Raw genomic sequence first — 60948 nt, forward strand, 5'->3', positions numbered from 1 at the left:
TGTGTGTGTGTGTGTGTGTGTGTGTGTGTGTTTGTTTTCCATGGCAGGTAAAAATGCATTATGACAGCCTGGGCAACTGTACATCATTTGAATGGTATTGTTGACAAATGTTACCATCTGGGATGGAGAGTGTGACTGTTGAATTCCATTAAATGTCTTCATACAGTATATGAGCATGCATGAAGTAAGAAGTGAAACATACATAAGAGTAACACGCTAAGAAAACCTTCACTTTTTGTCAAAGGCACACGCTCTCACCGATTAAATTTTCCATTAAATCCTTTGATTTCGTTTCAGTTTTAGGGAACCGGTGGCAATAGACGGTAAATGTGTGTTATTCTTTGCTGGGGATTCTGTGCCAAAGAAACATTGTGTCCTTCAGGAACATGTAATTATGGCCGGCTCTCATCACTTTCCCCAGCCAAACAATACTTTAATCATATCCTGCAGGCGAGAAAGACAAAGAAGAAACCAAAAGTGCAAAAACATAAATCATAAACCGTCCACAGCTGAAGTAGCAGGAAGATGTCTCTCAATTTCAGAATAAACCTTATAGAGCCTTTAATCTACGCTGAGGTCAAATCTGTAGTTACCATGGTGAGCTCATACTCAGCATATTCAGAATATTTAAGTGATTCCTGATGGTTGTTACCACCCCTCCTGCATAGGTTATTGTCAAATCAATACAATGACTTCTGTTTCTCTTCGGATATCTAAAGGAAACCGAGTACATCTGCATCTTCTGGATTTGCTTGTGCATGTGTATGTTTTTGAATGTAGGCCTACATTCATTGTGTTTGTCTGCATGCGATTTAAAATCTGACATATATTGTTTTTTCATGCACACTCACGTGTCATCCATTGTGTTTGTATTATGTCCATGTTTGTCCCCCTTGTCTCTCTCTGTGTATGTGTGTGTGTGTGTGTGTGTGTGTGTGTAGAATGACAGACGTAGTTAGGATGGTTAGCTAGGCAGACCTTTATACATGGATGATGGGTATATGTCTCTTTGTCCCAGGGGATCAGTGCTGTGTGACTGTTCTCACGGGATGGGGTGTGTCGGAGCACCTATCCAAGGGGCATCTCCAACGCAGCGTAGAGGCTTAGATGGTCTGACCCCTCTGTCTGACCTCCACTGGGCCCCACCAGCTCCTGCCTCTGCTGGCGTCTGTCTGTGAAAGCCCCCTCGGCAAGATTCTTTCAGGTCTGGTTTAAAAAAAAGAAGATCTGTCAGATGTTTGCCATCTTCTGAAAGAGAGCAATATCAATAAAGCAATACAGCAAAGCCGCCACCGATAGCCCAACCATAAGCCAAGTGGGTGTAAAAGGCTCAGACAGAACTCGTAAACTTTGCTGACCTCAGGTGTGTCCAAACAATTTTGTCCGCAACAGATGGAAAGACTTCCACAGGGGAAGCAGTTTTTAAAGTGCAATTTTCTCAAAACAAGAACATAACAAAGAGTTATAATTTAAATGATTTAGGAAACAGAAAATATGTGGCCTGAGTGGCATCATACAGTTTTAGCTAAATGCATGACGGTTCTAGAAACATTGCTTAAAAAATACACTACTGGGGCGCCCTTAGCTCAGTTGGTAGGGCGTGTGTGTCAAAGGGCCGGGCCCAGCAGCAGACCTGGGTTTGATTCCCGCCCACGGTCGTTCTCTGCATGTCACTCCCCTCTCTGCCCCATTTCATCTCTGTCTCTTAACACTATCAATAAAGCATAAAAATTTTAAAAAAAAATATTGAAGAAAAAAAAAAAGTACATTACTGTACACTAGACTCTAGACTCAGTCTTGTTTTTGTTTTGAACCCACCATGGCAAGACTTGATTTATCTTTTTCAGGAGTTGAGCAATGTTTGAGGATCAATGTTAATGATTTTCTTTTATCACTATAAAGATTTCGGAATCTACAAGAGGAGCACAAATTGTGCCCTTGTCTGGCCAGAAGAAGTTGAATGGACAGTCTTCTACAGCATCGATTAACCAAGCTCATCATGACATATAGCTAAATGAAGTTACTGTTAGGTGTTGTAGTCAAGACCACCAACCAAGACCAAGTCATGAACAAGACCACAGTGAATTGAGACCAAGACAAGACCATGACTTTGAGGGTTTGATCCAAGGCAGGGCAAGAAACTCATCATATGAATTCAAATGATCCACGTCGGCTGAAAAGGCATGATAGAAATGCGTTGGAATTTGTGACAAGACCTCCTAATGCTTTGACCGGTAAAACGACACTATTGCACTGGTTTATGATTCCTCTTACGCAAAGCTAATGTTTGATTAGGTGGGAGTTTGCTGTGTGAGACATGCAAAAGAGGAGGATGAGGGCAGTTGGAAAGTGGCACAATGGCTACTGGCTAATAATTCTGAAAGCTAGTGAAGTTGGAAGTAGCATTTTCATGTCAGCTTTTAAGATCAGCCGGAAACCAATTTTGCAGGGTGACAGCAGGGAACTGTGTCAGTGGGAGCAGGAGCAGTGTATCTGTCGGACATGGCAGAGCTCAGCTTTATCCAATCTACTATTGCAGCAAAGAGCCAGAGCCAACACGCATTATCGGCTACAGTAGGAGGGATTAGGCTGCCATCTGGTTTTACGCTCTCACAGGGGAAGGAGAGGGGGAGAGCTAGGGGAGAGAGGAAGCGGAATACATGGAGGGTGGAATATGGAGATTGAGGGGGTAGAGATTAAGAGATTTTTTTTTTCATTTTGCATGCTCACTGTAGGCTACTTTCCATAAAGAGGAATCCCAGTGAAAACAAGCTTTCAGTTTATTACTGGGGGGGGGGGGGGGGGGGGGAGATAGCCAGTGTTTGTGTAGCCTGTCAGTAACAAGACCTCCAACTGTGTATTCATTAAGAGCAGAATCCTTTAATAACGCTGACTATTGAAATTATATTAAACTGACTCAGCATCAGCCATCTGGTATGAGATTGTAAACAGTCAGCCATTGTTGATATTTAAGGACTACGAGGTCAGCAGTGATATTTTTGGAAAAAAGAATATGTGGATGTACTGACATCATGAGAACATATTCCAAATGATTAAGACAGGAAGAGAGGAGATAATACAATATAAGACCTGACATTGACGCTAACCCTAGCTTACAATGCAATAGAATAGGATAGAATTTGAAGGTAGTGTACTGTAGTCAACACCATAGATATACAGGTCCTTCTCATATAATTAGCATATTGTGATAAAGTTCAATATTTTCTGTAATGTACTGATACACATTAGACTTTCATATATTTTAGATTCATTACACACAACTGAAGTAGTTCAAGCCTTTTATTGTTTTAATATTGCTGATTTTGGCAAAAAATTTAAGAAAAACCAAAAATCCCTATCTCAAAAAATTAGCATATTTCATCCGACCAATAAAAGAAAAGTGTTTTTAATACAAAAAAGTCAACCTTCAAATAATTATGTTCAGTTATGCACTCAATACTTGATCGGGAATCCTTTCGCAGAAATGACTGCTTCCATGCGTGGCATGGAGGCAATCAGCCTGTGGCACTGCTGAGGTGTTATGGAGGCCCAGGATGCTTCGATAGCAGCCTTAAGCTCATCCACAGTGTTGGGTCTGGTGTCTCTCAACTTCCTCTTCAGAATATCCCACAGATTCTCTATGGGGTTCAAGTCAGGAGAGTTGGCAGGCCAATTGAGCACAGTAATACCATGGTCAGTAAACCATTTACCAGTGGTTTTGGCACTGTGAGCAGGTGCCAGGTCTTGTTGAAAAATGAAATCTTCATCTCCATAAAGCTTTTCAGCAGATGGAAGCATGAAGTGCTCCAAAATCTCATGATAGCTAGCTGCATTGACCCTGCCTTTGATAAAACACAGTGGACCAACACCAGCAGCTGACATGGCACCCCAGACCATCACTGACTGTGGGTACTTGACACTGGACTTCAGGGGCCTCATTTATCAACCGTACTTACGCACAAATCTGTGCGTAAGTAGGGCGTAAGAACATTGCCACGCAAAGTATGGAATTTACCAAAATGTACTTAGACTTATGAATGTGTGTAAATGTAAGCACAACTCTGACCATGCTTACGAACAGAATCTAGTGGTAGAATAGCGATATTACAAGCACAAAGCAAAGCATTTAAGAGTTTCAACGTCTGCACTAACACTAGAACCGCCAGCGTTCTCTTTATACCTATAATCGCCACGCGTCAAATCCACCCGTGCATTTCTAGGGTAATATAAAGTCATACATTTGTTTGTTTAATCATCATCTGTGTTTTGGACCTCTTGTTTTATAATCTAAGTTTCTTTAAGAACACTGATCACGACTCAGTAATGAAACTGAAAGTAGATATAAAATCGCCAATACATCAATGAAAACAGAGGGTCAAAACAGCGTCCAAATGAGCTAACATCCTAAATGCAAGAAATAGTTATATGGCTCACTTATTTTTAGGTAAGCTCTAATTGATTATTCATTAAATGTGTCACACGTTTACATATTTTGAAGCGGAGGATCCCTCCGATGCTCTGCGTCTCATCTGACAGCACTCAGCTGTGAGCTGGACGAGCCGCGGTGACTCGCCAGACTCGCCAATCACTCATTTAATTTAATTTCATTCACTCTAATGTTGTTAGGAACTTATCTTCATCTCGTATTTATTGAAAGAGTTTATGAATGACTGCACGTAAAGTTGTCAGATCGCGGACCCCAAACAATGCCGTTGCCTTACAACTTGCTCGAAAATATCACATTTTCCCATGCAGCAAGCTTTCTTTTGTTTTAATGCCTGCACTAAGTGAGCCAACAAAATATGTTTTGCTTTGATTCAACCTCGTTTACAAGGGTTTCCATTTATGTGTTGGAGAAGTTTATTTTCGTTGCCCTCTGTCTTTGCCATTGTAGCGGAGAGGGATAAAACACATTCACATGGTTGATAAAGGGATGTGTTGTGACCATATATGGTTAATTGGAGGCGTTTCTGAATGCAAATAGTCTGAGCGTGAACGAGCATGGTACTTAAGAACATGTGGGATTTATCAAGATTGATGACTTACTGGTGTGCGTACGATAGGCCAGCGCACGTTTGATAAATACCGATTTTTTTGTACTTAAGCACATACTAAATTTCATTCGTAAGAGTGAATTTAGAACCTTTTCTACGCACTGTTGATAAATGAGGCCCCAGGCATTTTGGCATTTCCTTCTCCCCAGTCTTCCTCCAGACTCTGGCACCTTGATTTCCGAATGACATGCAAAATTTGCTTTCATCCGAAAAAAGTACTTTGGACCACTGAGCAACAGTCCAGTGCTGCTTCTCTGTAGCCCAGGTCAGGCGCTTCTGCCGCTGTTTCTGGTTCAAAAGTGGCTTGACCTGGGGAATGCGGCACCTGTAGCCCATTTCCTGCACACGCCTGTGCACGGTGGCTCTGGATGTTTCTACTCCAGACTCAGTCCACTGCTTCCACAGGTCCCCCAAGGTCTGGAATCGGCCCTTCTCCACAATCCTCCTCAGGGTCCGATCACCTCTTCTGGTTGTGCAGCGTTTTCTGCCACACTTTTTCCTTCCCACAGACTTCCCACTGAGGTGCCTTGATACAGCACTCTGGGAACAGCCTATTCGCTCAGAAATTTCTTTCTGTGTCTTACCCAGGCCCCCAGGACTGTGCCTTTTCCGAGCAGCCAGCATGGAAAAGGTGGCCACGCCTGGTATTACATGCATTAGACTGTCTGGGACGGGTCCGTAAAACAAAATGGAGATCATAGTGGCCCTGCCCCATTCATTCCCAATACAATTTCGTCAAACAAGAATGTATCTCCGCTAATTTTTTTCTGGATATCAATCAAAGGCTCATACTTTTTTTTAGACCATGTTCTAATAGAATGGAAGTTTTCGCTTTTCAAAACGCCACCGAAAGCGTTTTATAGTCGTTTTATTTTCAGTTTTAGCCGTTAGGCGTGTAGCCGCTAAAAGGAGCCGTAGTGAAACAACCGTTGCTTCGGCCGGCCCGGCCTCCAATGGCGGGAGGAATCTTTGTTTATCACTATATTACTTTACAACGACAGGGTGTAATTTAAAGATTACATACAGAGAATCATCGGGGATTAGCCATTTATACTTCCATGGTCGATAAACAATGCAACTGTGCTCGTCCCGCTTAGCTTAATGCACGAACATATTATAACGTTACACTGCTCGCGTCATGCTTTAGGGGTGTGCCAGGGCCACATGAGAGCAGTATGGCCGCTTCCTTGTTGCTTCTCTGCGCCAATGAGCAGCTTTCATGGGAATGAATGGGCGCCATGTTTCAATACGGTGTCCATTTCTTTATATGTCCATGGTCTTACCCTCTTGCTTGAGGGTGTCAATGATGGCCTTCTGGACAGCAGTCAGGTCGGCAGTCTTACCCATGATTGCGGTTTTGAGTAATGAACCAGGCTGGGAGTTTTTAAAAGCCTGAGGAATCTTTTGCAGGTGTTTAGAGTTAATTAGTTGATTCAGATGATTAGGTTAAGAGCTCGTTTAGAGTACCTTTTCATGATATGCTAATTTTTTGAGATAGGAATTTGGGGTTTTCATGAGCTGTATGCCAAAATCATCAGTATTAAAACAACAAAAGACCTGAAATATTTCAGTTGGTGTGCAATGAATCTAAAATATATGAAAGTTCAATTATTATCATTACATTATTGAAAATAATCAACTTTATCACAATATGCTAATTATATGAGAAGGACCTGTATCTATGGTCAACACACCTAGATAATGTATGGTTGTTATGGCAACATATAAGCCCCTCCCCAGCACCAGCAGGTTTCCCCTAAGGTGTCGATGACATCATCATTGCCATGAAAGCGCTGACATCTTTTGCTCAGGGTCAGCCACCTCGTCTGTAATAGGGAAGTGTGAAAATCTTTGTACTTTGCTGCCAAACAGCATCCTTGATAGTCAACATGGATTAAATCAGTTACTTAAATACCATTCAACCAATTTGTTTTAGTTAATTTTGTTACATAACTGGTTGTATGATTAGTCGCCTAAGCTCTTATGGACGTCTTTGTATTTACTTTTCAAACGTACCTTTCTGGAGTATTTTCTCAAGGCCATATGAAGATCAACAAACCCTGAAACCCTTGTGAGAGAAATAGCCTACTAGTAAACAAGGTGGTCACACCTCCAAGTCTCTTTCAAATCTTGTGTACACTTGCTTATAAAGATAGGAATGACCTCTACTCTGGATGGGACCAGTTACAACCAGCTACTTAGCATTAAACACAACTGTACATATTACACATTACATGTAGCCTGGTCCAACCAGACCATCGTACTTCATTTCATTTGTAAAGAAGGTCTGGAACTGCTCTATTTGGCAAACGTTCACTCACTTGGAGGCGGGTGTCTGCTTAAGTTTAAAACTATTGGATCTGCCCAGTGCCACTCTGGATCAGCCAACCAATAGCATAACGTTGGTCGTGAGGTATGTCATGAGCCGGCTTCTGACGGTGCGTTCCAGTTGTAATGGGAACTTGGAAATTTCCGACTCCACTACATATTGTAGTCTATGGATCTACCGGTACCTGGCAACGGTAACGTGCTAGAGCCTAACGTTTAGTTATTTGGACGAGAAAGGTTGTCGGCGTCCATACTTTCGCCAGCAGATGCACTGGAACACAGACAGGTCGGAACTCGAAACTACCAAGTCGGAAATCTCCGAGTTCCGAGTATAAAAGAACGCAGCATTCAACTGAAACTGGAGCGCGACTTCGACGTCATCGTTCTCAGCCACTCGCTCTGTTCGCTGATAGGACGTTCCGAAATTTTCCTGAGCTAAAGCTGAGAAATTCACCGCAGCCCAAGACTGACTACTGAAGGGAAAATCAATTTTGAGCGGAAGTAGGTAGGCGGGCGGAGCCAGGCTACATTACATGCACATTACCAAAAAACTGGCATGTAGTTGTTACTAAAAGTTTTCAAGCAACATAGAGCAAACAGTTACGTGTGCAGCTGCATGTAGCCTAGACACAATTAACTGTGATGTCGGGTGATATGTCTCCAATTTCAGTTTTGTTCCTTCGTCGCATAATATGTCTTGAATTACCCCTCGGGGGCCTCTATAAAACCACATCATCATGGTAACCTCTATCATATTGCCAAATTATAATGATAAAAAACAGATTAGCCTAACTTTATAAAAAGTAGTGAACATTCATTTTCACAAATGTTTAAATATAGTTGAGGGGGTCCAGAAGACTCCTCAGCCTCTGAATAAACTGGACTCAATGAACCTGACATGTAATTCATACAACAGTGCAGCTGGTTTCATCAGACTCTTTCTGCAGTAGTTAGCCAAGCAGCCATATCATGTATCATATTAGGAAATGACCGTTGGCAAGCCAGAGGGAAACTGAATGCCCTGGTTATGCATTTTTTGCACAAGAAAGAACAGAGCATCTACTGAAATGTCAACCCAGTCTCACAGTGAAATGTGTAATAGCTACGTGGTTAATGGGAGCATTTTATGCATCATTTTGGTGCTGGCTTTTTCTACATTGTCATTTTTAGTTGAGTAGTTAATAGTTAAATGGTTGATACAGCAATCAACAAAGTAACAAGCCAGCTTTAGTCGGTCAATTTGGAATAATCTTCAACGATGGAGGTAGCTTTTCTTCTGTTAAAATTATGAACTGCAGTAACACTATTTGATCTAGCAGGGCCTATAGTCTTACCCCAACACTTATCCAATATTTGATTTGCCCTCTAGTAACCCCCAAGTGTACGGGCAAACTGAAGCAAGGTCTGCAGAGTACACGTCTGTCTGTTTCAAAACCTGCATACACACACAGAGAACCACATACACGACATGCTTCAGCCAGTGCATTCTATACATGAAGAGAGAGCAGACAATTTACCTTTGATTCCACATTATATTTTATGTTTCTCTATTTTAAAAATGTTTGCTGCTCTTAACAGTGACTCAGCAATATGTTGGTTGCTGCATGATATGTAACAAATGAGAAAAACATGTTCGGAGAGAGGGCACAATCCATAGCATTACATCTTACTTCAAGAGCTAAGAGCTGGAACGTGTTCAGAACAGATGTGTTTTATGAGACATTTCTCACAAAAGAAAGAAGCCAGAACAATCACGTCTTTTCCAGTCTAGGGTCTTTTTCCTTAGCTCTCTTTGTTTTTTGGGCCCAGTCCTCATGTACTGAACACAAAGAAAGCTAGTGAAACGAGAACAGAGTAGGAAGAAGAAAACGAGGAAACTTGACAGAGTGTGGGCTGTTGAAAAGAGGAAACTTCTGAGCCCCTCCATGCCACATAGACAGTGTTATATGACTTTCAAAGCAGGACTGGTGGTAAAGGAGCGGGTAGGGGGGGTAGGGGGTTGGGAGTAAGGGGGAAGAGAAGGGCGTGTTGATCTCAGCAAATCAGAGCTCTCACTCGCTCAGTCTGGTTTTTACTGCCCAGGTCTGAATGTTCCCTGCACATGTCCTGGGGGGGAGATTGTGTTCTGCAAGTGTTTTTAGTCTACAGTGTTACTGCCCCAACCAGCCCTCACTTCTGAACCTGCATTCATCAAGCTCCTCTGTGACATTACATCAGCACCCTGTGAACTAATGATTACAGATACTCTGGCACTTTTGAATTTCCCTGAAGGAACACTCCCAAGGGATCAATAAAGTGTCTATCTATCTATCTGAATCTGATGTTGCAGAGGTAAATCATCTATCTACAGAAGAACTCTCTGCTGAAGGGCTAACATCTAAATATAACTTGTAAAAAGGAAAGCCAGATAGTTGATGATTAAAATTATATAATGTATTATGAAATGTAACTATACAAGTTAAAGGTGCTACGAGGAACTTTTGAATTTTTCTGAAACACATTTTCCCTCTCATGATCATAAATTACAATTTTTTTTTGTTTTTCTTAATGCCTTTGTCATGGGTACGCTCTCACACATGAACTACAGCTGGCGCAGTAAAAACTCTACCGCTTTTGTCCAAAGGGGGTGCATGAAAAAAACACAAACTGAAAGTTCTTCGGAGCACCTTTAACTGGCTAAGAAGAACTGCTTAACTAAACCAAAGGACTGGTGAGGTGTTCCAGGGTGTGGATTGTACTGATGCAACAAACTGGCATGACTAGATGGTTACGTGTAGCCTGGCATTCCCAGACCTGCCACTAGGCTCTGGCAAATTAAATTTTCTGCGCGTGTTGGTCTGGACACGCTCCGTTGAAGCTTTATCAAGAAAACCAGAAATCTGGCTATGGTTTCAATTGGTTCTATCTAATATGGGCGCGCCAGGGCCCTTTATATGGTACTCTGGGGAGGACGTAACCGGATGACGACAGTGACGTGCATGCGACGTCGAAGCCGTGATAGTAAACATCAAAGATGGCTGCGGATATGTTGTGTGAGTTTGAGACTGCTTTGGCCTCGGCTTTGGCCTCGACCCTTAACGATTTGGAAGACGGCACTCAAATCTTTCATTAGCAAGTAAGTGGAATGTTCTGTTTTGCCGACCGACAACGGCAAACGTTTAATTTAACAGTTTAATAGCTGTTCGCTAAACGAAAGGGGCTTACGTCACCTTGTGCATCGCTCTGATTGGTTGTAGTGCTATCCAACTGCGTGCAGTGGCATTTGAAATGCACGAGTAGGAGCCGCCCCTTGAGTTGGACATTACTATTGATCGTGGCCAGACCCTCTATCGTTCAAGATATCAGGGTCTGGATTTCCAGGCTAGGTTACGTGTATTGTTTCATGACAATAACAAGGTATCCTATATTTCCTCTTTGGTTCCTCTTCTTGCATGGTACCAATGAAAAAACCCTGAGGTGGGATGGATCTTATGCACTATTTGTGTCCTTGAGTCCGATACATGTGAAGAATGTTAAATGTCACTTGCGCCTCACACTTGGCTCGCCTCAACCTTGAGTGTGGTTAAACACAAGGGCAAGCAAGTCACAGTATGTCTTACAGGGAAAACAAGAGGAAGAGGGAATCATTTATCTTTCCAAATGATTTAATTGTTTCCACAATTAAATATTATATTTTAATTAAGTGATGCGGTAAAGGACAAAACCAGTGAAAACCATTATGTGGGGGACATAAAAGAAACATGTCTTCACATTTAAGACAACAAAAACAGGACAGAAAATAAAGGGACAGAAACGAGCAGTAGGTCATATTACAATAGCATAAATGTTGACGTGTCATGAGGCACTGTGTTTGCCTTGTTACAATACGTGACTGCACACAGTGCTGCGTCCCTGTTTTCCTCCAGCCAGCAGCGCAGAGGAAAACTAGACGCAGCAGATTGCTCTCCTCTCTGTATCTCATTGATTGACCTCAGCCCAATACAGGTCATTTGCTCAAATACACACAGTGACAAAAACACGCACATGCATGAACACAATTACACAAAACGATAATGACATCGGTGCACATGTGACGTTGATGAGTGTCTGTGTCCTGGTGCAGTCGTGGAAGGGTGTGTTTTCGCTAGTGTGGCCCTAAACAAACCATGCTTTGACCTCCACTTCTAGGTAACTCACTCAACCTATTACAGGCTAAGACACAGGGAGCATGCGGTAGGATCAAATGACTAACTGTGATAAATGGCAGGGGAGAGGAATAACTCTATTTGCATTGCTACTTTTTTTATCAAATGGAAAAAGGCATCCTAAGCTGAAGAAGGGGAGGAGGACTTTTTCTGTAAATTGATAATTAATAAAGGGTAATCAGAGATCAGACAGTATTCTAAAACACATAACTAATGATATGTTTATGTAATGATAATCTACTAGAATAACAGACATCCACCAAACCTGCCAGACACATCTACAATACATTACCTATGTAAGCCTAAAAACAATCTGTCAGCAGCATTTCACACAACGTCCTTGAACCGAGCGTTGGAGCACAAACAAGCCAAAATAAAATGGTGAGTCGGAAGGGGAGAAGAGGGGAAGCAGTTAAGGGTTTGAACATTAAAAGCTCAGACACCTGGGGCACGTAAACAGCTTTCACACACATGGTGTGGTCTGAACACATTTCTTGAAAATAGGTGCCTTATGTGTATGCGCACAGGGTGAAGATAATCAACGGAAAAGGCAGGTTTGTGTTCATGAATGGGGAAGGGTTGTGTGAGAAAGAATAGGAGTTGTTGCAGAACGATAAAACATTTTTTTCACTTGTAGACAACTGTAAACCTTATCATGATTGCTTGTAGGGGTGGGAATCTCTTGGCACCTCACGATTAGATTCGGTTCCGATTCAGAGGTCAACGATTCGATTCAAAATCGATTTTCAATGCATCTCAATGCAAAACATTTTTTTATGTACATACCCATGTGTGAATTTCAAAAATATATTCATATGCACATCTGAGTTTGCTACTCGGAGTTTGCTAATCACTTCCTACTTTTGTGTAGCCTGGCATTCCCAGACCTGCCACTAGGCGCTGGCAAATTAAATTTGCTGCGCGTGTTGGTCTGGACACGCTCCGTTGAAGCTTATCAAGAAAACCAGAAATCTGGCGGGCGCGCCAGAGCCCCTTATATGGTACTCTGGGGAGGACGTAACCGGATGACGACAGTGACGGGCATGCGACGTCGAAGCCGTGATAGTAAACATCAGAGATGGCTGCGGATATGTTGTGTGAGTTTGAGACTGCTTTGGCCTCGACCCTTAACGATTTAGAAGACGGCACTCAAATCTTTCATTAGCAAGTAAGTGGAATGTTCTATTTTGCCGACCGACAACGGCAAACGTTTAATTTAACAGTTTAACAGCTGTTCGCTAAACGAAAGGGGCTTACGTCGCCTTGTGCATCGCTCTGATTGGTTGTAGTGCTATCCAACTGCGTGCAGTGGCATTTGAAATGCACGAGTAGGAGCCGCCCCTTGAGTTGGAAATTACTATTGATCGTCGCCAGACCCTCTATCGTTCAAGATATCAGGGTCTGGATTTCCAGGCTAACTTTTGTGGTGATCATTAAAGACAATCAACAGATGAATTGCCTTCTCTAATATTGTATTAAGAGAAAAGCTTTTCTTGTCACAAATATGACTTTCTATGAACAGTGCAATAATCAATGCAGCTTGCATTTCAACACAATATGGAAGTATGTAAATACTAAACCGATTCAGTTTTATTTTATTTCTAATCTCGTAAATCATGCTTCTATAGGATTTCTATTCTATTATCTATTATTTTCTATGTCATTTCAACACATTGTACAAAAAGTATAGCTTGGAATTCAGCTCTCATACAAAAACGTAAACAGAGATAAAGCCGGTGCAGGTCATGGGTTTGCTGCTCTCAGCCCTTTTGAAGCCACTTTGGAAACAACTCGCACATGTGTGGTGTGCATGCTTAATGGCGCAGGAAGTATTAGTATTTACAAAAAAAAAAAAAATCGATTATTAACTTTTCTGAATCGATTCAGAATCGTCCGAGAGAGAATCGATATTAATCGGAAAATCGATTTTCAATTAGGGGTGGGAACATTTTTCCCACCCCTAATTGCTTGTCCTTTTATAGTTCAATAATTTGATTACCAAAGGCTGTATAAGGGCCAAAGCATGTGAAGGCAGTTTTAGACTGAATGCTGCTGTTCAATGGGCTAACGACTAAGGACCATTTGGAGAAACCTTGCTAATGGGCATTGGCTGAAAGCTATTCTGATGATGACTAAAACAGTGTTGAGAGAGGACAGGACAGGCAGGTGTATCATTTCGGACTGTACCTCCACTACACAATCTCCACAAAGACATTGTGTTGGTCCGTAGGACTTACTGTAGGGGAGAACGGGGTAATCTGAGCCACTTTTTACATTTGCTCTCCTCTAAGCGAGCTAAAATGATTTATCACTCAAATTTACACATTTCCCATTAATTCAGGATGTTTCCTAGAAATGGGCATTAGCAGAATTTTTTCAAGTCAAAGGGCAGTGAAAATATGATTGTTTAAAAAAAAGTTGTCATGTGGCTCAGTTTACCCCAGCTGTGGGGTAAACTGAGACAGACCAGAAAAATCAAGGGGGGGTAAACTGATCCACTTACTTTTTTCCACTCTGAAACTACCATAACACATATTGTAACAGTTAGAATCCTGAAAGCTAGCCACACATTCCAGAACTACTGTCAGACTAGTAAAAGAATGATGGGGTTTGGTCAATTAAGCAAAGCAAATTTTCCAAACACTTGAAAGTAACTCTGAACAAAATCAAATACAACATATTATAATTCAAAATGTTTTAATAAGATTCAAATGAAAGATAGAACCAGTTAGATTAGAACACAGTCTGGGGGTCAGAACGCAGTCTTAGAGCCAGCTTGTGTCTGGGGGTCAAAGCATAGGAAAATCAGAACCAGCGAGAACAGCCTGGGACTCAGAACACAGGAGAAGACCCCACTGGATTATAACATCAGCCTGTCATACTCTACAACTAGGCCTACTCTACATTCCAGCCCTGAAGGTTACAGGGAAAGATGAGAAGGTGCTCTTTCCATGTGGTTGCCCCAGGTCGTCTTCCTGGTGTATTTCCTTGGCATGATGGCTTTTCTACAATGTGTATGACATTAAAATAAAACATATTTTATGTAATATTACATTAAAATATGTTTAAGACTAAACTTAAAGGCCTACTTCACCGGTTTGAATATGAAGGTGTATTGAATTCTGAGATCCTATGTAGTATAAATGTGCGAAAGAAATTGAAATCGGTTCATCCTAGCCTGAGAAAAGGCAGAAAGAGTGTTTTTTTTAACCCTATATTTCTCCTTCTCGTGACATCACAGAAAGAGAAACATAGGGTTAAAAAAAACACTCTTTCTGCCTTTTCTCAGGCTAGGATGAACAGATTTCAATTTTTTTCGCACATTTGTACTACATAGGATCTCAGAATTCAATACACCTTCATATTCAAACCGGTGAAGTAGGCCTTTAACTTGTGCCTCATGGTGGGGGAAAGTGAGACAGTGGCTCACTTTCCCCCACAGCATTTGGCTCACTTTCCCCCACCACCACAATTTGAGAAAAAACTACCTCTCTTAGCATTTCAGGCTAATCTTTGGCTAATATCATCACATGGTTTTTATATGTTGGTAGTTCATCAACACGTATGATAGAAGTTTTTCTACGTGAATACATTTGCTTTGGCACAACAGTTGATTAAGTTGAGAGCAAGAAATACCTATTTTGATGAAAAAAAACATGCTTACCACAGCACCATGAGGTCCTCTCTTTCAGGGCCATGGGGAAATGAGAGGGGCTTAAAAACATATATCTCACATGACCAAAATGTTTCCGTTGCCTAGATACAGGGGGTGGCTCACATTACCCGATGCCTCAGATTCCCCCGTTCTCCCCTATATGTTTTTAATATGATACAATTCTACATTTTATTCATACCAACAGAATTGGGCCTTGCTCCCAATAATAATCTGAAATAAAAGAATATTCAACATAAAAACATTTAAAATTGCAATACAACAACAAAGTTACAGTTTTTGCCTAATGCTTACACACTAATAGTGGTTGCTAGGCCCAAAGCATCACAACCTCTAACTTTGGTGACCATGCCCTAAACACAAGCACCAACCCTACAAACACAATAAGTGCTTTGCACTGTGAAATTCTCCAACACACTACACACAGTGTTTTACATAAGACACATTGGTCAAAAATTAAATCACCTGGAATCCTTTGGAAAACACATCTATTTAAAATACAAAACACAACTAAAATTGGAAAAGCACACAGATTCACACACATGAAAAATAAAAAATAAAGCTAATATAATACCAATCAGTGTGAGCCTTAGCATAACAAATATACCTCAGGCGAGCTCAGCTCCTTTGTGAGACAGTAAGAGTCAGGGGAAGAGGACAAGAGAGAGCGTCAGGAGGACAATGACAAAGGAGACAACAGACGGAGACAGGGTCACTATAGTGGACCATGTTATAGATCATGGCCTAACAATATAGGAGGCTGGTCTGAGATTCCAGCCCAACAACACAATAGCTCCATAATTAGGACATTTAGACTGGATATCAGGAATATTTTTGCTGTTGCTTCTGAAAGGATGACATTGCATGTGATGTCGATGAGGCGATGTGGCCAGACGCAAACAGGAGGCGGTATCCAAGGGATTCATAATCCACTCGCCCCATTCCTTACAACACTTCTTTTTTTTACTGTAATTGTTTCAGAGTTCATAGTGACACACTGAATTGCTTGTTGAACTGCGATCCTACCTATTTGTTGTGTTTTTTTCTTTTGTTGGCCAAAACCAACAATATAAACTTTTTTTCTTTTCTAATTGAAAATATAGTGGATAGTGGCAAAAGGTTGGATACGGCACGCAAGGCGATATTTCCCCCGTTGCTTGGCAAGGGAGGACATTGCCTGTGACGTGGATGAGGTGATGTGGCCAGATGCCAACAGGAGACAGGATTCATAGCCTAAATGTCTTCCAATCATTCCCCTAGAACACTATGTTTTGTAGAACATTCTAGTTGTACCATTTCCTTTTTTACTTTTGCAAAAACCTGAAATGGCAAAATAAAAAATAAAATCTGAAGCGTTTACATTTTGTTTTCATGTGTCTAGATCAACTGTAGTGGATCAATCTTTCACAAAAAAAAAATCTGTATGAGACTTTTAAAGTCAAAAACCATCCAAAGTACTGAAAACAGCTGTGTTTTGCATAAAGCACATCTGTGTGTTGTTGCTGCTAGGAAAGAGTAATTCAAAAGTGCATGTGTGTATTGTTTTGATGCTAAAAACAGTTTTGAAATGGGATTGTTAGGTTTTATTTCAAGAGTTTCATTTTGCCGTATAAGTTAGAAGTTTATCTCCATGTGCTTTGTCCTATTCGGCCTCTGTGTTAAGTTTTGACACAGTGGCGCCGCCAAAGTCTGCAACATGTGTGTAAGCATTCGGCAAAAACTGTAAAATGTCACACAAAATATGAGCTAGATTAAAAACATAGCATCTTATAATTGTTAGGTAACCTTTATGAATTAATAAAGGAAATCTTTATTTAGTACAATTAAAAACTATTTTTAATAAATGATTGCAGAAAGAAAAAAAAGAAAAGCCAATTTCAACATTACATACACTAGACTGTTCAAAAAGGGATAGGCAGAAGCCTAGGCTTGTCAAGACATCCAGCTTTACAATAAAGAAAATCCAATAAAATAAAATAAACATACTATTTTAAATAAAACAAAAATATGTCTCCGATTCAGGTCATACTACTACGTCATTCCACAAAGACAGTCCATTACTTCAAAATACACAGTATCAAAATGTCAACATTCGTCAACTCAAATGTTTACTTATGTAAATGCTGAAAAGTTGCACATTGATGGGACGTCAGTCAAAAGATCAAAATTGCTAGACTTAGACACATTTGAGCTATGGGTGTTGATAATAATGTAATAATGTGTCCAAACCTGGTCACAGGGAACAGCATTACATTGCAAGTTGTCCTATCCAATATCCACCATCTGCTCTGCACATTATTATTATATTGTAGATAAATTAAAAAATGTTTTGTCTTGTTTATATTAACATGGTAGCACTTTGATCAATATTGATATGTTGTTATAATACTTATCCCACTGTAGGAGTCCCAGAACAAGCATGTTCTATGTTTCACAGCAGAGCTTTTAATCACCTTCACTGCCAACCACTGTGCCTAGCGAAGTGTACTCTCCATTAGTCCAGTTAAGCAAACAACTTAATGTTGAGCGACACAAAAATGTTAAAAGCAAAAAGACAGTAAGTAATTGCGATAATTAAATTACTTACACCAAAGTCATTGCGGTTATAAAAGGCAGGCTGAACACAAACACACGAGAGGGTGGCTGTAAGCAGGGCATGTGAGTCTGATTACATGGTGTAAATCTGTAAATAAGTTCGGGAGGCCCCTAGGGCTCTACGAGATCAGACAGGGTTTAGGGGCCTTACCGTTACTTGTGGTTCTACAGGATGACAGTGGCCCTGAATAGACATGCCGTGGGGACAAACACAACACAGCTCAGTGTGATGGGAGTGACAGTTTAGAGAAGGTATTGGTCTAGGCCTAATTATTGGACAGACTCATTTGACCTGATGGTGGAGCTATAGATACAAAGTCAGGGGATCCCCAAACATATTACCATTCATCCCAAAGGTTACATGAATGTTTGAAGCAAATTTCATGGAAATCCGTCTTACTATCAGTGGGTTCGAAAAATTAGGGGATCCCCAAATACAGTAGAATACATTCTGTTGGGACTATGGACTTCCCTGTTAAATTTCATGGAAATCCATCAAATAATTGTGACAAACATTAACCCTCATGCAACCCAGGGACCATTTTCCGCCTTTTGGCCTTTTCTTTTTTTGAATAACTGTGGCTGTTCTTATGTTAGCCTAATAATTTTTGGCCAAGGTTATTTTTTTTGCAGATAATTTATGAATTTCTACTAAGCAACTTCATAGCACCTATAATAAAGGCAGGCTTTTTTTTGTTACACAGAAGACCCTAAGACCATTTTCTGCCCCCATTGACTTCCATTCAAAACAGCCTTTTTTTCCAAATGTGATCCTGCTGACAAACAAGCGTAATATATATTTTTCTATGATTTTGACACACACACACTATATGAATTGTTAGCCTGTTCTAATGTTCTACTGTTCGATTTATGTTTTTTGTGATATAAATGTTGTTGTTTCTCAAAAAATAAAAATGCAAGAATGTCAATCTTTTTGTTGATCATTAATAGATCCTATCTCATAAACATCCACAAAAAAATCCACCTTGTATCTATTGTATGAAAAGGCTTTCAGTTATTATAATTTTTATATAAAAAAGTGTAATTTCATCACAAAAACTAGCCTGAAAAGGGTTAAAAACAATGAAAAATCAACAAATATTAAATATGTATGTAAAGAGCTCAAGTGGGGTAAATGGTTTATAAAAAAAAGTAAAAAAAAACATTATTGTATAATGTTTTATGGCAGTTAATTGGAAGCTGCTTCTTGTGGCCTAAGGCTCTTCTGTGTAACTATTTACTTGCATCTGAGCATGCGCAAAAACTAAACATGCATCAAAATCAATTTTAGTGTAAATCATTCACATGTCCTATACTCTAGTTATTCCACTTAAAAAAATCCACTCTGCATCTATTATATCAGAAAAAAATATATTTTAGTTTTTAGGAGAAAAAATTAACTAACTTTGACACAAAAACAGGCATTTTGTGCATTAAAAGCGAACAAAAATCAACTAATATTAAATATGTATGTAAAGAGCTCAAGTGGGGTAAATGGTTTATATAAAAAAAATATATTATTGTATAATGTTTTTAGGCAGTTAATTGGGCGCGGCTTCTTGTGGCCCTAAGGGTCTCCTGTTTATAGTAAAAGTTAAGGCTGCACAAGGGTTAAGAGTACGTCAAATAGGCATAGACATACTAATAGACAAAATATATAAAATTTAATATTGCCAAATAGAGTTTCACATTTTTTAATGTGAGGCGCTTTTGTTTCGCCTTATCTCTGTTTATAACTTGCCTAGTCATTCTTAACTCTTGAAATATTAGATTAATGGAATATGCCTCTAAGGATCTCAGTGAAAGGAATATTGATGGTATCAAGTTTCAAGCCTTCCTTCCCTCTACCCCACATTCCTTTTAGATTAACGTTCAGTCATGTATTTTCATCATGACTCAGCACTTTCCCTGTCCATGCAGTTCTTGTTGTAAACACACTCTTGATGATTTTATCATTCAGTGATGTATTTTCATCATTACTCTGCACTTTCCCCTCCGTCTACCATGCCATTATGAAGCCTACACATACTCCTGATGATTCTATCCTCTCTGGAAGGTTTTTTAGTAAACTTATTTCAACATTACAACTTCAATATTGGTCCTTGCAAGTGAATAAAAAAAAAGCCTAGTCAGTAAAAGACTTACTTACTACTTACCTCTACTGAACCTTGAGGCAATGAGTGTAACTGGCAATGAATGAGTATAACTGGCACATCAAGATGTAGTGTTTAGTTTCATTTCATTGTGTATTTCCTCGTCTCTGACCCGTTGTTCTCATATTACCTGAGACAGTTGCGTTTGGTTGTCCGACCAAGTATTTTTTTCCTCGTCCCAATTTTCGGAGGTCACATGACACTGTCTTTGTTCAGGTAACATCATTTAGTAACCTCACCTAATTTTAAATACTTCCCTGTAGATTAAGAATGAGCCCATTTTGTTTAGTGATTTACTGTAGGCTATGCTTTAGAAAAAAAGAAACTAACTGGGGGGAATGTAAGCTTTAGCAGCTTTGCTTTTCAGAACCAGCCTCATATTTTTTCATATTTTTCATGAGCTGAACCACTTTCTATGTTAATGCATCAACTAAACCTGCATATGCTTGATAGCCTTGCAACTAGAAGCCAAACTATAGTTTGCATTGTTCAACATATTCACAATAACACAACTACCATGCTGATGCTTAGCAAGGATAAAATGTATCAGGGTCACCATCTTAATTTAGCGTGTCAGCTACTGACGGTTTCTAAATAAGACTGAAGTTCAGCCGAGGCTGATTAGTTTTTCCAGGCATTCGGTCACAAACAAATTTTTACAAACCATAGTTTGTATCACATTTTATGACAATCCAAATAATAGCTGTCAGGATTCAATCCATCAGGTCTAACCTACACATTTCCCAAGATGAAAAAAACAAACAAATCTAAAATCCAATACACCAACAAACTAGGGTAATAAAGTTGAAACAACACAGCATACATGTGTTTCTCTTACTTTGTCCACCATTTGTGTACAGTGGTCCATTAGACATTTGAGGAACAGGCTTCACTGTAGATGTAAAAGTAGAGCATGTTTACCAAATCCATGTTACCATGGCAATGTGTGCTAATGTCCGCAGCAGGCTCTAGGTTTTCAATATCATTGAATTCCTATATTTATTGTTTCTGTGTTCTGCTTGTGAAACAAAAGATTAGATGATATATTTCCTATTCTTCCAAAAGAGTAACAGGCATAATAAAGTTAACAAACGTTGTTAATAGTAACACAAGTAACAATGTAGACCCATAGAAAATAATTAAGTCAGTTAATCAGTAAACAAAGTCTGATACAAAAAACAAGTATAAAAAACACAGTGGGATTGCACTTGGTGAACATTGAACAGTTATATTGTAGGGGAGAACGGGGTAATCTGAGACACTTTTTACATTTGCTTCCCTCTAAGTGAGCTAAAAGGATTTATCACTCAAATGTACACTTTTCCCATTAATTCAGGATGTTTACTAGAAATGGGCATTAGCAGAATTTTTTCAAGATAAAGGGCAGTGAAAATATGATTGTTTAAAAAAAAGTTGTCATGTGTCTCACTTTACCCCAGCTGTGGGGTAAACTGAGACAGACAAAAATCAAGGGGGTAAACTGAACCACTTACTTTTTACACTCTGAAACTACCTTAACATCAACCCCCACCTCCAGCCCACATTGTCTTTTCAAACTAGTCTCCTTGCTACCTCAAATATAATGGATTCCTTAAAAGAGGGCACAGACACTGTCTCACTTTACCCCACAGCATTTGTCTCACTTTACCCCACTGCCACAATTTGAGAAAAAGCTACCTCTATCAGCAATTCAGGCTAATCTTCAGTTATCATCATCACATGGTTTCATATTTTGGTAGTTCATCAACATGTGTGATAGAAGCTTTTCTACCTGAATCAATTTGATTAGGCACAACAATCGATTAAGTTGACAGCAAGAACATTTACTTTTACATACAAAAAACACATTTTTGTGAAAAAAACATGCTTACAACATCACCACGAGGTCCTCTCTTTCATGGCCAAGGGGAAATGAGAGGGGCTTGAAAACATATATCTCACATGACCAAAAATGTGTTCCATGTCCTAGATACAGGGGGTGTCTCACATTACCCGATGTCTCACATTCCCCCGTCCTCCCCTACATGAAATGGACAGTGATATTGCACATGAAGTTTTACAGTAATATTATACAACCACCTCCACATGTGAGGTCATCCCAGGACAGAGCCAGCGTTCTTTACCAGTCTGTTAAATCTCTTCCTGTCAGCAGTCGAGACGCTGCTCCCCCAGAAGACCACTCCATAAAAGATGGCTGATGCCCCACAGAGGCAAAAAAGGTATTCAGGAGTGCTCCCTGCACTCCAAAAAGTGTCTCCAGAGTCTGCTCTGACCCGTTTTGTGCAGAGTGTTTTAGTTGTCTTTGCAGTTTAATGTTCAGGTGACTACTTAGGTACTCAATCTCAATGTCCATTCGCTGGATATTCACTGGTGTAGGAGAGTGTTTGCCACAGCATGGGCAATGTGTGTGTGTAGTGTGTGTTATTATAGATGGGGCCTACTCTCCTGGCTCTCATGTGCCCGTGGGTTTAGCCATTGAAGTTGTCCTTTCTCACAGAGTAATGCACTTTTTCACAGCGATTCCTCCAATCATTCACACAGTCAGCGGGGAACAAAGAACAAGCTTGAGATAACAAACTGCACACTGAGAGGACAGCTTCCTACCAGCCTGAGTTCTGGTCCTGTGGGCATTCTTTGCTGTTAAAGGTGCCTTTCCCACAAATTTCTACCAGCGGGATCCCTGTTTCAAAAGGGCTCGGATTGTTATTTAAGTGTAAGCTAACCCCAGGCTTTCTTGGACCCCTACACATAAATTTGAAGCTATCAGACTGTAGGTCTCAGTATTTCAGACAATGAAAGGTTCTCTCTCGTTACAGTTTGACACACGCCTTGCCAAAAACTGCAGGGTGGTAGCCAGGAAACCAACATCTCTATAAAATTTGAAACTTTGACTGTTTCATACCACTCAACTTTCACTACTCATTTTGATTGCTCAAAATTAAACAAAATTATGTGTTAATGTCTCCCTTTCCGATTGGCCAAGACACAGTGCAGTTTATGCAAAGGAGGCCCTGCTCCTCAGGGTTCTTTCGTTGTCATTCAAACAAACCACATTTTAGATTAATGTTATTGCTGTGCTTGTGGTTCCACGTGCATTACCCTTTGATGTTCTAACTACAACAATACCGGTATTCTATGTTGATTGGTTCATAGGAGGAGAGAAAATAAACGCACAGAGGAGGGAGGTCACAGCTGCATAGGCAAAGCAACTCAGCTGATGCAACGCAGTTTCACTGTCACTCTAATAAAAGGGCGTAGCCTGGAAAGAGATTAGTGTTGGCAGAATGTGTAATATTTTCTGTGTAGTTTTTACATAGGCCGTAATTCTCCATTTATTTTCCTCAATTCAAAAGATTTTTAAATATTCATCATTTGCATAGTATTTGTTGAACAAGGATGTTGTGGTGCTTTTGACTACATGGTTAAATTGTTGTCACTACTTTTAGGTTAGTGAACATCAAGCAAACAAACAATTGCTGCCTGGTTGGACACAAGTCATTATAGCTGCTTTTATAGGCCTATGTGCTTGTGGTTCCGAATGCATTTGGCATTGGGAGACCAGCTTCTTCCTGCAAAGTATAATATGAGTAAAGTGACCTAAAACACTTTCTACTCAATCAATTCTTTAACCATATCAAGAGAAATAGAGATGATCATTGACTAAGGAAAGTCGGGGGAAACAAAGTTTGCACACTTGTAGACAGTTGACTAAATTTAAATTTAGAAAACGTTATTTGCTTTGTATTTTTTTTTTATTCTGTGATAATTGACTAGCCTACCCCAACCAAAACACTGACAATATGATATGTTTAAAGGTGCAGTGTGTAATATCTGAATATAAATGGCATCTAGTGGTAAAAGTTATAGAATGCAACACTGGGTAACCCCACTGTTTTCTAATAATAAGAGAAGCCACAGTGGCCTTCAAGGACAAGAAGCTACTTACTAAATATGGCATCATCCAACACTGCTTCAAGTTTTTCCACAATATCAAGTAATGAGGTGAAGATATATTTATTTATTCTATAGAACATCTTCTTTGTATTCCAACAAGTGCTTTTCCCCAGGACACCCACTTTAAAACACATATGGCCAGTTTGTCCAATCTATGCTACTGTAGAATAATGCCAGTGCAATATGGCGGCCTCAATGGTGGCAAGCCCCGCTCGTATGTAGCCTACTGTAGCTATAAAAGGCTCATTCTAACAAAATAAAATAAACTTTTATTTTCAAGCGATTATACATTATTTATAACACTTATAAATAGCCTATTATATTCTTATTTTTACCAAGTCTGTTCTGAAAAATGCCAATACATTATTCTACACATTGCACTTTTAAGTAGGCTACCATCAACAGACAATCTATAGCTTGACATTTAGGAATTAATGCAACCTAAAATAAAATCTAAATACAGTGTTTTTAGATCGTATTTTAGTCTAGGCCTATTTGATACGCTAGTAGGAACAGGCCTACTTTACTTTGTTTGATGAGTGTTTTGTTATAATGAATGGAATGGAACATCTGATTAGAAACGGGCGCTTCATATTTAATCCCTCCCACCTAGTACGTAAGAGGCTTGGGGTTGCCTCGCCCTGTATAAGCAGCGTGCCTCTGTCTGAGCAGAAGAGAGGAGCGCCGTACACGAGAGAGGAGGGAGCAGGCCGTCTGTGCTGGTAATACTTGAAGTAACTTCCGCCACAGCAACAATAGTTTTTGAGACAAGTATATTTGCCCTCAGAGTACATTTTAACGCGCTCAATGGCTGACAAGATAGACATGGAGGACGGGAAGGCATCCAACGGCGAGCCGGTGGCAAACGGACTGACGAGCAAGAGCAGCGAGCCGGAGCCCATGTCCCAGCGGGTCAAAAGGATAGTGATGGCCAACTTGCTGGTCATTCTGACCGTAGCCGGGGTCATTCTCGGTGTTTTTATTGGACTTGGCGTGCGCAATGTGGAGCTCAGCAGGACCCAGATCATCTACATTGGCTTCCCCGGCGAGCTGCTCATCCGGCTTCTCAAAATGATCATCATCCCACTGGTGGTGTGCAGTCTGGTGTCCGGGGCGGCCAGCATCGACCCCAAAGCCCTGGGCAAACTGGGCGGCTGGGCCATGCTATTCTTCTTGGTCACCACCTTAATCGCCTCTTCCATCGGGGTTATCATGGCTTTCATTATACAGCCGGGATCCGTGTCGGTAGCAAAGCCAAAGGTGCAAAGCTTGGGGGACGACGTGCCTGCCGCCAAAGAAGTGATAGACTCCTTCTTAGATTTAATCAGGTGAGTGAACCCCTTTCCACCACTTCACCTCACCTGCTGAGCCTCCACACTCTTAAAAAGTGTCTTTCATAATTGTTTCATCAACGACCATCCCGCGGACCTTTTTAAGCTAGGCGTCAACTTGTTGCTAAGAAACGAAGTAGGCTAGTTGTTGGAGCTTTTAGTAAGCGAGACGGGAACCTTTTTTCCTTCTGTCCTGTCCGTTAACTTTATGTTTTAAGACTGGAGGAAGTGAGGCGTGAGTGGTTGATGACGCAACTAGACGTGTAGCTATTAATTGACCCCCTCGCTAGCTAGGTGTGCTGTAATGAGGAAACGCGGTTGCATCAGCTCAGCTGTACCTTCACATGGAGGGTTAACTGATACCCCGTGCCAGAGAGCAAGCTGTCCCGGACTGTTGCAACCAACCACCATGGTCCCCACTTTTATTTGTATTTGTTTAATTATGATATTTTAATTATAAGGTATACTCCGGTACTTGTTCTGTTGTCACGTTTAACTACACCATGGACTACACGTGTCACACATTTTCCGGGTTGTTGAAGAAGCACAGGGACGGCCCCGCTCTTCTTTTACTCAATGGTCGTGGTCATGCTGTATTGTAGGAATGCACTAGTTTATCAGACGTATGACGTTTGCCAGTTTGAGAACTATTTTCGAAAGAGTTACCTAATCTGCAGACTGAAATGTGTTCTCACTGTTGTCAGAAAGCATGAGCAAATCTTTGCCTTACACAGCCTTAAACTCTTTGGCCTTTTTTTCTTATTCTTCTGCACACCATTTACCGGTAGCCTATCTTCTTTCTATCAACATGGGACATTCTGTCCCACCACCTAGTATGCAGGAATAACGTATCACATTAGTATTTTAAGTATGACATAATAGGTTCCACTGTGTACTAATTTTCTCCCTGAACACATATCCTTTCTTCCCCCCAAATAAACGGACATAGCTTATCTGAGCCAACAGATTATTCAGAAGGTTAGTGTACAAAACCATTCTGCGCTGCACTGTGAGCTGAACAAGCCTAGCATATTTTCCTTTTTTTACAAAGATGTTAAGATGAACTGCATTCAGTACACAGCAGTTTCCTTTTGTGTTTACTGGGTATGTGATGTACTTTTTACAGCAATCTATAATCATCTTATTCAAAGCCTCTAAACGGGAATCTTTGTCTATTCTTTAACCCCATGATCCATAAACACATTACATCTAGCACTAAGTTTATCATGTGCAGCACACGTGATAGAAAACTTGCCTTGATGTTTCACATTAGCAGAGCCTAATACACGTGGGGATCTGTTGCACACGTTTCCCTGGTTAGTTTAGAACATTCCTTGGCGCGTTCAGTGCTGCTTTACTTTTAATTATGGAATCGTGTGGTAGTGGCCAACATTTTCCGACTTCCCTTCCCTTTCCCATACGAGGCCAACGTTAGCCCTGGCAACACCTTCTATAAACACTTCATGCTGCCCAGATTAGACATGCAAGAGTTACAGGGCAAAACATGGCCGTTAACAGTGTTAGCCTGATTTTTATCAGAAGCCCTTACATAACAGACGCAACATGTTGCAGCACAATGGTTTGGTTTACAAAACTTGGATAGACTATTAAAATAAAGGCTATGATGGGAGGGAACTGAGGTTCCTTAATGCAACATGTCTCTACTACTGCGGTGCGGGTGTCTGGTGATTTTGAGCGGGGGGAGAAAAATAATTGGGAAAGTAAGTCTATCTTGTTCATGACTCAAACCACCACGGCGCACACACACACACACACACACACACACAGCTTTTATTCATGATCCTTATAGGACAGCAGGCAGAACCTGTGCCCCTCTTTAGAGCGAGCCCCTCTCAGTGGGTGTCCTGGTTAAGTTTTGCGAACAAAGCCGTTTTTGGACTCACTTGACAGACTGAATAGCTGTTCACCAAAGTGTAAAGAATGGCCTTGTAATTGTTAACATTCACACACGCGCTGGCAGTAAAAGGCAACATGTCTGCCCAGAGAGAGGCACATGTGATGGTTTGACTCTGACTGGAGCCACTCCTCCTACACATCCTTGTTGACATTCCTTATCATCAACTGCCCTTCTATGCTTTTAAAACCCAACCGTCTACATTCTTAGGTGGCGGTTGTCAGTCAGCACACAAACCTATCGATTTATTGACCAAGAAAAATATTTGCTTTGTTAAACGGGTGCAAGGTACTTCATCAGATTAGGGTCACATATTACCTCCTTTTTTCCTTGGGAAGGACAAGGTATTTCAAAGCTGTGTACATCAGAGGAGCTATACACTTAGCCTACATATAAACAGTGTTTCCTGCTTGTTGCCTGATCTGGGAGGAGAAACAAGATGCTGGGAAAGACGTCAGCAGTGTGTCTCAAAATAGTCAGCAGCTCATCATAAAAGAAACACACCCACCTAATGGTGTTTGGCAGTTCCGTGTGTGGATTGTTGTCATACCTGCTCTATTCATTCCCTGTGTTCCAAAGCACATACTTTCTTTTTTCTATTCTACATAATACAGCTGCTGACCATAAAAATAATCTAGTTGGCATGCAGTAGGCACCTGACAATTGGGACATACTTTTACTTATTTATTTCATCAGAACATTGTGCCTCAATCTTGCCTCTTCCTTGTTTTCATATAGAGGCTCCGCCGACGTGCGGGCGTTCTGGTGCGCCATGGGTTGTGGTTCAGATTCACCCAAATAGTATACGGATTTTTCAACACTAAAATTCTCCAACGGATGTAGTATGCATCCAGGAATTTTTAAGCATGCTAAATCTATCTGACCACAAGAATTGGGACATCCTAAATCTTTTTCTCTACCCTACTAAATAGCAGAAAGTATGGGCATTGGAACCAGTGTCTATCTTTGGGTATGCATATGCAATATGCAACGGAGTCAAGTTTCCAGGAAGTGTCCGTTTGGGTTTCAGCTTTGTGTTTTCTACTCTACTTTGTAATGTATGCAACTTTTCGAATTAATTAAAGGGCACAATGCAAAGCAATACAATGCTGCCTTTTACAAACATCTACACCCTCAAGAAACAAATGGTCTTTGAACACAACTCGGGACACAACATGGATTGGAGGCCTGTGTCAAGAGCATTTAAACAGAAATGTTGTGACAGTGACCAGCCTCTAGACAAAATTGCATACTTTCGTCATGTGAAGCTGTTCTAAAATCTAATGACTTTGGATCCCAGAATGATACTAAAATTTGACACATAATACAATGGTTTATCTTCTCTAGACATACCATTCAATGGAAAGAGATTTGAGTAATACAAATGAATTTGAATATTCAACATAACATCCCTCAGCATTGGCATGGAAGTCTGTCAGCCTTTTTCCCATGGCTCTTTGGAGCACAAACAGAACTCAGACTATGATACAGTTGTATGCTATGCCACGCTGTCCTGTCACATGATGTTTAATTCAGATGCACTATGGTTCCAATGATTGGGGGTTTAATAACCGGTTGTAAAGAGCTTGTAAAGTTAAAGCCTTATTACCCTAAATCCATTATCAGCTGAGTAAAGGGGTATCAGGGACAGGGGTTTCTTAAACGATTTGAAATGCAGTTGGACCTATGTAACACTGTATGTACTTGTTAGTGGAGATTGAATAGCACACCAGCATTCAGAAATGGGGACAAAGTGGGGCTAAAAATGGGATTAATCGTTAAATTCTCTCAGCTATTTCCACATGATCAACCGTGTGATTCCACCTGTTTAAGCTGTAACTGAGTCACTGGTGATTGACTTCTGTACAATAGAAGTAAATATTTTTTTTTTTACCAAGTATTCACTGACTACTAAGGAGGACTGTAACCTAGTGCTGCTATTTGTTTGATTTAAACACTCCTATGTAGAGTGTTTTATCAGGATGTTTATTAACTCAAGGAGGGCAGATTATGGCTTCAGTTTGTTTGCATTGTGGCAAATTAGTCTTCGTGTTTTGCGTCCTTCCATATAAATGTTGTAGTTTTATTTTTTTTTGCTTTTGTGCATGTCTTTTTCTCCCTACAATATCAGTCACATCTTTTCCATTGTATTTTCCCCAAAGATACTGCTACATACAACACAGGCATTAAAAGTATTTTATTTCCCCCCACAGAAACATCTTTCCCTCTAACCTGGTGTCTGCTGCCTTCCAATCGGTATGTACTGCATCTTGATTGTATAGTTTTGTAGAATTTGTTAAAATGATGTGTTTAAATCAAAGTGTGCTAAAATAACTTTATTTTTTCCCATCTAGTATGCGACCACCTACAAGCTAGTGACCAGGAATGGCACAGATGGAAACCCTAATGTAACAGTGGAGAAGGTAAATGACGTGAACAAACCACAAACGTATTACACAACTATCTTATCTAGTATCTTGTTTCTCTAAGATGATGACTGTTTTGGCATCTGTATGTCCTGACTCGCGTTCTCCTGTGTTTCTTTAGGTGCCCTTTGGATATGACCAGGATGGCATGAATATTCTTGGTCTGGTAGTGTTTGCCATTGTGTTTGGTGTGGCTTTGAGGAAGCTGGGAGAGGAAGGCGAGATCCTCATCAAGTTCTTCAACTCCTTTAACGAGGCCACCATGGTGCTGGTCTCCTGGATCATGTGGTAAGAAAAAGACCCCTTTGTTTCTGGGTCAGGAGGGATTAGAATAAAATCAGTATTTAGTTCTCCGTTAAATACAACACCATAGTGATCCACAGCCTTGTATTATTCCTTTGTTCACCCTTCTCTTTCCTGCTCTACCCGTGTCTCCGCAGGTATGCCCCCATCGGTATCATGTTCCTTGTTGCTGGCAAGATCGTTGAGATGGAGGATGTCGGCACACTGTTTGCCAGTCTGGGAAAATACATAGCCTGCTGCATCTTGGGACATGCAGTCCATGGCCTCCTTGTACTGCCAGGCATCTACTTCATCATTACAAGGAAGAACCCGTACGCCTTCCTCTGGGGGATATTCACAGCTCTGGCAACGGCCTTCGGAACAAGCTCCAGGTAATCAACTCACTGATGCATACTTCTCTCTGACTCTCCCTACACACACACACACACACACACCTGTTTGTTCTCTCTGTTTTTTAAATATCAAATACTGAGGTTTTCCGATTTTAAGCTTGGACATACACACAAGCCTGTTTACGAACATATTCACCTTTTTTTATACACTCACCCTTGTTCTTTGTTCCTTAGCTCTGCCACGTTGCCCCTGATGATGAAGTGTGTAGAGGAAAATAACGGCGTATCCAAGCACATCAGTCGCTTTATCTTGCCCATCGGAGCGACGGTCAACATGGATGGAGCAGCTCTCTTCCAGTGTGTGGCTGCTGTTTTCATCGCCCAGCTCAACGACTATTCCCTTAACTTCATCCAAGTCATTACCATCCTGTAAGTCTTAAAAACACTGAAACACGTCTGATTGTACAATAACATTTCTTAGTAGGTAGTTGAATACATACAGTTTTAATGTTTGTGAAATACTTGTTTTTTGACCTCCAATTATGTCATCTTGTGTGTTTAGTGTGACTGCGACAGCCTCCAGTGTTGGAGCAGCAGGTATACCTGCTGGTGGTGTTCTGACCCTAGCCATCATCCTGGAGGCAGTAGGACTGCCTACCAACGACATCTCCCTCATCCTGGCTGTTGACTGGCTTGTGTGAGTAGGGGAAGGTGGGGTGATTTGTGCGTTTTGGAAGTTGCAAAACCCCTTGTTTCTAGAAAACCGTGGAAGAAATTGGAAATGTGACCACATATTTAAGAAGAGCCATCCATTTGACTCATCCTGTAAAGAAGGGAGACACAAGGAATAAGATATAAGCACATTTAAGCTCAAAAAACTGTGTTTTGCCTTTCAAAGTAAAATTTCCATGATCAAGGTTTTTTGATTATTGTGTCTGAACAATTATAGACACGTTTGAAAACATTTGACACATGTTTTAGTGCTTTGGTATGCTACACTTTGAGTCTATATAGTTAGCACAATGTCAACCCTAAATTGCTGCATCATGCCTATTATCCAAAATTCTGGGGATGGGGTGATTTGTGCGCAAGGGCCTGGGTGAGTTATAAGTAAGTAAGTAAGTAAAATGTATTTAGAAAAGCACATTTATGACAGTTTGCACTGTCCAAAGTGCTGTACATAGTGCATTCAGTAGGTAAACAATGAAGGTACAATAACAATAACCAAAATAAAAGACGTAAAGCCCATACATCCACATAAACACAGATAGTAGTGCAGAGGTAAGATAGTTAATGGGGAGGAAAAGCCAGGGTGTACATATGGGTTTTGAGCCTTGATTTAAAGGCAGAAATGTAGGGGGAATCACATTTGTCAGGTGGCAGTTGGTTCCACAAGCACGGAGCAACTAGTGCAAAGTACATTTCTGAGAGTTGTGCCAGTGGCATGGCTGTATACGCTGGTCACCAAAAGAAAGTGATTGTCTACAGTAGCTCAGAAGAGAGTGACATCTCAACTCCACTTAACGACACCACTGATGAGAGTTCAGATGGCCAGAAAGATGATGATGGTGACTTTGTGGGGTGATTTGTGCGACAAGACAACTTTTTTTCCGAAAGCTATATTTCTTAAACAGTTTATTCCAGATCCAAAGTTTTTATTGCCAGGGATGCACAACATCCTGAAATATATGTACATATTTGAGTTGGAGACATAACTGTCAAGGCCTCACTTTAAAATCACTTTGAGTAAAAAGTTGCACAAATCACCCCACCTTCCCCTACATACATTTTTTTTTTTTTTAAATGTGGGCGTAAAGAAGGGTTTCGGTACACATTTTGTGCATAAGGAGAAAAATAAATGCTATATTTATTCCAATTCTCAGCTTTTCTGAACCGGTAGAATAGGCTTGTTGGAAGGAATTGACAAGAGACAACTGTTTTTTTAACTGATTAAGAGAAATTACTGAATATTCAAGAGAAATTACTGAATATTTGTCTGAGGCTTATTTCAATGTCATATTATTAAAATAGCTTGTCATCCATTCTCTTTCTTTAGTGACCGTACCTGCACAATTCTGAATGTAGAGGGCGATGCCTTTGGAGCCGGTCTCTTGCAGCACTTTGTGGACCGCACAGCCAAACAAGAGGAATCATCAGAACTCAACGATATCAGGATCGCTGAAGACCCATCGGCTGCTGCCCCCGAAAACTCGCCGCTCATTGAGAAGCGAGGTTTGAAGGGTGCAGAAGGTGCTAAAGCTGTTTTATCCGAGTCTGTCATGTAATCCAGCTGATGACATCATCATCTGACCCTCTCACTTATTCGACACTCCTCCCCAAGCTGAAACCCATTTCCGTTTTTGTTTTCACTGGCCCTGAAGAAAAGTGTCGGAGGAGAGAGGATGAACACGCAAACTACAGCACAATGCAAACACAAGCTCTCTGTCCTCCACACTTTTCTGGGCAAGTCAAGCGGGGAATTCAAAATCCATATTGTGCAGGCAACATTTTTTTGTACATAAGTCTGGCAACTTTGTTGACTTAAGGTCCTCATCAACTATTAAAGTTAGAATTTTATCATGTGACTAAGTTTTATAAAAAATAGGTCACAACTGTGTGTGTGTGTGTGTGTGTGTTTATAGACCCACTAGAATGTAAATAGGGCGGACCAGTGAGCCCCTGCTAAATGTTGGTAAAGGCAGATCTAATGTTATAAATGGAGGAAATTTGGTTGCATTATTTTATCATGGAGAAATAGGAGTTTTTATTATTTAGCCCACTGTTGCCTATTTGCACTCTCAAAGTTCTCCAAGAACAGAAGTAAACCACTGGAATGTACCATGCAGTCAGCATTAATAGCAACTTCCTGGTGGAAGGCATGACAACTTCTGACTTTAAAAGTTGACGAGGACCACCATCACATTGCTGCACACAGTCTGCGTTAGTTCTCTCCATCTGGTATCCATTACCTACAAAATGTTTCAACTTTGTCAAATGTCAATCTTCCCTTACAGGAAAAATTATTGTATGTTTTAAAAGGTCTCCATCAGCTTTGAATATTAACATACATTGTTTTAATATTTTATTGTACATTAGTATTGCCACATAATGCAGATTGCATCTAACTTATTTAAACTTTTTAAAAGGCTTTTGTATGATTTTTCATATATAAGGCATATGGATATTCCTTAACTGCATAAAAGGGCTGTAATGTGTGTATGTCAAAACATGATTTTTTTTTTTTTTATATAGTTTGGGTTTGAAGGCTTTTATTCGTGTTATTGTGTATGTGGTCACTCCTTGCCAGTGCTGCTCTTAAGCACAATGCCTTTTTTCGTGGTGGAAAAAGCAATAGCAGACCTGTTCTCAAGATTATATTTATTCTCCAGCACACCAAATGAAATAATATCCTCAATAACATCCCAAAGAAGACTCTCAGAACTTTTTCTCAAACTCAATATGTCACAGACTAACCTCAGAGCTTTTCCGCCTCATCAGATGGACATCAGTGCTGTGGAAGGTGAACATATCCTCAGGTTTAACGTTGGCTTGAAAGACTGTCCTTCACATGCTTCTTAAGATTCTGTGACCAAAAATCGCATCGACTCAGCAAACGGAAAGGACACCTTTGGAACTCCTGATAACATTCAAACCACATTTCAAGGGAGATGTGCAACTTTTTAAATGTAATATTATTTTTTAGCCCACATTTTACTTGTGCTGTTTCGCTGCATAGGTCCCAGCATTTTAGAACATTCTATGACAAGGAGGACTGTTGGTTTGATGTTGTGTGAGATGTGTAACTAAAAGAAGTCCACTAACTACAAGGATGTTTTTGTACATTGTCTGAAATGCAGCAGTGGATTGCTGGTCAGTTTTGACTGTTGTCTGGGAACAGTCTGGTAAGGACATCAGCGAAAATAAGCATGACTCAGCCCTAGACATATTTATGTTTTGGCAGTGATGGCCATACCTATCAAATAAATTGCATTTTTGATGCGTGAGATAGTTGTTACAATTAATATTTATTTCCCTAATCCAAAGACATGTTAGCCAAGCTTTTGGCAGGTTAGTAACTCCAAATCTGTTTTTTTGCCATTGACAATGCGGTGATAGTTTGTAATTGACTTTATTTAGAACTTTTGTTTCTTTTTGGTCCCGGTCCTTTTTTTTTTAGCTTGTGAGTGTACACTGTGTATGTGTATATGAACAAGCTGGCTCCATTTGGTGATTTTTCTTTCTTTTTTGCAACAGGTGTTTAGCAAATGTCAAGACTTTAGAATTTGGAAACTGAGGTGTAGCAGTGGTCAGATGAGTTGTACTGCTGTTCTGTTTATTTTCAAATGCAACATATTATGCAACATGTGCTGTATGTACTCTTAACTGCACATTTGCGCTATTACATGTCTAACTTTTCCATCCATATCATATTGACCTGTTTAAACCATTACCAAATGACTGGAATATGCTACACGTGTTATTTACACTCTATGGATACTATCTTTTCCAGTCTGTATTCTTTATGATCTTTTTATATGGTGGTAGTTTTGCAGTATGATATCAATGCAGACCTGAAGTCTCCTAATTTTTCCAGTCTTATGTCATGACAAAGTGCTAAAACTTGAGCTATTTTGTTTCTGTTCTACGTAATGCCTTTATGGTGCAAGGTTGTAAAGATGTTAACATTCCTTCTGAGATCTTTCACCATAAGGATGTCTGCCAGGTTCGATCATAGTATATGTGCTGTGTGTATGCACATGGTAGTAGTAGTAATTGTATTACAATGGGGTTATGTTTCAAAAAGATTTCCCGGTTACAGTCTGATAATACTGTTTTTAGGTTTAAAACAATAAAGGCCTTTTTTTTTATTTATTATTTGGCTGTGTCTCTTCGCTGTGCGTTGCAACCTAGCCCCTTTTACACAGAGATTGCGGCATATTGACGGAACAACATCACTCCAATATGCCGGCTTTGCTTGCTTCTGTGTTATTTACACAGAACCAAGCAACGCCGGCCTGCTGGCGCATCAGTAGTCCCTTTTACACAGCGCTCCGGAATGAAAGAGGTGCTTGTAAACAGCGTCAGGTGTGACGTAAACATTTAGCGCCGCGCCGGTCAGCTGCTTTACAACAACAACAATGGCCGGTGAATTGAGCAGAAGTGCTGGAGCTTGCAGTAAGAGGGCCGTATTTTACTGTCCCCACGATGTGCCAGTTGATCTCGCTACGCGCTGAGTCCAACATCACTGGGACAGTTAACCAAACTGACTAAATCAATCCGACCGCTTCACCTCTGTGTGTGTGTGTGTGTGTGTGTGTGTGTGTGACAGGTTGGTTGTGAGCGAGTCTCTTTGTGAGGGCAGCGATCTGCCAATCAGACATACACATACACACAGTGTGTGAAGTCACGTTACTGTAGACAGAAATAAAGTGTGGATATACGCTCAGACTTAGGATAATAATAGCGGCGGCGGAATGTGTTAGCAAAACAGTAGCTCTGTGGCTAACAGCTGAGCCGGAGCCTTCAGTCAGCTGAAGCAGACAGTCTAGCGGGGCGAGCAGACTATTCCCCCGTTACTAGGTCGACCTTCAAGCTGAACAAGAGCCCTCCGCTGCGCGTCGGGCTCCTGCTTCAGCTTGTCGGTCTTTATTTCTAGCAAGTGACCCGTTCGCTATACTTTATCCCTTACTTAGCCTAGCCTAGCTTTCCATTGTACAACTTCTCCTGGGCAGAAATAGACTCATACACTCTGCAAAATGAAGCGCGGGGGTTTGGATTGAGCAACGGACCTTATGATCAGATAGATTATACACCGTTCCTTTTATTTGGTGATTTTTACGGGACATCAGGCCGCCGTGGTTAATGTTAAACACACGTCCTTCAACTGCTAACATGGTCGCATGTTTAGAACGTAGACTATGGAACGTCAAACGCCCCCCTGTTCCGCAACAACAAGCTGGAGCATTTAAACAGAGAGGCGGAACTGATCGTGTCGGGAATCTTACTACCCCCCGAGGTAGTAAAATTCCCGGAACGATCACTCGCACCTTTCTTCCCTCGTTCCGCAACTGTCGCATTTACACAGCTGGGGGGAGGGCCGAAAGGCCGGCATATTCCCGGCTTTCACTGTGTAAAAGGGGCTTATGTTTTCAAACTTACCCCCTACTGGTTAGAACTGGTTGCAAGCAATTAACACGGAACATTCCAAAAACACCTGACAGGGCTGTGTGGAAACTCTTAAAACTAATGATGTCCAGATTCCACACCACAGTAGCATGTGAGAAGAGACATATTTTAAATGCACTGAGATCCTTGTTGAGATCCTATGTTTTTAGCATCTAAAAATAACCTCACATGTGCCCCTGATTGGTATAGATGCTCTTCTAAAAACAAGGCTATATATGAACGATGATGCTGGTTAGCCGGCTAAGTAAAACTAACACACTTCGAGCAATACAGTATGCACATCAATAGATGAAAGGCAGCTATTTGTGAATACTTCAGTAGGATTAGGAAGCAAGTTTACGTCACTAGACCAGCCTGAATATCAAGCAATCTTCATTCCAGTGAAGTTACAAACGTGTGTGTTGTAAAATCCTCCACCCCCAGTGTTCCTGCCATATGGCTAAAATGCACATTGCAAACAACATTTAGATCATAAACTTATTCGATTGGCAAAGACAATATAATAACTAGGTGTGTTGTGCCACCTAGTGTTCAAAAGGAATTGCAAACAATATTGTACATTGAAGTGTAGCCAAAAGAAACGGATTCATAAAACACATTTGTTACACCTCTTTTATTTGACCAGTTGATGAATTGGAGAGACACTTTTGTTTCTTCACACACATGTAACAACACTACAGGTAAACATGAGAAGCTTGTGCGTTTTTACACATGTGCAACTTGTCTTTTAAAATATATTTTTCTTCGAGTAATCTACAGAACGGAAATCTAATTTCAGTCGATGCGTATCGGACGGTCACTCAGTAGCAACACACACATAAATGAGCAATGGGTTATATTAATCAAGATTCAGTCAAGAGTTTTATTTCTACCAAGGCCTGATTGAGCAACACTTCATCCTCTCCATACGCCAACAATGACAGGATGAGTGACGGCGTGTTCAATTCACCGCATCGAAATGTACTCACCATCACTTCACAGCTGTCGGGTACCGAGTGGCGTTGGCAGACATTCATTAAAGTTCATTCATAAACTGTGCAAAACTGAAAGAATGATGAGTGCAAATCAATGCAACACAGTCAAGGAAGTCACAAAACACCTGTTATGGCAAAAGCACTTATTTTTAAAATAGGTCTGTACAAAACCTTAACTCCTTTTAGGATCATATAGGTTTTAAGCAACCAAAATCGATATCATTCAAACACATTTCTCATCTTTACAGCAGTCATATTTATATGTACAACGCAGTCTTTGACTCTTAAAGAATATGCCTGATGTAAACGCACAAGTGTATGGATTAGAAATAGACAGCAAATGCACTGAAATGTCATCTTGGCACCTTTTAAGTTTCCAGGCATCATCTGTTTTAGGCTGTGTTTAAAAAATAAATAAAGTTGAGGCAAGATTTGTCTGTGTCGTCCGCCGGTAAACTAATACAGTACAGCATGAAAAGAGTCTTCTGAGTCCCTCTATCATCTCTCATTATAATTTGCTTCTGTCCAGCCTCTTTTTGGTGGGGTTGGGATACTGGGGGTTCTCAACCACTCCCTCTCCGAACTTGAGCTCCAGGAATGCTCGGTGGTTGTTGGGGCCGTAGGCTGTGACTCCGGCGAAGGTCATGGGCACCAGCGGCTGCAGGAAGTGTTCGGGGAACTCCACGTCCTGCTTGTGCTCCGTCCACGTGTCTTTGGTCATGACGCCGTTGCGCGCGTAGAAGGGCCACAGGTCGACGTGCAGGTGGTTGGCCTCGCTGTACTGCACCCTGTAGAAGTCTCCCTCAACCGCTCGCTCCCACACGTAGCCGTTGGCATCCACCAGAGAGCCCGCGTCCAGGTTCTTCAAGTGATCGCAGTTGGGCACGTCCTCCAGGTAGATGCCCAGGTCCACGTCGTAGTCCCAGGGAATGATGTCCTGATGGCGAGCCGCACCCAGCAGAGTGCCCCCCTCTAGCCAGTAGCGCACCCCCGAAGTCTCCAGGATGTTGATGACATACTTAGTGGTCTCCCTGAGGGCTCGCAGGCAGCAGGGAGGCGTCCAGCGGTCCAGATACAGGTAGTCTGGAGTGTCATCCTGCACCGTGCCAAAGCAGCGGGGCGTCTCCTTGCTGCAGCCATACCACTGCTCCTTCCCATCATGCAGCAGGAGGCGCTTCAGCCCAAAGCTCCTCATCAGCTTCCCCGTGGCCTCCTTCTGTCGAGTGTCAGCCTTCCACTGGCTGTGAGCCGAGCCGAAGAGGGGCCGGTGGTTGGCGGAGAAACAGGGGCCCTCCAGCAGCTTGACCTTCCAGCCTCTCAGGGCGGTCTGCACGAAGAGCGAGGAGAAAAGCGGCCGCCCCAGGGGCACGGAGAGGTTGAAGAGGTCTTCAGTGCGAACCAGGACAATGGCGTCCCCCTGTAGGGCCGTGCACACGCTCCCGCTGCTGCCGGACGCTGCGGGGGAGTAGGTCGCCGTCCACTCCCGCAGGTTGACCCGCAGGTGGAGACACTGCACGGCGGAGCGAGCCAGCACGGGGGCAGCTACCAGCCTGACGGGCCCCCCGCCCTCCCCCTCCAGCTCTCTGATCAGCCTCTCTATGGCGCGTGGCTGCTCCAGCTCCACTCCGTCAGGGACCAGCAGCACAAACTCTGTCTGGACGTGGAACTCCGGCCGGTGAGCCTGCGGTGGCTGGTCCGGGCTGGGGGACAGCACCAGAAGCCGAGCCCCCTCCGGAAGCACCAGCGGAGGGTACGGGGGCGTGTCAGACACAGCCAAGAAGGGCAGCTCGGGTCTCTGGCGCAGGAAAGAGTTGGCCACGTCCCCAACGTAGTTCTCAAAGTTCTCAAACTCCCGAAGAAGAACGGTCACACGTGGGCCGCGGCCGTGCCCCTCCGCTCCGCCCACTCCGGGTTCACCTGCAGCTCCTACCAGCAGCCCCAGGCCTACGCCCAGACCAGACACCGGTAAGGCAGACCTCCTGGTTCCCCTGCCAAGCTCCTTCCTCTTCTCCATCATCTGCTGCTGGGCCCGGGACACGTAGTAGAGAATGAGGAGGTTGAGGACAATGGCGCCAGTCAACAGGCCCTGGCAGAGACTGATACGCATGGCAACTAATGTTTGCTTTCCAGTTTCTCTTAGAATAATTATTTTATTTTCAATTAATAAATCCAGTTCTTAGGTACCCATGTTTCTAATTTGTGAAAGCACAGGAGTAAGAGTTGAAGACAACCTGTCAAAGACAGAATAAAACCAAACAGTAATGCAGTCGTTGTGTATTATTTCCCAGTGAGTTTTTACAAAACACTTGTATAAAGATTCATTGACTGTATTATACAATGCCATGCTACTTTAAAATGACACAGAGGACAGTTAAGACTACTTTGATTTGACTTTGCAAAGTGCACTGAATTATCCTAACCATATACAGTATATGTGTGTGTGTGGGTGTGTGTGTGTGTCTGTTTGTATATATATATGTGACACCCATAGCTCCATGCAAGGTATTCTTGTAAATAATATATGGATATCTGCATTATCAATTAGTCAAAACAGGCTGGAAAAACTCCCATTACCACAACTCACCTTAATTTGGATCCATGTCTTTTTTTCTTTACAGGACATTCATTTGGAGTTAATCAGCCATGCAATCAAAATCTTTAGCAAAGGTCAAGCCCATTAACCTTGCCATACTACAATTGGTTTTCATGGTGGTCTATCTCAACCAGCTCTGGTAGCATGGCAGCATATCTGGTTGCATCGGGAGCAGCAAACACAGAGATTCATCTGCATTGTTAGCCAATATTTGTGCGGTCTTGGCTGAAATCGAGTCTCCAATATTTTAGGGTATTAGAAATCCCCAACTATGTGCACACAAATCGAATCAGAACATGTCATTACTGTGAGGCTTAACACAAGCTCAGTGATCAAACCAAATGCACTGCACGAATTTAACATTAGCTACTAGGCTGGCCGTCTGTGTTGACCGCAGCAACAACAAAAGGGCTTCCGGATAGATTCCTTCACAATAAAAGGGTAACTAAAAATTATTATAATAATAAATAAATAAAACATGCTGCACTTGCTCGAGCTACATGAAAATACAATTGCTGGGCTGAACTTTATCTTAACACTGTCATTATCTTTAACATTGTATAATGTAATAAAATATTACGTTTTTTAAAGAAAAACAACTATTTAGAAACGTAGGCTATATGGCTATGACGTAAATAATAATAAAGTAAATGTATGTGGCCCCCTTTATTTAATTTTATTTATCTCGGGTGAACCTTTCACAACTGGAAATCCATCCCCACATTCTAGAACGATGTAAATTGCAGAGCAAATTTAAATTGGCTAGCGGCGAGTCTGGATTTCCAGTATACTTCCACTATAGGACCAAGGGACCAAACGCTTTTTAACCTTGCAGTGCACCACTGAATTATGTAATTTATTATGTGTTATGTTATTTGTATATTCATGTATGCATGTCTAATTTGTTGGCCAATCCTTTCTAATGGTTACATTTAGAAAAAAATAAAGATTAATATTAGGCTACTAAGTATTAACAATGTGTCCACAAGCATAATTGATAAGGCTGCAGACATTTGCTTTCCAAATTCTGTGTTCTGGATTTCGCAATAGATGATAGCCTAGAGGCCTAGAATTTTTCCGGTAAGAGCAGCACCAGAATAATTAATAGCCTACTGTGTGTGCTTGGATTGTGATTTAATAACACAATGTACCTATAGGTCCCTGCCCTTACTTCAATAATTGATTTAAAATAAGTGAGAGGTTGGTTTTATTTAAGTTCAATATATCTTCATACAGCCTGTGTGTGTCTGGCAAATAGCCTACAGAGTTCAGCATGTGAAGGAGCAAGCTATCTGGTATGCATACCTCCATGGTTTTGTAAAATCACAGTAGCAGCAGCAGCAGCAGCAGCATCCAAGCACAGACCTCCATACAGTTGCAGCACTAACAAAATCACGGTCGATCTGTGGAGATTAATTTAAATGAAAGTTCAGACCGGAAACTATTTTGTGGATGAATTTGGCAAACTTTACTGTCCTCAAACATCCCTGCTCACAAAATGGCAGGAAATAAACTTCCCTAGCGACATGTTCACTGTGTATTACAGCAAACATGGCCCTTTATTTGTTACCCACAGTGGGCATTTCCAACAGCAAACACAGGGAGAAGGGAAACAAATCTGGGATATACAAAATAAGAGTCGCAAACATAATGTTAACACTTGTTCTTAAAGATTGACATTCAATAGCCATATTTCGATTTTATTTTAACTAACGATTAAAAGTAGGGATTGACGTCAAATATGTCTCATTGGTAACTAAACAGCCCTCGAGCTTAAAAAAAAAGATGTAGCTCGGTCGTGTTTTATCTTGAAAGTTTGACAACGGAAGTGTAGTATTTTATTACCTGAATAGTAATTTTGTTCTGTGTGCGTGAGAAAAGGAAGAAAACAGGGATCGCGTATTAGCGAAGCGGTGCTGGGCTGGAAGCAGGGTACGAGTACTTTTTTTGTATTATTATTATCTTTCCTACACTCTGCCCGTTTCCACCTCCTTATCCTGGCGAAAGGTTGAACGGTTAAAATGGAGGCGGACAGATCCGGCGGAGGACCAAACCCGAACTCCGGAGGCAGCAGCGGAGCGGGGCGCAACCCAAACGGGCCCAAAGCAGCACCGGGCCAGGCGACATCAGCCTCGGCTAGCGGGGCTATGGCAGCGGCGGCGGCGATAGCAGCTGGGGCCATGCCAGGATCGTCGCAGTGTCGGGAGCTGCAGGACGGGGACTCGGGTATGACGCTTCCTGGGATCCTGCACTTCATCCAGTACGAGTGGGGACGCTTCCAGGCCGAGAAATACCGCTGGGAGGCTGAGCGAGACGAACTCAGGGTAAATGTTGTTCATCATTTAGCCTTGCTGCGTTTGCGACGTTACGGCTGAATAAAGGCCAGCACGGATATCGCACTGAGCACCTTTTAGTGTTCGCTTTGTGACAGTATAGGCAACAGCACAATCAATCAGTTTCACGATGACAAAATGCTAACGTGCTAACAAAACATGACCCTATTATACTGTATTGGCCAGTACGTGTTATTACTAGACAGTAAAGGGAAGTGAAGGGGTTCCATGCCCTACGGCTGATGACCACTAGAGCCAGCCAGCCACCAAACACAAGATGAACTGTATTTTTAGATAGCATTAATCTTTGCCCGTTTGGCCTTTTAATGCTCTTATAAACAGTTACATTCCACTCGAAAACAAAATCACCTCAAAATTATGGAGGTTCTTGTCAGCCATAAAAAAATCAAGCACGTTATCCTGACAATACTAAAGGTTGATCAACCGTGTAGGTGTGGCTTCCTTGCCTCCTTGATATTAATGCAGCCAGGTACACATCAATGTAGTGACTCATTTTAACTTGGGTTGTATTTTGGCATACTATGAAAACTGTAGAAGATAGTTATTGTGGTTTCACATGCCCACAGGGGATAGATCAAGTGATCTGTGGCTGTGGTTTTGTGGTTTAACTTCCGTTTCAAATCACTGCTTTTGAGGATGACAGATTTGATGCAGGGTCACTTGAGAGGCGGTCATTGCTTCAAGAAATTCTACTGTCAAATGAGGAATAGTTTATTAACATCATTTTATTCACAAGAGGAAGTTATCAGGGTGACCCAATAGGTTTGGACTCTCAGACTAGGTTTTGCACTAAATCCCATTTTACCGCACAATCCCCTCGGATGAAGTTTTTTGAGGCATAATCTTAACACATAGACAGTTAGTGGTGTGTAGTACACGTGTGTGTCTTGTGTATCTGGTGGCATTGAAAGGAAAGCAGCATTTTAAACAAGGGCCTTGTCTCTCACACAGATGGATGAGTCAGTTCACGTGGATTAACATGGCCGATCAATTTCAGTTTCATTCACATACTTTTTTGACAGTCTTAGATTGTTGTTAGTAAACTATCATCCTATTAACCAATACACCTCAGATTGTGTCTCGTAAATCCTTCATTTAAATCTGTGATGATGGATGAATATAGACAAATCTATGTGAATGTTGCCTTGCCATAGATCGAGTCCACTAATGTGGTTGCAGTTGCAGACAGCAGAAAACAGGGGCTGTACTTCCCTATGCGTGTGTGTTAGCATTGCTGGGCAAGATTGTGCTTACACATCACATTGTTCCAGGATAGACAGAAGCTAGGAGAAACGTACACATTTCAGAGATGTCTGCGCTCTGCATTTTGTAAAGAAGGCGCTAACAGTTCATCTTGTTTTAGCTTGTTATTAGGATTAGCCAACTTCTGGAGTTCACAAGCTTGAGAAAACCACAGAAAAGAAAACATATCAATGCCTCTCTTCCATCACTCCGTTTCTCACTCTGCCCCTGACTCAAACCTATGCAGTTATAAATAAATGGGAGCTGGATTAAATATGGATGAACAATAACAAACTGACTTTGCCCACAGCGTGGCTGAAAAGCGGGAATGGAAGTCAGGAGCAGGACATTGCTATGTCCAACATGCCATTAGTGCTCGTTATGGAACTTTGTTTGCGTGTGCGCATTTGCTGCACATGGTTTGGTTTCATGGGTACAATTAGCACCACGTCCTGTGCTAAGACAAAGCCAGGATCACTGGAGTGCCAGGCTGAAGAAATGACCTAGCTTACATTTTAACACCCACAGGCCACAGGCCTCTGGCTTTTGTTGCCAGAATGCCTCGTAGTGCTCTCAACATGCCAGTTAGTATGCCCCCCCCCAGGGCATGTGCTGTGCAGTTGGCAAGCTGGCTGTATATGTGTTCATAGTCTACTAGTAGTGTTGCCCCTACACAAGACTTTTTTGCCTGTATGGCATTCATGAGTCTTGCAAGGAAGCTGTACACATAATCTTAGGGGGCCGCAGAAGCAAAACCATCACCGGTATTTGACAAAGATTAACACTATCTTCTTACGACTATGCGTCTCTGTGTCAGTCCGGATGTCTGTGTTAGCAGCAGCATTGAGTGTCTGTGTGAGACTGCAACACATGCGCCCTCTCTATAAATGTGTTTTTGGGTGTGAAAGGCCACCTGTGGTGTCGTGTCTCTAGTGACAGGCCGGGAATGAAGTCCCCCCCAGCCCCCAACCCCACTCTGGGCCAGGTGGGACGTCCCAGCGCGACAGCAGCTCAGGGGACAGGTGGCGGTGGCCTTGTCCTGCTGTCCTTCAGATACACAAGACTGTTTCACCAGTGTATTCTATCAAATGGCTTTACTACAGCCCTGTGTCTGAACAAGCCTGTAGTAAGGATTATTGTTTTTTTCTGCTTCACTTATCCTACAGGTGAAAGGTTCCTCTTTGTATTCTTCTCATATTCACTTATGTAATTATATTAACCGTGGCAGTAGTTGTGTATAATAGATTACTGCTGACCCAAGTTGACATCACTTCCTGTTGGAGTGTGGCCCCTGGGTACACATTTCTATAATAATAGCTCTGCCCTCTCAGCCATACATCATGCATAATACTGCATTATTACAGCGTGCGTACCTCCCACACACACAGACTTTCAGGACTCTTTATGTTTATGTATGCAAATAGTTTTTTCTTTTCTCTATGCAATTCTATCTTAAAAGCTCTCCTCCTGAAATCTCATGATTTTTTCCCCCTTCATCCAAACACAGTCATGACATGCACTGCAGTATTGTTTCCTTTGCCAGTGCTTATCAAGCATCTTCTTCATCATGCCACATAGGCACTGAGCCCAACTTTTAAGGATGTCACTCACTAACTAGAAACACACACACACACACACACACACACACACACACACACACACACACACACACGCACACACACACACACACCATCAATGCACACCAACACACTCCATCAAAGCACGTCTGTGTTCCCACCGAAAAAGTTAATTGCTCTTGGACTGTCTCAGGGGGCTGAAGGGATGAGAAGATGGAAGCTGGCCAGTGACCCTGTTCTGTAGCGAGTAGAGCTTACAGAATAGACTAAATGTGCCAGCGCTCCACACTGCAACAAACCCTGGAAAGGTCAGCAGCATACAGTGGGGCACATGGAGGAAAACCCACCCATAGGAAAGACAAATCAGAAGGCACAGCGGCAGGTTTTTTCTCACAACAGGTTTCCTTTGTACTTTAGGCTTTGTTAGTTTACCGACTTAATAGAAAGATAATAACTGCAGTGTCAATGTTAGGGGTTAATCTGGTCCCACCCAATAACCTGCCTGCCTGTGCAAAACTTTCTTTATATTAAGATGTCTCTAGAACCACTGCTCCATTGCTGTTGTAATTGTCTCCATCCATTTGGGCTTTTGTTTTCCATGTGGAGGATCTCTTGATAAAAGGAACATCTTTAACAGCTGATGAATCAATGGACAACCTTGTTTCACTGTTTTTTGGCCCGGATCCCACACATGAGTAAAGACAAGCATGTCTCAATCTGAACCAGACACTATGAAACTATGAAAAGTTCAAAGCACTTACAAATACGTGTGTGTATAACAATGGTACATATCCATATTGAAAAATGTATTCACAATTTTACATACCCGATATTAAGAGCTTTTTTTGTGAGATTTTAACATACAAGCTACTACAAGAACTGCGGTTTAATCCTGTCCCCGAGACAACCAATGTGTCATAATACTGTGGTAAATCCATCTAGTGTTACTCTATTGTTATCCTACAGCATTCAAAGAGAAGTACTGTAGAACAGAAGAGCAAGTACAATCGGGTCCAAAAGAAGGAGTAGTTCAATAATATTGAATGAAATGAGCAATAGCCTCATGACACTCTGATCGCTTTGTTTTGGCTACCTTTATGGATCAGGAAAAGGGCAGTTCTTACAGTAAGCGTTTAGTGTCCTGTCCTGTTAGTTTTTGGGCGTTTGTGTACACATTCAGCCTCCTCTTGGCCAACAAAGCACTGTCACGGAGTTGAGGTTTTGAAACGTCAATGTAAACCTGTCTATCTCTCTAGGAACTTGGTGTGACACCAGCGCACAGGGATGTGGTTATTATTATCTGTGTGTATGTGGGAGCAGGTTGTTACTTGCCTGTGTGTGTGTGTGTGTTTGTCTGTGTGTAGAATTTGTGTGCCTTGCCCCTGAAAGACCAAGTAGACACATTCCATTTAGAGGTGAAAATTACCAAGCACTTTTTTCGGATCCTAATTATCATCCATACTTTTTTTGTTCATTTTTGTGTAGCACATTTCATACATTCAGGCAATTAAATGTGCGTTCCATTAAGCATAAAAAGGCACAAACATACATATGAAACAAATAAAACCTAAATTGAGACAATTTATTCAATAGAGAATTATTAAAAGGGATTTAAGAAGTAAAAAAGTATTTCTCTTTGAATAACCCCTGAGAGAGGCATCGTTTTAAATAACACAGGGTTCAGTCAAGGCTGATCTGACAATGATGCTATCACTCAGGCAGGGTAAAGCCACTGAGTCGGCCATTAAAACAGATGACTCGGAACACTGAGGATTCTGTGTTTAAGATTTGTTTATTTGTTTTTTCAAACCCCCCCCCCCCCACCTCCCCCCTCTTACATTTGACAGATTTTACATTGGGTGGGCTTCTTCTCGACCCAAACTTTTATAGGGAGGGACATTTCGTTGTCTTTGTTGTGGATGCTAGGTCAGGCTTTAGAATAATCCTTAATCAAAGAAGCTACTTTCAAAATTTTACCCAGTACATTAGTGTAGTTTTTTTTCTTACATCTGAACTTTCTACACTGTCACACTGCTCAGCTGACAAAAACAGCCTTTGTATTGTTGCGTGTTAACGCTCATGTCTGATCATGTCACACTCGTACAAGCATTTTCTGCTTGTTTGTAAATGAAAAAATTTAAAAATAGTATCTACCATGATTTCAAAACACAACACACAACTACACACTAGTGTGCAGCTGGAAATGCTCAGCTAACTAGCTCCTGTTGCATGTTATAACTTAGCTGTTTGCACAAGGCTGAGCGCATGAACAGCTTTTTTGTTTTGTATTTTCAAGTCATCTGTATTTCCCGATAATGCCTGCATTGTTGACTTGCTAACTTTGACAATTATCTCCCGGATAAGCATATCAAATCACATTGAATTAATCAGGGTTACTCAGCAGCACAGAAATAATGTTTGCTTGGCAGATTATCCTGTGTTCCACTAGCCATGCTAGTTGGTTATATGTGCATGCGTGTGTGTGCACGCTCGCACACTTTCCTGGGTGATTGACTACCCTCTCAAGTAGACAGAGTGCCTGCCCCGTGAGATAGTGTTTTTAGGCTGTTCTACTTTGTCAGAACTGTGTGTGTAGACAGGGACGTGTAGAGGAGAAATGGACTGTGAAACGCTCCAGTGTTAATGCTCCAGTAGTGTCACTTGGCTCAGAGAATGAAAGAGAGGGAGAGAGTGAAAATGCAAAATGATTGCCACTACAGTCATCTGCATGCAAATGTAAAACACAGCTGAGGCCTTTTCAACCTACCTCCTCACTGGGACGGCTGTTGTGTTTGTTTTGTACACTGTGGTATGTTTCTCCTTCCACCAACAGAGGGCAGGGTGATTGCTACCTGACCATAGTTCTGAAACCTCCGGTGCAGAACTCAGCACGTGGGACATTTGTCTTACCGATCTGTCTCGTCCAATCCGCGAGCTCTTTCACATCTTTGTCAAGTTTTGCCTTGTGAAGACTCACCCAAGGGAAGACTCCGGTCTAAAGATAGTCCTCATCAGAAACCTAACAGCATTGTCACTTTTGCTCTCATTGTCACATTTAGCTTTTTCTCACACAAAACAAAGACCCTGTTCAGTTTGACCAATGGGCTGTGGACGTCCCTTTTCCTCACGGTATGAATTTTATCAGCTCATGGAATAAGGAAACGGGATGGAAAATGAGAGAGGAAGCACACAGAGGAAGGATGTGTCTTAAAAGGAGGTATTTGAATTTGGCCCGTCCGTGTCTTGTTTTTGCCCTACTACTGCAGATGCGTGCGGGACTGAGGCCTCGGTTAAGGAGAAGTTTAAAAATAAGAGCGCTGTTCCACAACCCTCTATTTATGCTGGTTTCTCAGAGGTCATGTTTGCTATGCTCGTCACATCAAGCATTTTTCGCTCTCTGCTTGTCATCTCTGCTCATATCAAATGCTTTGCTCCAGTCTCCAGCCTTAATTGAAACAGAAAAAACAGTGCTTTTTTTCCCCCTTTTTTCTTATCTGATCAAATTCACTCCAGTTACGGCAAACTCAGCGTTTCCTATCTGACTTGATTTCCCATCATATTTGCCGGTGAGTGGTTGCTGTGTGTGTGTGTGTGTGTGTGTACTTTATCATCCTGTGTGTGTGTTTTCAGGCTCAGGTGGCGTTCCTTCAGGGTGAGAGGAAGGGACAGGAAAATATGAAACAGGACCTGGTGAGGCGGATAAAAATGCTTGAGTACGCCCTTAAACAGGAGAGGTGAGGCAAATGACAGCAGACACATTTGATTATGTCTGTGTGTCTTCAAGTCTGTAGTACCGTTGTAATGTTTTGCACACGTAACCCATATTGATTTGATAGTGAAAGTGATTTTCTTGTATTTGCTTTTAACACTGCCCTCTTGTGGTCTTTCATGGGGGTTGCAGGGCTAAGCACCAGAAGCTGAAGACAGGCAACGACCTGAGTCCAGGAGACAAGAAACCAGAGACAGAGGCAGACCAACGTATGTTTAAACCCAGCCCTGATGATGCCCTCTGTTATATAGATGCTCTTGCATCTTTTTACTGCTGCTGTACTTTCAGAGTAGCTCTGTCTGTCTCTGTTTGAGCTTCTGCTTTTTTTCTTTTCATGCTCTTGCATCACTATTGACAATCTATGTCTCTTGTAGTTCCCAATGGGCCGGCCGAGTCAGACTCTGAGCCAGCCAATCAGATGTCCTGGAAGGAGGGACGTCAGCTGCTACGCAAGTAAGGATCTCTATCTATGTCATCATCATCTCCCTTTTTCATCTCGGTACCATACTAATGTGTTTTCCGTCATTACTTTTATCATTGTAATCGAAACTAAAATGATTCATTTATATATGGGCCTTGGGTATGTATTTATGCCTTTTCCCTGTAAATGTAGATATCTGGAGGAAGTGGGCTATTCAGACACCATCCTGGACATGCGGTCTAAGCGTGTGCGCTCCCTGCTTGGGCGGAGCAGCCCGGAGGCCAATGGGCCTCCACCCATTGAAAGCTCTCCTGAACCGGAGCCCCGGGCGGGAGGAGAGTCGCTGCTGGTCAGACAGATAGAGGAACAAATCAAGAGGTGGGACTGTGGGAAGCGGGCACAGTTTGCAACACAAACCCCAAAACTCATAACACCTCATGTATAAGTGAAACAAAAACATTTTATGTTTTTTTTGTATTTTTTGGTTATTTCTTACCCTGCTAGTGCTATGCATATATATAACTGCATGATCTTCCACCTAATCAAATTATAGTAGTCATGCTGTGGATGTCAGAATCCAGTCTTGTGCTGCCCTTGAAGGTGCACGATGTATTTTGAGGGGAGTTGGATTTGTTTACATTTGCAGAGCCTGCAGCCAGTTTACAAAACATATGTACTCTATATGTAATTCTTATTATTGAATAATTCTATCATCATAAATAAATAAACATTTGAGGCACCTAGAACCAAACCTAAGACTAGAATATGTTTTAAACAAAACTGTGGGCCCTGCGGATGTAAACAACAACAGCAAAACAGCAGCTTTTCATGTAGCTTTTCTAACTTCAAACAGTGTTCCAGGGATCCAATCTGTGATTTAAGTTTGTTTATTCAGTTTTGAAAATATATCCAAGAAGATTTTCACTTCTCTGACACACCCAAAGTTACATAATGCACCTTTAACTGACGTGGCCTAATTTACACATCATGCCATAATCTGATTTATCTATTTGCAGACATGACCTTCAAATATTTTGGTATACTGATCCAGGTCACCCTAGTTCAAGAGTTATTGCACACACAGCAGTGTGTAAGAGACGCTTGTCCTCTTAACCCATTGATGACTATGGCAATCTAGGATGCATGTCCTTAATGCCTGAGGGTTTTCTGAAAAAATAGTACGAATTGTCAAGTCTACCAAAACCTTAATATCTAAGCCTATGTAGCACATAGAAACATGAAATAAAATACATTTAAAAGTTAAGGTTCACAGGTTTTATTTAAACATGCTCCCTTAGCGCTTACAAACCAACAAATATTTCTAAAAATCGTAAAAATTAGATGAATTAGAAAATTATTAAATATTGTTAATAAATAGATGCAATGTGTTGTGTGATTTTCGTCAGTAGTCTATAGTAGACCTTGATTCTGCGCACCAAACGCCACTAACTGTTCTGTCGCTGACATAGCCGGCGTATTTTTATTATTATTTAGTTTAATTTTTTAATTTTTAATTTTTTTGATTGACGTGATTTTCGGCAAACCACACAACTTTTGGGTGGTCACGTGGTCTTAAAAAAATCAACAAAACCCACCTCACGTGTAATTGAACCAATGACAGTGCATTCTATGCTGGGAATGCCATGAAAATTAGATAAAGTAATAATGCTGCGCGACGCAGCATCAGGCAGGAGAGCCAATGTGGCATCGCGCAGTAGCCGTCATCAATGGGTTAAGACATAAAACTTATCCTCACCATGATCATAGTCAGGATATTTTGTTGGGAATCTAAAAATAATCTTTGTGATAATGTATTGATGAATGAGGTAGTTGTATACAGTGCTGGATTGATCATACTCATCATGTCACATCACAACATGAGACAATTCATCGTTGTATCATTAGGCAGTTTTGATTTTGTACGAGACAGTTGAACAATAGTACATCCTAATCTCAAAAGCCAACAGAACAAGATGCGCAAAAGATGTCTAAAACGGAGGGCATCCTCCATCATGCGATCATGGTAAGATTACAAAAAAAGGAAAAAAAAAAAGCAGAAATCCATCAAGGGTGTGTTTCTGCCATAGCATTGGACATTTTGCCTTGTAAATATGAAAACTGTGATATTTGAAAAAGGGATGGCTTTGATGATTCCCTTCAACCCCCCAAAAAAGCATAGTTTTTGCACTCATAAAACCTTGTTAAGATTATGAAAGTCAAAATGAATACTGTAATATAGACTGCTGTGGCCAAACATTTAATAACATGGTATTATAGAATACAATTGAAGTCATCCTACCTCCCCTGTGCCAGGTGTATGTAACTTGGAATGGAGATAAATAATTCTGTGTGTATTAATTTGTAGGAACGCCGGCAAGGAAAGCTCTGCGGATCGTCTGGGCGGCTCGGTGCTGGATAAGATCCCCTTCCTGCACGGCTGCGAGGACGATGACGAAGATGACAGCGACGAGGAAGACGACTTCCAGGGCATGGCCACGGACTGTATTGACGGACCGCGCAAAAACAAGAAGTCTCGCGTAAAGGTCTGAGCAACCAATACTAAAATGGAATTCTCGGTAGATGAATGAAAATGGTAACACTTAGTCACAAGCTACAGACTTGCACCCTCTCTTCATGACTAAAGGCTGTTCCATACTCCGCGAGAAGAAAGAACAAAGTTCTCGGTGACAGAGCTGCGAGAAGAAAATGACGTAATTTTCTTCTCTCAGCTCTTGTTCAGCTGTTCTTGCAGCTTGTTCTCGACACATCACCCGGGCCGAACTTTCTTCTCGCAGCTTGTCCGAGAACTATTGTGTGATTGGTCAGTCTGAAGTCAACGAGGAAAGCGAAGTGAAATCAGCTGGCGCTACTGAGTCAATTACCATGGTAACAATGCGCCGCGGTGAGGAGTTCGGCAGTTGAGTTCTCGTGAAGTATGTAATGTCCAGACCAGAAAGAACTTCTCGCAGCTCTGTCAGCGAGAAATTTGTTCTTTCTTCTCGCGGAGTATGTAACAGGCTTTATACATACTTAAAGGTGCAGTGTGCATCATCCAACACTGCCTCAAGTCTTTCCACAATAACAAGCGATGAGGTAAAGATCTATTTAGTTATTTATTCTATAGTACTTCTTCATCGTCTTCCAACAGGTGGATTTCCCCCATGAAATCCACTTTAAAATGTTTAGCCTATGGCCATTAAGTTTGTCCATTCTCTGCTACTGTGTAAAAATAAAAAAAAATAAAAATGGAAAACATATTCCATTTCTACCAAGTCTGTTCTGAAAAACAAAAAGGCCAATACATTCTACACTGTAGCTGTGGCTACTATCGTAGTTTACCACCACCAGTATGACTGTGTGTGAATGAATGGAATCTGGAACCCTGTAAAGCGCTTTGAGTGCCTTGAAAAGCGCTATATAAATCCAATCCATTATTATTATTATTTACACACTGCACCTTTAACCCTTTTCTCTCGCTCTCTCTCTCTCTCTGCTCTTTGCTTTTAAATCCAGATGGGCTCAGAGCCCATGACCACAGACCTGGACCCTGAGGAGGAGGAGGAGGAGGAGGAGGATGAAGAGGACTCTGAAGACGCCCTCAGTGAATTTGACTTCCTGGGCTCGGGGGAGGAGGGGGAGGGGGCGGGAGAGGCCCGCATCTCGGGGGACGGACGGGAGCTAGGTACGCTGTTGCCATAGCAACCACCACCATCAGCACCCCAGCACCACTGCCAGAATCACATGCCACCAGTGTGTGTGATCTGTCTGTTTTTTGCCCCCTCCCCCTCTGCTCACACACCTTTTTATCTTTTTACTTCTCATTGTGTCCTGGCATCTTCTTTCTTGTCAATAAAAACCAAGCGATCTTTTCCCAACCACCTGTCTCTCTGTCCTGTTTCACGCGCTACCTACCGTCAGAGGCTGTGACTTCTTTAGACTTTGTGTGGCTTGTCATCTCTTGTGTCTCTCGATGTATTTTCTTCTGTGGCCGGCCGTGGTGGGTCACCTTCAGAGGTTGCCACGCATGCTGCCTTTTTTAATTTTCTATGTCCACATTTCATCCTTTGAGTCACATTTGCACTGTATGCCTGTGTGCTTTTTTTTTAATTGATTTTCATCCCCGCACAAAAGAAAAATCGTCAAAATGGTCTTGAGTATGTGTATTTAAAGAATTATTTTTTTGCCTCTGTCTTCACTCGACTGTCTCTCATCTGTCGGTCTGTTGGCATATGCGTCCTTCCTCCGACTCTCTGCATGACTGGATGTGTTGTGTCTCTCTCTCCTCTTGCCGGGTTCAGAGAACCACAGGAACAAGTTACAAGGCATGATGTCGGACTTCCCCCCTAAACCCACCCCACCCCCGTCCGTATCGGGACAGGCTCGCTCCGGGGAAGGTAAGACTTTTGATATGGCCCATAGAAAAATAACATAGAGTATCCAAGTATCCTTCCTCTGTCTCCCCGTGTATATCCCAATACGCATGATTGGATCTCAAATGTTAGCTGCTGTTGTGTCTCAGCTAAGGTCCACTTTAAAACCTGCGTAGGGGTTAAGCCTACCAAGTTTCCCCCGACAGAGTAGCTGGCACCTATAAATATTTGCTCTGGTATACAGAGTGGGAGTCGAGAAACGAGATGAATATACTCCATGTCAGGGAGACTTGACGTTTCACTGCTATATTTTATAGGCTGTCTCGGCTTGTATTTAAATTGACCAGGATTTTTTTTAAAGATTTTTCAGTGCTGACTCTTGTGCCCCTTCCACCTTCCAACCTGCAGGTGGCGCCTTGGGTTTCTCCTCTGACGTTTTCATCATGGATGCTGTCGGAGGAGGGGACATGAACCTGGGGGAACTGGCTGATCTCACGGTCGCCAATGACAACGACCTCTCCATGGATGTAATACCACATTTTGTCCCCCTGGTCAATACATACTCAACATACGTGACTATTCCCCCGCTGTAATGTTTTAACGTGTGTCCTGACTCCTGTCTGTCAGATGCAGGATAACCGAGACGACTTTAAGAAGACGTGGAACCCTCGTTTCACACTACGCAGCCACTTCGACGCCATCCGCGCTCTGACCTTCCACCCCAGTCAAGCGGTGCTGCTCACTGCCTCAGAGGACGGAACGCTAAAACTGTGGAACCTCAACAAGGCCATGGGCCACTCCAAAAAGTAAGAACCCCTTAGATGCACAGGGATTTCTGGTGAAGAACAATGTATCAATGTATACAGTATAGCACTTCTTAAGTTAAGTTTCTTAATTTGTCAATTTACACAAGCTACATCGAAATTTGTTCTCCGCATTCGGATGGAGTCAGCCATTACGGCGCCACCTGAAGCAGTTTGGGGTTAAGTGTCTTGCTCAAAGACACAATGGTAGAGATGTCGGGCACTGTATATGTTATACCAGCGACCACTATTTTTTACAAATAACACCCTCCTGTCTGGTGCTGGGGTTCGAACCAGCGACCTCATGGTTACTGGTCTGACCCCTTTCCTCTAGGCCATCCTACCATCTTATACTTGCAGTAAGAAAGATAACATGCCCAATCAAACACAAGCAAATTAACCAAACTGAGAAGCCATATTTAAAAAAGACTGTGTCCCACTATAGGAATGCAGCGTTGGACGTTGAGCCCATCTACACGTTTAGAGCACATAGGTGAGTTGAGTCTGAGACTTGGAACAAAAACAAGTTCACACCTTGTGCACAAATCGTGTGACTGAGGCGCACAGTTGTTTGTGCAAAAAGCTGACCCCTCTGTCTATGTCTCTGTCCAGTGGAGCCGTTCTGTCACTGACAATGGGCGAGGAAGGAGATTCCTGCTACAGTGGAGGTCTGGATGGAACCGTCAGATGTTGGAAGATGCCCGACCTCAATGTGGATCCTTATGATAACTACGGTCAGGCATTCACAACTATTTGAGTAATAAGCAAATCACGGAGTACTAATTCTTCCTCTTATATTTATATAATTTTTTTCTTCTTTCTTATTATCTATGTATTCTGATATTTTTGTTTTATTCTATTCTATTTTTATTAATGTACTTTTTTTTTTACTTTATGGGTTGTTAGGTTGATTATAATTTCTCCTTGCGACAAATTGTATATTTGGATGTATGAATTGTAAAATGGAGAATCATTTTTGGAAAGAATATAGAGTATATAATTATATAAAAAAGAATAATAATAATAATATGTTATTATATATGTTACATATAACATGTTTTCCTCATGTTTTTTTTCTTCACATATGCGTTTTTTTTCCCTTTTAGATCCTGGCATCGAGAGCAGCGTACTTGCCGGCCACGAGGACAGCGTGTGGGGTCTGAATTACTCGGCGGTCCACCATCGTCTGGCCTCGTGCTCAGCCGACGGCACCGTTCGTATCTGGGACCCTCAGAACTCGTCTCCATGCCTGTCCGTCTTCAATAAGGAGAGAGGTAGACATTTTTTTCCTGAGCGTCAACATTTGATTAGTTTTTTTTAGCTTTTTAGCATTTTTCGTCCATGGCCCCTAAACTACATCTTTGTCCCCAGAGCACGGAACGCCCACCTCAGTGGCCTTCGTGGCCACAGACCCCAACCAGGTGGTGGTGTCATTCGATGGCGGTGAGACGCTGCTCTACGACCTCAACACAGAGCAGAGCACCACAGCCCTAGAGACTCAGACTAAGGATGGTATGTGTCGGAACCCAACACCCAGTTTCTAATTGTTGATTTTTTTTCCCACGATGAGTAATATATTTCATGAATAGATCAAACATGAGTTGTATGTCTACCTTATTTACAGGCAGTGAACTGATCAACCGTGTGGTCAGTCACCCATCTGAGGACGTCTCCATCACTGCACATGAGAACCGCACCATCCGCTTCCTTGACAACAAGACAGGTATCTGCAGGGGGCCTGTTTTATTTATACCAAACATCTGTCATAAGAATAAAACATTTTTCCTGATATGTGATTGCAACTTTTAAATGAGCTTGCTTTTATGTGTGCTTTTGTCCAGGTAAAGTTGTCCACTCAATGGTGGCCCACCTGGATGCGGTCACCTGTCTGACTACAGACCCTAAAGGCACTTACCTCATCTCTGGCAGTGAGTGCAGCTCAGCTTTTCTGCATTCTTTTCTTTTAGCTGATCATCTTGGGGTTTCATCTAAAACACTGTTAACTTTGTGATCTAATTCTCTCTACTCCTAAAACTCTGTTTTTCATTTCTCAGCATCGTACCTTCAAGGATATTTCAGTGTCAAAAGTCTTAATATTGAATCCATTCTGCTTAAAGGTGCACTATGCAGTTTCAGTGGAGGGGGTTTTATTTACTTTTGTAGAGCCTGCAGTTAGTTTACAAAATATTTACTCTACATGTCATTTTGGTATTGAATCACTTCATCATCATGAATGAAAAACAATATTTTGAGGCACCTGGAACCAAACGTAAGTCTAGAATAAGTTTGTGGGCCCTGCTGCTGTAAACAATAACAGTTTTTAACTTCAAACCAATTTTGCTTTGTGGAAAAAAAAAATTTCATTCAGTTGTGAGAATATACCTTAGAAAATGTTCCCTTCTCTGACACACCCATAGTTACACAGTGCACCCTTTTAAAAGTTGGTATTTTCGGGGAATTTAAAAAAAGGAGTGAAAAAACTAAACAAATTAACAATGGCACAAACATTTATTTTTTACCATTATAGCTAAATTCAAATGTTCATCTTATATACACGGCAAACAAAACAATGCAAAAGGATGGCCTTGTATTGGTGTTGATCTTTGCCCCTTCTGTCATGACATTGTTGCCTTTTGTTTTTTGTGGCGCTCTCTGCCCCCTGCAGGCCATGACTGCTCAGTGCGTCTGTGGATGCTGGACAACAGGACGTGTGTGCAGGAGATAACAGCCCACAGGAAGAAGCACGACGAGGCCATTCATGACGTGGCCTTCCACCCTTCACAGCCCTTCATTGCCAGCGCCGGCGCCGATGCACTTGCCAAGATCTTTGTCTGACACAGCAATGTCGTCATTCATGGTGAGATGGGCGCTTATTTGTGTTGAAACCCGGGTCTGGTTTTTATTTTAGACGTCTCAAATGGCAACCTTTTTTTTTTTTTACTTTCTGTATTATGTTGATAATAGAAGTTCTGAATGTATGTTGGTTTAATTCCCATGTACCTTCTTTTTTTCTGCCTTTTTTAGAGTCCTACAAAAAACACCTGGGCCAAAATAATCTGAAGACTACGTTGGACAAATTTCACCTACTAACACAGACAGACAGACAGACAGACAGACAGACAGACAGACACACACACACACACACGGACAGACACACACTTGTCCCACTGGCTGGGTCATCACCATAGGACATCACCTCCCCTCAATCCCTCACTGTTCTCTGATGCCTCAGTGACTTCTTGTAATACTAATCACACTGCTTTTTTATAACTTTAAATATTCTGGCTGCTCTGTTTTCAAATAATTATGTTTGGGGTAACACTTTTCTACACTACGATCTAAACGATTCAGTTCTGCCTTTTTTCAGTCTACCTAGATAACAAAGCACCGTGTGTGTGTTTGTGCGCTTGAACTGCTTATACACTACTCACGTTTTTATGGAGTACCACCCCAGGAAACACTCGCACTCCACAGCACGCACAAATGCACCATCACCTTTCATCTGAGATTTTCTTAAATAGTGAACAAGTTCCTTGTGGCTGACACTCATACGTAGGCATGACTAAATAACGGATACCTTTCCCAGTGTTAGCAGAAAACACATGAACAGCCTCTTCACTGGGAATCAATGTATTACATTCCAAAGACTCCAGGTTGTGTGTGTGTGTGTGTGTGTGTGTGTGTGTGTGTGTGTGTGTGTGTGTGTGTGTGTGTGTGTGTGTGTGTGTGTGTGTGTGTGTGTGTGTGTGTGTGTGTGTGTGTGTGTGTGTGTGTGTGTGTGTGTGTGTGTGTGTGTGTGTGTGTGTGTGTGTGTGTGTGTGTGTGTGTGGGTGAAGAATGTTGATGCAAGGAGGCGCTAGACAGTCGCTAAACAGTGTTTGAACAAAAAGCTTTAATTTCAACTTCACGAGACACCAAGTCTCATTGTTTGTCTGAGTATTATAGAGTCCCCATGATTCTGCCTCTACTCCTGTGTGTTTCTGTTTGAGATTGAATTTCACTCTGCTGTACAAGAAAAATTCACAAACTTTCACAATCATGATCCATTTCTACAGGTGTTCAGATTGAACTCAACAGACAGCAGACACACTGGTACAGACATGCCTGTGTGCTCTTAGCAAATAACGCAGTCATTCTGTCATTTGGTGCGTTTTACTGTGCAGAAGAGTGCGTCTGTGTGTGTGTTTTATGCACTAGTTAAAACACGGTGCTATGAAAGACCTCGCCAGTCTTGAGTCAGTATCAGGGACGTTTTGCGTTTAATGTGTGTTTTTTTGTGTGAAAAAGAGACTGTTTTTCACTCATCTGGCTATTGGTCCACATCGAGTGACTCGACTTTTTAAACAACACTTCACACCATTGAATCATTTCATCAACTGTAGTCACATTTCAGAATTAACGGTCACTGTTTTAATGTTTCTCATTAGAGGGATATGAATAATGTCGGCATGGGTCGTTTCAGGCTTGAGGAGTGTACAGTGCTGAAGGTAATTGTATTACAATGAGGTCCACCTGCACTGAATAGGCTTCTTTAGATGAGGCCGTTTGGCATCCCCAAGCTGGTGCAGGCGGCACTCACCTCTGGCTTGTTATTTATTCAGGACAAATTTCCTTCACCAGTGTTGTCGAGGTAAGGGTTCCCTCTTCTTGTTTGACGTGCATCAGTTGCACAGTAGCACATTTCCCCAGAGGGCTAATGAAGTGAAGTTGGTCTCCTCTTTCTCAAGGGAAATGCTGGGAGAAATAGCTCCATTTTAAAATTCGGACACTTTTTTGCCATTTCAGAGAAAGAAAGTATTAATTAAAGATGTGTGGGTGTCGGTTGTTCTTAGCAACATGACTCAGAACCTACTCTTTCTGGTTGGTTCTGCTATTTTGAATATAACCCATAACTTTCAGCCTATAGGTGAAATCAATGTTCCTTTAGACACCTCACATCTATCGATCTAACTGTCCTGCATTATCACTGATAACATGTGTATTGTTTGCTTAAGGTAAAAGTTGCCCCTTAACAGCTGACCTGTCTAGGCTGTTCATTTCATAGTATTAACTTGAGAAGACGTCTACAAATCTGGTGTTAAACCAGTTGGTTAAGGGGCCACCTCCACCTCCTCAATATTACAGGGTCACAGTAGGGGTCAAAGTTCAGATCTAAGGGTTTCAAAGCCCTAGAGGAAAATCACTGGTGACACTAGCATCCATAGTTCATATTTCTTTTTTCTGGACAACCATGTGCAACAACATTATCGCACTGCTGCTGGACATAACGTCCTGTTATCTCATTCAACTACTATTTGGCTCCACTTTGCACTACATCTAATATTTGAAGCTTTTGCTGAGCAGCGGTTACAGACAGGGTGCAGACATAATGTTGTGCAGGTATTTCTTATACAATCCAGAGTAAAAATCTACAATGGGTGGAACCTGCTGTGGCTCAGTTATATGATAGCGATGCTTTGGTTCCACTCCGAGCCACTCTGTCCCCTCACTAAGAATAAAGAAAAATCAGTAAGACACATAAAAAAAAAAAATCGAAACTGAGGTTGTAAATGATGACTTAAGAGATGCCATTATGTGCTGTAAATGTCCATCATTTCCTTGTTTTTCTTCTTGCATTTCTTTTATTTTCTTTGATTATGAATATCATTATTAAGATGTAAGAATACCGTAGTTTCATAAGTGAATCATTCTTCCTGGCTAGGCATAGAAAACTTGCTTGTGATTGATAATGGCAATGTATAACTTGTAAAAAAAAATAAAAAAACATTAAAAATTAAGAAAATAAGAAAAATCTGTTAACAGTCAGAGGCCAAGGTAAAGGACTCTCATTTCTTTATGTTTTTATTTTTTTATTAGCAATTTATCACTGTGTGATATTTTGTACATCGTATTAAGCTGTATTCAAACTATTTCCTCTAACTACAAGGGATAAGAGACCTGCTTTTTATTCATTTTGTTTTATTATATATTTTTGAACTGCATTCTAGCCTGTATGAAATTACTTTCTCTTTTTGTTTACGGGTCCCCTGTTGTATGTAATTAAGGAAGAAAAAAATAAGAAAAAAATGAAGATTTTGTACAGTGAAATGGGATTTCTGTTTGTGTTTTCTTTGTTGTCTAAAATAAACACATAAGCAATTTAGTATTGCACTCACATAAAGAAGACTTTTAGGAGACAGATTCAAAATGTGGTTGGTCTGTAAGAGAAAGGGATTTCTTGGCTTTCAGTACAGATATTTTTCAAGTAAAAAAAAAACCCTGCTTGTTGCCACACTTCCCATGATAAATGTAAATAGAATCTTTGATCAGACCCTTGTCACACGCACCAAACAGTTAATGCCAAGATAACCTTTATGACATCTTCAGGGTCATTCTCAGACTAAAGAAAGCTATCCAGGGCAACAGAAGACA

The 60948-nt window shown here is 41.5% G+C and overlaps 3 protein-coding genes across 4 annotated transcripts; 2 read left to right on the forward strand and 1 right to left on the reverse strand.

Annotated features, from left to right (window-relative positions):
• The first annotated feature begins 24630 nt into the window (after window positions 1–24630).
• On the forward strand, window positions 24631–35123 carry slc1a5 (solute carrier family 1 member 5). The gene is made up of 8 exons (XM_080053911.1): window positions 24631–25269; window positions 29401–29443; window positions 29542–29610; window positions 29735–29901; window positions 30054–30287; window positions 30483–30677; window positions 30811–30945; window positions 32305–35123. Exons 1-8 carry the CDS (start codon window positions 24749–24751, stop codon window positions 32531–32533), a joined length of 1593 nt encoding a protein of 530 aa, XP_079910037.1. The 5' UTR covers window positions 24631–24748; the 3' UTR covers window positions 32534–35123.
• A 1962-nt stretch (window positions 35124–37085) lies between these two features.
• fkrp (fukutin related protein) lies at window positions 37086–40331 on the reverse strand. Of its 2 annotated transcripts, none has more exons than XM_080053573.1 (2): window positions 39993–40331; window positions 37086–39504 (listed from the first exon to the last, which is right to left on the reverse strand). In XM_080053573.1, exon 2 carries the CDS (start codon window positions 39423–39425, stop codon window positions 37917–37919), a length of 1509 nt encoding a protein of 502 aa, XP_079909699.1. In that variant the 5' UTR covers window positions 39426–39504; window positions 39993–40331; the 3' UTR covers window positions 37086–37916. The 2 variants fall into 2 exon arrangements, with proteins under 2 accessions (XP_079909699.1, XP_079909698.1); XM_080053572.1 differs by having other exon boundaries at window positions 37086–39639.
• A 1521-nt stretch (window positions 40332–41852) lies between these two features.
• Window positions 41853–60615, forward strand: strn4 (striatin, calmodulin binding protein 4). Its single transcript, XM_080025170.1, has 18 exons — window positions 41853–42325; window positions 48805–48908; window positions 49076–49152; window positions 49318–49396; window positions 49557–49742; window positions 51730–51907; window positions 52878–53046; window positions 53663–53758; window positions 54143–54261; window positions 54362–54540; window positions 54983–55030; window positions 55150–55271; window positions 55644–55811; window positions 55909–56049; window positions 56162–56260; window positions 56379–56465; window positions 57203–57394; window positions 57562–60615. The coding sequence occupies exons 1-17, from the start codon at window positions 42023–42025 to the stop codon at window positions 57370–57372; spliced, it is 2325 nt and encodes a 774-aa protein (XP_079881296.1). The 5' UTR covers window positions 41853–42022; the 3' UTR covers window positions 57373–57394; window positions 57562–60615.
• The last annotated feature ends 333 nt before the right edge of the window (window positions 60616–60948 follow it).

Source organism: Ammodytes marinus, assembly GCF_949987685.1.
Source record: "Ammodytes marinus genome assembly, chromosome: 3".
Lineage (NCBI taxonomy): Eukaryota > Metazoa > Chordata > Actinopteri > Uranoscopiformes > Ammodytidae > Ammodytes > Ammodytes marinus.

Bases quoted from the DNA above. Each gene is read 5' to 3' on its own strand.
- strn4 (XM_080025170.1), top strand. From the start codon at position 42,023: ATGGAGGCGGACAGATCCGGCGGAGGACCAAACCCGAACTCCGGAGGC. The intron at 49,743-51,729 runs GTGGGACTGTGG...ATTAATTTGTAG, and splicing joins ATAGAGGAACAAATCAAGAG to GAACGCCGGCAAGGAAAGCT. The intron at 55,812-55,908 runs GTAGACATTTTT...CTTTGTCCCCAG, and splicing joins CGTCTTCAATAAGGAGAGAG to AGCACGGAACGCCCACCTCA.
- fkrp (XM_080053572.1), bottom strand. From the start codon at position 39,515: ATGCGTATCAGTCTCTGCCAGGGCCTGTTGACTGGCGCCATTGTCCTC.
- slc1a5 (XM_080053911.1), top strand. From the start codon at position 24,749: ATGGCTGACAAGATAGACATGGAGGACGGGAAGGCATCCAACGGCGAG. The intron at 29,444-29,541 runs GTATGTACTGCA...TTTCCCATCTAG, and splicing joins TGTCTGCTGCCTTCCAATCG to TATGCGACCACCTACAAGCT. The intron at 29,611-29,734 runs GTAAATGACGTG...GTGTTTCTTTAG, and splicing joins CTAATGTAACAGTGGAGAAG to GTGCCCTTTGGATATGACCA.